This window comes from Peromyscus eremicus, chromosome X (assembly GCF_949786415.1).
Source record: "Peromyscus eremicus chromosome X, PerEre_H2_v1, whole genome shotgun sequence".
Classification (NCBI taxonomy): Eukaryota; Metazoa; Chordata; class Mammalia; order Rodentia; family Cricetidae; genus Peromyscus; species Peromyscus eremicus.
Window position 1 is genome coordinate 15,364,728 of NC_081439.1, and position 72,089 is coordinate 15,436,816.

Sequence of the window (72,089 nt, forward strand, 5' to 3'; positions counted from 1 at the left end):
AGAGTAAAAGCTGAAAGATCAGAGAAGCAAAGGAGTAGCCATAGTCACCTCTTACCTCTCCAACTTCTCAGAACAAAAAGGTCTGAGCTCCTGTCTCTGCCCAGCTTTATCACTTCCTCTCTCCTTCTATCCATATCATTTCCTGTTTCCTGTCTGTACAGACCTCCAGACTATTGGTGGAAGTATTAAGGCAATTCCACATAGTTTACAGGGAGGTTTATTCTGTGGGGTAACTTACAAGTAAAGGGATAGGTTACAGGATCTGGGAAAGGTGTAGCGCAGTCTGGCGGTGTTCTCTGGAGAACTCAGCTTGGTCGAAATCCAGCTTCCAAGATCCAGGAACCAAGAGAGCAGGCACATCTGGATCTCGTGTCTTAAGGGCTCCTCTCTCTGTCCTGCCTCATAGGTGTGACAGTTACCGGAAGCCTCAATGGGAGTAGTACTTCCAGGTCAAAGCTGGAACAGCTACCCACTACACGAGACCTCTATGGTTTACTAGTGGCTAGCTCTGATCTTCAGGCAAGATTTATTTGTCAGAACACAAACAAAATATCACAACATTTATTAGGGTGCACAGTATTTTGGGGGACACAATATATCACCACATCCTCCTTTTTGTCTAAAATAAAAAACTTTAAATAATTATAACTAATATAAGAAAAACTATATACAATAAGTACAATAACTAAATACAATACATACAAGCAATAAGTACATCAACAATGTCTAGTCCATTTGCATTTGACAAATGCAGAGAAAATATTCAATTATCTATCCTATTTTTGTGAATCCAAAGGATTGTATCTAATTTATCTTCTTTCCTAATTTACATAACCAAAACTATCTTTTGATGTCTTTCAAACTTATACACTTCATACCTCTTTAGTGAGTTTCTTTTCTGAATTTCGTAACAATGAAAAGTATAACTACCTAATTTTCAACTTCCTCAGAGACCGAGAAGGAAACTATATTAACTGAGTAAAAGGAAGTGCAAACAAGTGACTTCCAAAAATGTTGTGAAATGACAGAAACATCTGGCTGCTGGACACTCACCTGAGGTTTCTCTGAAACGTTGGGGCATCATCTTCAGCCTACAGGCTTAGCATATCTGACAGACTCATTTGTGAAGCAGGATTTTTCTAAAGAGCCTTCCTACCTTGTCTTGGCAAGGATCAGCAGTACTTTATTTTGTGTCCTACTTGTTCATTTTGGACAGCATACTGTCAGGAGTCGATGCAAGGGCACTTTCTTCCCCAGTGGCTAAATTTGCCACATTGAAAGTAAACTTCATGTGGCGTTTCTTCAATGCCCATCATTTTCTCTGAAGTAGACTGGTGCTGCCAGGAGCAGACATGTCTCATTGTCATAAAAAAGGAAAAAAAATATCTGTTATTAAAACATCTAAGATGCCATATTCTGCAGATCTCTGAAGTGTTTGAAGATGAGCTGCATATCTAAAATATATCTCTGCTTGACCTTGAAAACATACCTAATAATACTACAAGTTTAATTGTAATGATTAACTATCAAGTTATATTACTTATATCCTAAATATTTGGTAATAATAACTTTCAAGAACTAGCAATTTGCATTACATTGTTAAATGAACTGTATAGGTACAATACATTGAACAAGATTAGAAATGTATGTACAATATATATTCTAACAAAATTTGTATCAATATACAAAATTTGTATACAATATACAAAAATCCAATCCACTGTAAAATATTAAAAACTAGTCTAGTAGTTGCCTTTTAAAAGTAGATTCAATAATCTACCTTTTTATCTCATCAAATCTAGATAAACCAATCTCAAATCTATTGCAATATGCATAATTTGTATACAATGTACAAAAATTCAATCCAATGTTAAATACTTAAACTAGTAGTTGCCCTCTGAAAGTAGATTCAATAATCTATCTTTTTATCTTATCATATCCATATCCCTCTTTTTTCTTTTCAGAGTAGATTCAATAATCTACCCTTTATTCTATCATTTCCATATCTTTTTTATTCAGACTAGATTCAATAATCTATCTATTGTTTATCTCCTCTTTTTTTCAAGCAAGAACCCTAAATCTAATCTCCTTTGTTTAGCCTTTTTCCTGACTATCAACAATAACAACTTGTAACCAATCATCCTAAACAATGACAATTATCCAAAATCCATGGAATGACCAAAAACCATCCACCCCACCTCTTGGGAATGTGGGCGTCATGCTCTGAAAATTACTTGTTTGTTGTCCAGTCTCTGCATAATGCAAAAGTGCAGGGCTTATCTCAAGATCAAGTAGTCTGTGAGGCTGGATCATCTCAGCAGGCTATCTCAAAATTGTCCTGAGCATTTTGTAGTCCAAAGACGATCTCTGGGTGATGTTTGTCAGCTTAGTGGTATTATTATTGTCCATGTGGAATTGTTGTTGTGGGACCCCATGATCTTTTTGGAGACATTAAAATTGCCTTAAGGAATGGTCATGATTCCCTACATAAAACTGATGCAGATAGAGACTCAAACAAGAAAACATGTACAGGCAGCTAGATGAATTTTTCTAGAATTTGTTAGTACTCTATATGACCATTAATATCATAACAAAAGTTTTAATTGAATATTGGCTATTGGCTTGGTGTATTTTGCCTTTATTATGTTTAAATATGCCCTTGTATCCCAGATCTCTCCAAGACTTTTTATCATGAAAGTGTGTTGGATTTTGTCAAAGGCTTTTTCAGTGTCGAATGAGATGATCATGTGGGACTTTTTCTTTCAGTTTGTTTATATGGTGGATTATATTGACTTATTTTCGTATGTTGAAACATCCCTGTTTCTATGAGATGAGGAAAGGTTAAAAGGGCTGACAGGAGATACTAGGGGGAACCTGAGTCCTGTTTTTATTTTTGATTTTGTTTGTTATTTCTGGAGATTGAAATCAGGGCCATTGCTTAACAGGTACGATCTCTAAAATTAAAATCGAACTGGAGCCCAACTAGAATATTCACCTCTACTGACTATACTTCATGGTACTAGAAGGTACTTTAAAGCCTACCAAAGGAGAAAGGTAATCATCCACATCACCCAGCTAGCAAAACGGACTTACAACAGCAACCAGTCTGTAAGATATACTGGTGTGATAGTGGCATAAATGTTATGGGAGTGATCAACCAATTTTGATTGATTTAAGACCTACTCCATGAAGTGGAACCCAAACCTGGCACTGTTAAAGAGTCCAGGACTCTGAGACTACTTAGATCATGGGTCTACAGGAAAAGCTACTACTATTGATCTTGTAAAGGACCATAGCTATAGGTATAAATTGACTCTTAATGAGATACTGCTAAACCCATAGATCAGTACCTACTCAACACACATTGGAGATGCTTTTTCTTGCAGCATATGAGAATTAACATGGAGAACCATGAATGGACAATGTGCAGAGAGTGAGAGACTTTGGAGCACTTAGTGCAAAATGTGATGTCTTTATCAAAAGCTTCTTCTCAAGGTTCAGGGATGTATGTAGAAGAGGAGGAGAAAAGATTGTAAGGGCCAGAAGCAGAGGTGACTCAAAGGAAAAAGTGTCTTTTGGAAAAACAGGACACATGTGAATTCACCGAGACTGTGGCAACAGGAACAGGACCTGTACAGGTTCAAGCCAGCCTGGGTCCCAGCACTGAGGAAGGGAAATGGACACAGGGTCTCACCATTAACCATGTAGGTATTTGCAATTGACATCTGCTGGCAAAGGGACAACCAGTTCTCTACAATGGATTGTCACTGGGTATATCAACCACACTCCAGGACAGACCCGGTACTATGGAATAGTTGGACAGGACAAATGGATCTGGGAGGAGTTGGAGTAGTGTAAAAACATGATAAAAATATATTGTAGTGGAGAAATTTTAAATCAGCATAAAGAGGAAAAACAAACAAACAAATCCTAAAACCTACTGCAGCAATATACAATGACAAACAAAACTAAACAAGTCATGTGAAGACAACAAACAAACAAACAGAAGACAGTGAGGTCCTGAGGACTAGAGGGAGCCCACTACTGCCACTTTCTAGACCAGGACACTTTCCAGCTGCATTCTGAGTATTATCCTTACATGCACAGATGAGCTTGGTTTGCAGCAGAGGGAGACTAGTACAGAAATGCAGAACCGGGGAAATTGTTGAGAATGACTGACTGGGGGGGGGCTCATCTCTAATGAATATATCTACAGTACCAGCCCTATACCAAAGGCTTAGGGAATATTTTGAACGATGGGGCAGAAAGATTGTAAGAGCCAGAGGACCAGGATGTCTGAGATGAAAAGGTGTCTTCTATGTCGATGGGGAAACTATGGTCACCTAAACAAGGCCTACACAATGACAGTATCAGTTTGCATACCAATGTGGATGGTGAAAATCTCACCAGGCACTACAACTTAAAGAAAAGAAATCACATGCGTGCCTACGCATGCCAACACATGCATGTGTGTGTACCACAAACAAATACAAAGAGATAGTGCATCAGTCAATAATGTTTCTTTCTTGTTAGGATGCATTTAAAATTGTCTTCCTCTGTGTGATTTTCACTCAGCAGAGACCACTAAAAAGGGAGGTGCAATTTGCAATGGCAGTGTAAGTGTGTGGAACCAGATTAGGGGTGTGCATTACCCCAGTGAAATGTGTGGTGTGTGTGTGTGTGTGTGTGTGTGTGTGTGTGTTTTCTGATGTATTAAATACATATATAACTTCTAATAGTTTTACTTTTGATTGTATATTACTTCATGAAGTTTTAGGATTGTTTTATTTGTTTCTTTGTCTTGATAGAGACTGAATTCACAGTCCTCTGCATGCCAGGTAAACTCTCCAAAATTGATGTATATCTCTAGCTAGAACGTTTTTCTTTCTTTCTTTCTTTTTTTTTTTTTACAATCCTAATCTTCTGACTAAAATTCTAGTATACACCATATACTGTCCTTGTTTATCCTCCAACAGTTCCTGAAGGGAAAGGGGCCAGTGTTTTTAATTGGCCAGTAAACATTTGCATATTGGATATATGTAGCAGGTGTTGTTGTTTCCACATAGAGGCCAGGCCCCCTGAATGTTTTTCTTCCTTGTGTTTCTCTCTCTTTCTTTCTTGTTTCCTTTTTCTGGAGAAGGGTATCACTTTTTAACAGTCCTGGCTGTCCTGGAACTCTCTGTAGACCAGGCTGGCCTCAAACTCAGAGATGTAATGCAATAAATCCACGGGAGTCTGACTAAGAAGTATTAGAGAAATTTTTTAGGGTAAATTGAGGAAATACACTCACAAATAGAGAACAGAGTAGACAGCTGAAGTCATCCTCTGATCTGAATGGGAATGAATCCACCTGGCAGTTTGATCAGACCAGGTAGCAGGCAGCAGGGAGAAGGGGCTCATGACCCTTCTCCCTTTCCTTTTAAAAGGTCACCTACAACAAGAAGCACCACCTCCTTCAGGCCCTATGGGCCAAGGTCATGGGCAGAGTAAATACCATTACAGAGATCCACCTGTCTCTGCCTCCCAAGTGGTGGGGTTAAAGGCATGTGCCACTGCTGCCCAACTCAGGCCTCCTGAGGGTTTTTTTAATTTAATTTAAAAATTTTTATTAAGAAAATTTTTTTATTCATTTTACATACCGAAGATTCCCCCTCTTCCCTCCTCCCACCGTCCCAGCCTCCCCCTCCCAACCCACCCCCCATTTCCTCCTACAAGCAGGCAAGGCCTCCCACTGTGAAGTACATTTAGTAGAGGCAGGCCAAGCCCCTCCCCTGGCCCCAACACTGTGTGGTGTCCTGTGGTGGTATTTTATTGTACTGAAATGTGATTTTAATTGTATGTTAATAAATAAAGTTGCCCAGGGGTCAGAGCTATTAGAGCCATAGCAAGTGCCTTGCGGCAGTGGCGCACGCCTTTAATCTCAATACCATAGAGGACCTGGAGGGCTGTACATGCAGACAGTGACAAGGCAGTCACGTGTTTGGGTTTACAACCAATGAGAAGGCAGAACAGCTAGACTATATAAAGACATACACACAGGAAGTAGGTCCCTCTTTTTGGGGAGCTCTCTTGGCTGAAGAGGATCGCTCAGTCAGGAAGGGTGAGGCTCTTAGCTCTGACCTCTTGGTTTTCTTCTCTGAATCGGCTCTGTGTTTCTTATTTAATAAGATGGTTGGTTACATCTACATTTGGCGCCCAACGTGACAAGAATCCATTAAAAACCACTTAACTTGGCTTGGCAGCAGGTCCGGTTTCCCGCCAGGGTGGCCGGCTCCCTAGCCTGGGCTCAGGTCGGCTTGGCCTCAGGCCGGACTAACCTTGAGCTACTTGCTTAAAGTCGGTGCTACAGACAGCTCAGGCCTGCCCTGTCGAACAGGGCCCCTGCCTGAAAAGCCAATGCACATGGTTGTGAAAGACCCCCAGCCTCCCCGCCTAACATAGCTTAGCTCAGCTGCTTATGAATAAAGCCTGAGAGGTACTGAGGAGTTCAGTTAACGGACATGGGATAAACAGAACATTTGTACTTAGCCACCAGGCCCCAGAGCAAGGAACTAAAAGGTCAGAAAAACACCCTGTACCCTAGACAGAAGCTAGGCGTGGGCGAGCTCGGGGAGAAACCACGAGCTGACCTGGGTTCGAACCTGGCCTCATATGAATCATCCAATCAGAACTGGCCTCATTTGCATCATCCAATCAAGACTCTGTAACCAGGCTTCTTGTTTCTGTACCCGTGCCCGACCCTATAAAAACCCTCTGCTCCAGCCCGTGGGCGCGCCAGTCCCTTGAGCTTCTCGAGAGTCTGTGTCGCCCCGGGTACCCGTGTTCCTGAATAAAGCCTCTTGCTGTTTGCATCTGATTCGTGGTCTCGGTGTCTTCCTTGGAGGCGAGGGTCTCTCCTGAGGGAAGACTGCCTTCGGGGGTCTTTCATTTGGTGCATTGGCCAGGAATTGAGACCCCCTGCCTCAGGACCACCGACCCACTGTCAGGAGGTAAGTTGGCCGGCCACTGTTTGTCTTGTCTCAGTCCGTCTATTTGTTTTCTGTTTTCGTTGGTCGCCCTAAGTCAGGTCTGAGTCGGTGGGGGCTGAAGGAGCTGACGAGCTCGGACTTCGCCCACCGCGACCCTGGAAGACGTTCCACGGGTCACTGAAGTCCCCTCTGGGGCACGGTTTTTCGGGGCCACTCCCGTATCAGAGGGATACGTGGTGCTGGTAGGGGACGGAGATCGAGGTTCCTCCGCTTCCCCGTCTGAATTGCTGGTAGGGGACGGAGATCGAGGTTCCTCCGCTTCCCCGTCTGAATTTCTGGTAGGGGACGGAGATCGAGGTTCCTCTGCTTCCCCGTCTGAATTTCTGCTTTCGGTTTTACGCCGAAGCCGCGCAGCGCAAATTTCTGTCGTCTGTGTTGTCTTTTTGTTTATCGTTACTTGTCTAACACTCCTTTATCTAGAGACCACCATGGGACAGACCGTCACCACCCCATTAAGCCTAACCACGGACCACTGGTCCGATGTTAAGGCCCGAGGAAACAGTGAAGGTGTCATTGTTAAAAAGAAAAAATGGATCACCCTCTGCGAGGCCGAATGGGTCATGATGAATGTTGGCTGGCCGCGAGAGGGATCCTTTAACCTCTCTCTTATTTCACAGGTGGAGGGCAAGGTTTTTGCCCCTAGTCCTAATGGACACCCCGGCCAGGCCCCATACATTGCCATCTGGAGATCTCTGGTCGAAAATCCATTTTCATGGGTCAAGCCTTTCCTTCCACAGCCCCCTCCAGTCTCTGGGCCCTCCGCACCCCTCAACCCGGACTCTTCCCTCTACCCTGTGCTCCCTCACAAGGAGACCCCCAAGCCCCCTGTCCTTCCCCCGGACCCTAACTCCCCTCTCATAGATCTCCTGGTAGAGGAGCCCCCTCCTTATCAGGCTGGACCCACTCGGCGACCCGGCGGAGCGACAGCGGCTCCCGCCGCCGCAGGGATGGCTCCCGCAGCCGCGGTGGAGGCGGCGGCCGCATTAGCGGCCGCCATCCGGCCGTTGGCAGATGCTAAGGTTTCTCCAACCAGCAGGACCTCAGATGAAGACAAGGAAGATGAGGTGTCATCCCCCATTGCCGGCCGCCTCCGCGGCCACCGGGAGGGACCCCCTACTGAGTCCCAAGCTTTCCCACTCAGAGAAGGGCTGAACCAACAACTACAATACTGGCCCTTCTCTGCTTCAGACCTTTATAACTGGAAACAACATAACCCCCCTTTTTCCAGGGACCCCGTTGCTTTAACTAACCTAATTGAATCCATCCTAGTGACTCACAGGCCAACTTGGGACAATTGTCAGCAGCTCCTGCAGACCCTCTTGACAGTGGAGGAAAAGCAGAGAGTTTTCCTGGAGGCCCGGAAACAGGTTCCAGGCGATGACGAGAGGCCCACCCAACTCCCGAACATCATCGATGCGGCTTTTCCCTTGACTCGCCCTAACTGGGATTTCAATACGCCTGAAGGTAGGGAGCATCTACGCCTCTATCGCCAGTTGCTCTTATCGGGTCTCCGAGCGGCCGCTAGAAGGCCTACTAATTTGGCTCAGGTTAGAAATGTAATACAGGGAAAGGAAGAGACACCCGCTGCATTTCTAGAAAGATTGAAGGAAGCTTATAGGATGTATACTCCGTATGATCCGGAAGACCCAGGTCAGGCTCCAGGTATTATCCTATCATTTATCTATCAGTCTAGCTCAGATATCAGAACTAAATTGCAGCGGTTGGAGGGTCTACAGGCGTTAGGGTTGCCAGACCTAGTGAAGGAAGCAGAGAAAGTATTTAATAAGAGAGAAACTCCTGAAGAGCGAGAGGAAAAGAGATGGCAGAAACAAGAGGAAAGGGATAGGAAACAGCATAGAGAGATAAAGAAAGTTTTGGCCGCCGTTGTATCCCAGGGACAGCGGAGAGAGGGAGATAGGCCGGGAGGACGAAGGAGGCCACCCCTAGATAAAGATCAATGTGCTTACTGCAAGGAGAAGGGACACTGGGCCCGGGAATGTCCCAAGAAGCCACAAGGACCCCGCCGGCCCAAGCCCAAGACTGCGGACCTCCTTAGTCTGGAGGACTAGGGGGGTCGAGGCCAGGAGCCCCCCCCCTGAGCCTAGGATAACCCTCAAGATCGGGGGGCAGCCCGTGACCTTCCTGGTTGATACTGGTGCCGAACATTCAGTCCTAACCCATGCCGGAGTGCCCCTTAGCCGGCATTCTGCACTGGTACAAGGGGCAACTGGAAACAGGAGATATTACTGGACTACCGAGAGAAAGGTTCAACTGGCTTCAGGGCAAGTAACCCATTCCTTTCTGCACATACCTGAATGCCCCCATCCGCTGTTAGGACGGGATCTATTAACCAAGCTAAAAGCACAAATCTATTTTGATAAGAGGGACCAAGGGTCACGGGTCCTAGAGGGGGCCCTCTACAAATCCTGGCCCTCAATCTAGAAGAAGAATACCGTTTGTTTGAGTCAGAACCCTCGAAAAAGGCCCCTGAGGAATTACAGAACTGGTTAGAAGAGTTTCCTCAAGCCTGGGCAGAGACGGGGGGTCTGGGGTTGGCACACGATCAGCCACCGCTGATGATCTCATTAAAGGCCTCCGCGACTCCCGTCTCAATTAGACAATACCCAATGTCACGGGAAGCCCATGAGGGAATTAAACCCCATATCCGGAGGCTCCTGGACCAAGGGGTACTAAAGCCCTGTCAGTCCCCATGGAATACCCCTCTCTTACCCGTAAAGAAACCGGGGACAGGGGACTACAGGCCAGTCCAGGATTTGAGAGAGGTCAATAAGCGGGTGGAGGACATACACCCCATGGTGCCCAACCCTTACAACCTCCTGAGTACCCTCCCACCGACGCACGTCTGGTACACGGTATTAGACCTGAAAGATGCCTTCTTCTGCTTGAGACTGCACCCTAAAAGCCAACTACTGTTTGCCTTTGAATGGAGAGACCCAGAACAGGGACTCTCGGGACAGCTGACCTGGACACGGCTCCCTCAAGGCTTCAAAAATAGCCCAACCCTCTTTGATGAGGCCCTGCATGCAGATCTGGCTGGGTTCCGGGTCGAGCATCCAACCCTGACCGTGCTCCAGTACGTAGACGACTTACTCCTGGCCGCCAGGAGTCGGGCCGAGTGCCTAGAGGGCACTCGGGCTTTACTGGCCAGGCTTGGACAGAAGGGCTATAGGGCCTCGGCCAGAAAGGCACAAATTTGCCGAGACAAGGTCACGTACCTGGGCTATACCCTGACTGGGGGACAGAGATGGCTGACGGAGGCCAGGAAAGAGACAATACTCTCTATTCCCCCTCCTCGCAGCCCCCGCCAGGTTCGGGAATTCCTGGGTACAGCTGGATACTGTCGCTTATGGATCCCCGGGTTCGCTGAATTGGCCGCCCCCCTATATCCCCTCACAAAACCAGGGGTAATGTTCCAATGGGGAGAGAAGCAGCAGGAAGCATTCCAACAGATCAAGAAGGCCTTACTTGAGGCCCCGGCTCTGGGTCTGCCAGATCTTACCAAACCCTTTGAACTGTTTGTAGATGAGAACTCGGGCTTTGCTAAAAGGGTGCTGGTGCAAAGACTGGGACCCTGGAGGAGACCTGTGGCATACTTGTCCAAGAAATTGGACCCTGTGGCCATAGGATGGCCTCCCTGCCTCCGCATGGTGGCAGCCATTGCAGTTCTACTCAAGGATGCCGGGAAACTGACCCTGGGTCAGCCCCTGACTGTACTGGCCTCCCATGCCGTGGAGGCCTTGGTCCGACAACCACCAGACAGATGGCTCTCCAACGCCCGAATGACTTACTACCAGGCCTTACTCTTGGACTCAGACCGGGTCACGTTCGGACCCGTTGTCTCCCTTAACCCTGCCACCTTGCTGCCGCTGCCTAGCCCATCCATAGAGCATGATTGCCTCCAGATTTTAGCCGAGGCGCATGGCACTCGCCCCGACCTAACAGATCAGCCGCTCAAGAACCCAGATGTCGTCTGGTACACAGATGGGAGCAGCTACCTGGACGGAGGAGAACGCAGGGCCGGGGCAGCTGTTACCACCGAGTCCGAAGTGGTATGGGCCTCGGCCCTCCCGCCTGGGACTTCGGCTCAGCGGGCGGAACTGATCGCCCTCACCCAGGCCCTTCGGATGGCAGAAGGTAAGAAACTCATCGTGTATACAGATAGCAGATACGCCTTCGCCACTGCACATGTCCATGGTGAAATCTACCGACGGAGGGGCCTGCTCACATCCGCAGGTAAAGAGATCAAGAACAAAAAGGAAATCCTGGACCTCCTGCGGGCCCTGTTTCTCCCGCTCCAGCTCAGCATTGTCCACTGCCCGGGGCACCAAAAAGACAACTCCAAGATAGCCAAGGGGAACCGGCTGGCGGATTTGACTGCCCGGACAGTGGCATCCCAGCCGATAGGGAATAGCCAGTTAATGGCTATACAGGACACTCCAGAGCCTCCTCCACCCGGGAGAGAGCCCATGCCCTACAGCCCCGAAGACCATGAGCTAGCAAAGAAAATGGGGGCGGGCTGGGACCCACAGAGACAAGCCTACCTACTGGGGAACCGGATAGTGATGCCCACCTCTCACACCCACCATATGTTACAATTCCTCCATGCCCTAACTCATCTAAGTGAGACAAAAATAAAGGCCCTGATAGACAGAGAAAACACCGGGACAATTCTGCTAAACCAGAATCGGGTGCTCCGACGGGTGGCCTCTACCTGCCCCGCATGTGCCCAGGTCAATGCAGGTAAAGCACATCTAGCCAAAGGAGCCCGTTTGAGGGGCCACCGTCCCGGTGTGCATTGGGAGATAGACTTTACAGAAGTAAAACCCGGACTCTATGGATACCGGTACCTCCTGGTCTTTGTGGACACCTTTTCAGGATGGATTGAGGCATTTCCAACCAAGAATGAGACGGCTAATATAGTCACAAAGAAACTGTTGGAGGAAATCTTCCCAAGGTATGGGATGCCTCAGATATTGGGGTCAGACAATGGGCCTGCCTTCGTCTCCCAGGTAAGTCAGAAGGTGGCCAAACTGTTGGGGATGGACTGGAGACTCCATTGCGCATACCGCCCCCAGAGTTCAGGACAGGTAGAGTGAGCTAATAGGACAATCAAGGAGACTTTAACCAAATTAACGCTTGCAACTGGCACTAGAGATTGGGTGCTCCTACTCCCCTTGGCTCTTTACCGAGCCCGGAATACTCCTGGGCCGCACGGCCTAACCCCTTTTGAAATTCTATATGGGGCCCCACCTCCAGTCGTGAAATTTCTCCATCCTGATATCTCATCTTTTGCCACCAGCCCCACTCTGGAGGCACATCTACAGGCCCTCCAGCTGGTGCAGAAGGAGATTTGGAAACCCTTGGCTAAAGCCTACCGAGAGCAGCTGGACAAGCCGGTGGTCCCCCACCCTTTCCAGATTGGGGACTCCGTTTGGGTTCGGCGCCACCAGACTACGAATCTAGAGCCACAGTGGAAGGGGCCCTACACTGTCTTGCTGACCACCCCCACTGCACTCAAGGTCGACGGGATTGCTGCATGGATCCACGCCTCTCATGTGAAGGCTGCCGGGGAGAACGACCCAGCAGGATCCAGAGAATCAACATGGACAGTGTACCGCTCACAGAACCCCCTAAAAATAAGGTTGGCCCGCGGCTCCCCCTCCTCCTTCCCCTCCTTTTGAGCTCAGTCTATCCCCAGGGGACTAGGGCGGCAGAGAGCCCGCACCTAGTCAAGAAACTCACTTGGCAGGTCATCTCACAAACTGGGGAGACGGCCTGGCAGACGACCGCCCTCCATACCCCCTTTACATGGTGGCCCCCCCTAACCCCTGATTTCTGTCAGTTGGCATTGAATTCGGGATTTTGGGGAGTTGAGGGCATTAAGCCTGATGCCTTAAACTCCTCCATCCACCCGGGGGGGGTGCATTGGCCGGATCCGGGATGCCGTCACCCTCAAGCAAGATGTATATTCGCCCAGTCGGACTTTTATGTTTGTCCGGGGGATGGGAGGGGTTGGGCCCTCGCAAAGAAATGCGGGGGGGAAGGAGATTTTTTCTGTGCCAAATGGGGCTGCGAGACCACTGGCGCAGCATACTGGAGTCCAAGCTCAAGCTGGGACCTGATCCAGACCAATAGAGGTTTCAGGAAGGTTACAGGCAAATGGCCTTGCTCAGATGGGTCCCCCGAGGTCAGCCGATTCAAGCCCGGGCTTTCACTCCCCCTAAATATAACTTTCACTGGCCCGGGGAAGGCTGATAGAAACTGGCAACGGGGGCACACTTGGGGACTCAGGTTATATGAATACGGGTATGATCGGGGCGTAAGGTTCACTATCAGACTTAAGATTGAGGAGGCCTCCGCCCCCATGGGCCCCAATCAGGTTCTCTCTGACCAGAAGCGCCCTTCCTCACCTATTCCAGCACCCCCGAAGATTACCCCTCGACCCGGTTTGACTACTAGTCCAGGTATAACTCCAGCCACTACCAAGCCACCCCGACCAGGAACCGGAGATCGGCTCTTGGGTCTGCTAGCAGGGGCTTACCAGGCCTTAAACTTAACCTACCCAAATAGAACGCAAGAATGTTGGCTATGTCTGGTTTCCCAACCTCCCTACTACGAGGGGATAGCAACCCAGGGTAATTATATTAACGCCCACAGTCCCCCTCCAAGCCAATGTCTAGGGACAGCCCAACATAAGCTCACAATCTCAGAGGTGTCAGGACGAGGACTATGTCTAGGGAGCATCCCCCGCACCCACCAACACCTGTGTAACCGCATCCTGTCTGTAAGCGATGTCTCTGGTTATGTCACCGGCCCTAATGGTACCTATTGGGCATGTAATACTGGGCTCACCCCCTGCGTTTCAGTCTCGGCCCTCAATGCTACCTCTGATTTTTGTGTGCTCATCGAGTTGTACCCAAGGATAGTTTACCATAACCCAGAGGAGATTTACTCACACTTCGAACTGGGAAGGGACCTCCATCGATATAAAAGAGAACCGGTGTCCCTAACCCTGGCAGTATTACTAGGAGGGCTGACTATGGGAGGGATAGCGGCCGGAGTAGGGACCGGTACCACAGCCCTGCTGGAAACCCAGCAATTTAGGCAGCTCCAAATGGCCATGAATCAAGATTTACAGGCCTTGGAGGAGTCAATAAGTGCTCTAGAAAAATCCTTAACTTCCCTTTCTGAAGTAGTACTACAAAATAGAAGAGGCCTAGACATTCTGTTTTTACAGGAAGGGGGATTATGCGCCGCCCTCAAGGAAGAATGCTGCTTCTATGCCGACCACACTGGGGTGGTACGAGATAGTATGGCGAAATTAAGAAAAAGACTAGAACAGAGACACAAATTCTTTGAAGAGCAACAGGGATGGTTTGAAGGATGGTTCAGAAGGTCCCCCTGGCTCACCACCCTCATTTCCACCCTACTGGGACCCCTTCTGATCCTATTATTCCTCCTGACGTTTGGGCCCTGTATCATAAATAGACTTGTCCAATTTATCAGGGAACGCGTCTCTATTGTTCAGACTTTGGTATTAACCCAGCAATATCAAAGGCTCAACCAGACGGAGCCCGAGTCGCGTCACCTATCTTCCCCATGAATGGAGGATTCCATTCCTGAGATAAGAAAATGGGGGAATGAAAGACCCCCAGCCTCCCCGCCTAACATAGCTTAGCTCAGCTGCTTATGAATAAAGCCTGAGAGGTACTGAGGAGTTCAGTTAACGGACATGGGATAAACAGAACATTTGTACTTAGCCACCAGGCCCCAGAGCAAGGAACTAAAAGGTCAGAAAAACACCCTGTACCCTAGACAGAAGCTAGGCGTGGGCGAGCTCGGGGAGAAACCACGAGCTGACCTGGGTTCGAACCTGGCCTCATATGAATCATCCAATCAGAACTGGCCTCATTTGCATCATCCAATCAAGACTCTGTAACCAGGCTTCTTGTTTCTGTACCCGTGCCCGACCCTATAAAAACCCTCTGCTCCAGCCCGTGGGCGCGCCAGTCCCTTGAGCTTCTCGAGAGTCTGTGTCGCCCCGGGTACCCGTGTTCCTGAATAAAGCCTCTTGCTGTTTGCATCTGATTCGTGGTCTCGGTGTCTTCCTTGGAGGCGAGGGTCTCTCCTGAGGGAAGACTGCCTTCGGGGGTCTTTCAGTTGGAGCTTAAGGTAGCCAGAGCCAAGGCTTGACTAATCTCAAGCGGGAACATGTGGCTGGATTCAAGCTCTTAGGCAGAACTTGTGGCTACGCTTTCTCTCTCTCTCTCTCTCTCTCTCTCTCTCTCTCTCTCTCTCTCTCTCTCTCTCTGGATTCACACCTCGGACACTAGGTGGCTGTTTTGAAATTCCCTCAGATTTTTACTGTTCTACGAGGACTTGGTAAGTCACTTAACATATCAGATATTTTAAAGGAAACTATTTAAAAGAGAAATAAAAAATGGGTTTCCTGTGTACATTGGAAGAAAATTGGACTTTGTTTGCAATTTTAGGCAGTCTGACAATGGAACAGCTATATGAGAAGATTAATGTTGATCAAATTATGCATTTTATTACTATGCTTATCCTCATTTTACTATTTAAAAAGATAGTCAATTTAAGTGCCAGGGTGACAGCTTTAGAAAAACTTGTTAAACCTGTAAAAACTCAGACAGAAGAAACTAACAGTGAAGTTGCTTCAAGATTGGATCATAGGGTTACAGAAAGAAAGCCTGTTTTCACAGTCACCCTTAGTTTGTCCAGTAACCATACAGCAGTTGCCTGATCAAATGACTACACAAAATATTTGGGCTCCAATTGAAATGTGAGATTTATGAAGGTTTAAGGAGGCAATAGTATCTTATGGCATGCATTCCCCATATGTAAAGCAAATGTTAAACTCTTGGTCAACATATAATAGGATTGTACCACAGGACTGGTAGGAGCTGGCACAAGCTGTTCTTGAACCCAGTCAAAGGCTTCAGTGGCTAACTTGGTTCAAGGATGAAGCTAAAAACATAGAAAAACAGTGGAGGGATACAGGAATACAAGTCTGCCAGGATCAGCTTATGGGAGAAGGTCAATATGCTTCAGCACAAACACAATGTTTATATGATGTCCAAACCCTAATTGTATGTCAAACAGCAGCCTTGAATGCATGGGACAGAATTGAGGAACCAGGAAAAAAACTGAGTCATTTACAAAGGTTGTACAAGGCCCAAAAGAATCTTTCACAAATTTTTTACAAAGACTGGTTTCAGCAGTAAAGAGAATGGTCCTGGATTCAGAAGCTAGTAAGATAATAATTGAATCTTTGGCCTTTGAGAATGCAAATTCAGCATGCAAAACAATCATCAGGCCATCAAAGGCAAGATCTGCACCTTTGGAAGATTGGATTAGAGACACGGTTAATGTTGAAGCTCATGAGCATGATGATAGGTGAGTAGGAGAAGCAATTTCAAAAGGTTTGAGGAATGTTAGATGTTTTGGATGTGGAAAACAAGGACATTTGAAAAGGGACTGTAAACAGGTCATTCCTAGAAACAATGTTTCCTCAAGGAACAATGGCAACAGAATGCCCCTTCCTTCTGGAGTATGCAGAAGGTGTGGTAAGGGAAAACACTGGACCAACGAATGTAGATCAACAAGGGACAGACAGGGTAATCCTTTGCCTCAGTCTTTGGGAAACTCCCAGAGGGGCCTCATGCAGGCCCCAATAGCAAATCCAGTTCAAACCTTTCCTGCAGTCGTAGAGGAAACCCTTACTCAGAGCAATTAAATAACCAAATGCCTATTGGAATAAGTCATGCTGGTCAGGATGATGAAACAGAGAGAATAGAAAATTGAGGAGAAAACATAAAGAAAATTTTTTGGCAAACTTCTATTAATGAACAAAGGCCAAAATTATCGATAAAAATAAATGGTGTTTTGTTGTCTGGTCTGGTAGACACAGGTGCGGACATTACCATAATTGCACCAGAATTTTGGCATCCAACTTGGCCTCTTCAGGAGGTAAAGGTTCAACTGTTAGGAATTGGGACATTATCTCAGGTGAAACAGAGTGCAAGATGGCTCGAATGTATAGGAAGAATCCAGAAGGACAGAGAGGAAAATTGAAACCATATGTACCTAACATAGCTATGAACCTGTGGGGTCAAGACTTGTTGCAACAATGGAATACTCAGATTAACATCCCTCCAATCTCAGAAACAAATCATAAATTAGCACATGTTTCTGAGAGAAGTATTAGAAGGCATTATTCTGAGTGGTCACCAGCCATCCATATTATACAAAAACAGGGCACAACAACTGATGGTCTTCCAAAGACACCAACAGCTCTACCTTTAAAATGGTTAACAGACAAGCCTGTATGGGTCCAGCAATGGCCTTTAACAACAGAGAAACTCCAGGCTTTAGAAGAGCTGGTAGAAGAACAGTTAAATGCTCAGCATATTGAGGAATCAACCAGCCCTTGGAATTCTCCTGTATTTGTTATTAAAAAGAAATCTGGTAAATAGAGAATGGTAACAGACCTTAGAGCAATTAACAAAGTAATTCAGCCAGTGGACTGTCTACAATCTGGAATTCCTTTGCCTACTCTGTTACCAAAAGGATGGCCTCTCATAGTTATTGATTTAAAAGACTGTTTCTTTTCAATACCCTTACAAGAAAAAGACAGAGAAAGATTTGCTTTCACAGTGCCTACTTATAATAATTCTCAACCGGTTAAAAGATTTCAATGAGGGTTCTCCGACAGGGAATGTTGAATATCCCAACTCTGTGCCAATATTTTGTACAACAGCCATTGGAATTGATACGTAAAAAATTTGCTAAATCTATAATTTATCATTATAGGGATAATATTTTACTAGCCGACTCAAATGCAGATACTTTAGAAAGAGTGTTTGAAGAAATAAAGAAAATTTTGCCTTGCTGGGGATTACAAATTGCTCCTGAAAAGATACAAAGGGGAGATTCTATTAATTATTTAGGATATAAAATAGAGCTACAAAAAATTAGACCCCAAAAGGTGCAAATTAGGAGAGATAGACTACAGACTCTTAATGATTTTCAAAGATTATTTGGAGATATTTCTCATCTATGAACTATTGTTGGGGTCAAAAATGATGAACTGCATAATTTGTTCAAAACCTTAGAAGGTGACAAGAACTTAAATAGTCCAAGAGACTTATCACCTGAAGCTGAGAAAGAATTGGCTTGGTAGAAAAGAAAGTACATGAAGGGCACGTGGATCATATTGATCCAAAGCTGGATTGCATTTTGGTTATTTTGCCTTCTAGGCATTCTCCTACAGGAATATTAATGCAGAGGGAAGATATTATATTAGAATGGATATTTTTACCAAATAAACCAAATAAAAAATTAAAAACTTATGTGGAAAAAATCTCTGACTTGATTTGGAAAGGAAAATTGAGACTTCGTCAATTAGCAGGAATAGACCCAGCAGAAATTGTTGTACCTTTAACTAAGGAGGACATTGAAAAATTATGGACAGAAAGTGAACCTTGGCAAAGAGCTTGCAGTAATTTTTTGGGAGAAATTAACAGCAAATATCCCAAAAGCGATAGAATTGATCTTATAAGGAGAGCTGATTGGATTTTGCCTCGAATTGTACGGGAAAAACCCATATCTGGAGTTCGTACATTTTATACAGATGCCACCAAACAAGGAAAAGCAGGTTACAAATCAGGAAATTTAAGTAAAGTAGTTCAAAGTCCTTATAATGCAGTTCAAAAATCAGAATTGTATGCTATTCTTTTGTTATTAATGGATTTTTCAGAACCTCTCAACATAGTAACTGACTCTGAAAGAGTAGTATTACACATTGAGACTGCAGAATTTATCCCTGATGCTTCAGAATTAACTTCACTATTTATTCAGTTACAAGATACAATCAGGAAAAGGAGTCATCCTTTATATATAACTCACATTCGATCCCATACTGGTCTGCCAGGCCCTTTAGCACAAGGCAATGATGAGATTGATAAATTATTGATAGGAAATGTGCTGGAGGCCTCAGAATTTCATAAAAAACATCCTGTCAATAGTAAAGGTTTAAAAAAGGATTTTTCCATAACCTGGCAACAAGCCAAAGAAATAGTAAAGAAATGTCCTACTTGTTCCTTCTACAATCAAACACCATTACCACCAGGATGTAACCCAAAGGGTACTCAAAGGAATGAAATCTGGCAGATGGACGTGTTACACTTTGCAGAATTTGGAAAACTGAAATATGTACACCACACTATCGATACTTATTCAGGATTTCAGTGGGCAACTGCTTTGAGTTCTGAAAAAGCTGATTCTGTAATCACTCATTTGCTAGAAGTTATGGCCATCATGGGTATACCTGCACAAATCAAAACTGATAATGCTCCATCATATGTCTCTGTTAAAATGAAACAGTTTTTTGCTTATTACAATATAAAGCATATTACAGGCATACCACATAATCCTACAGGTCAAGCAGTTATAGAAAGATCAAACAGAACTCTAAAAGATATGCTAAATAAACAGAAAGGGGTAACAAAAACCCCCAGGAACAGACTGCGTAATGCTCTATTAACTTTGAATTTTCTTAATGCCAATGAGAAAGGAACAACAGCTGCAGAGAGACATTGGATAATAGAAAAAACTACAGAATTAAATCAGCCTATATACTTTAAGGATGTGCTGACCTCAGAATGAAAACCAGGGTATGTATTACATTGGGGACGTGGTTTTGCTTTTGTTTCTACAGGAGAAGATAAGCTGTGGGTACCATCAAAATTGATAAAGGTTCGATTTGAACAAGAGAAACCTCTTAATTAGAGGAGGTGATAGTTCATCAACCAACATGAATATCCAATTTAAACTAACTTATACCAGTAACACATGTCTTTTCATTTAACCAGATAATAACTTGCAAAAAAGGAACATCCCCAAAATTAGTCTTGGGGAAAGGTGTTTGTTTTTGTCTTTTAGGAGAATGAAGGTTAAGGAATCTGAAGAACACTGGACAAATGAGACAACTGAAGAAATGGGACAAATCATCTATCCCAGGAAACAGAGTGAAACGGCATATGGGTATATATTATCTAAAAAATTTTATGCCTTCCTAAAGGTTTGTTTCTGCTTTTCTCTAAAGATTTAACACTATTGGTCTTCTAATAGTCCCAGTTCAATTAAAATTTAAAGCTGACTTTGGAGTTGGAGAATGGCTCTCTCCTTCTTTAAACTCAAGCATGTTGTTAAAAGGACAATGCAAACTCCCTGTATCATGCCAGAATAAAAGAGCCATCTTCTGCTATGGGACAGGAGAAAAGCCAAATTACTTAAGGGACTGTTCTATTACTAATCTCAACTCTTTGATTCTATTCTGAGTCTTTAAACTTTTCTTAAAGTGTAAATTTTATATCAAAATTTACAAGATTAATATATAGAGATATAGATATATATATACATTTTAAACTTTGTTAAGATATGAATGGTCATATAGAGTACTAACTAATTCTAGAAAAAAGGCTTCAATTAGCTGCATATATATGTCTTTGTGTTTGAGTCTCTTATCAGTTTTCTGCAGGAAATCACGGCCAGGCCTAACATCAACTGAAGTCTCCAGGAAGAAGATGGGGCCCCACAACAACAACAATTCCACGTGGACAATAATAATATTACTAAGCTGACAAACATCATCTACAGATCAGCTTTGAACTACAAGGTGCTCAGAGCAATTTTGAGATGACTAGCTGAGATGATCCAGTCTCAAAGACCACTTGAATAAGGACTTGAGATAAACCCTGAACTTTGGCATTATACACAGACTGGATAATGAAGGATATAGTTACCTTTCCTAGAATTTGACAATTAACCTAAAATTTTTCTTTCAGGATAAAGATAACTTCGCCCATACCCAGCAGGAAGCAATTTTAAGAATACGACGCCCACATTCCCAAAGAGGTGGTGTGGGGCGGGTGGTTATTTGGTCTTTTTTTTTTTTTTTTTTTTTGCATTTGAATTTTTGTTTTTTTTTTTTGTTTTTTAAATTTTTATTTTGCAATACAATTAAGTTCTACATACAGGCACAGATTCCCTTGTTCTCCCCCCTCCCGCCCCCCTCACCTTCCCCCCAGCCCGCCCCCCATTCCAATCTCCTCCAGGGCAAAGCCTTCCCCACAGACTGAGATCAACCTGGTGGACTCAGTCCAGGTAGGTCCAGTCCCCTCCTCCCAGGCCGAGCCAAGCTAGATGTGGAACAAGGATGACTGGACTGCTACTCACATCACCAGGTAGGCTACCTGGAAACCAGGACCCCAAGAAAGACACAGGGATCGCCCAATGACAGAGAAATGGAATGAGATCTACATGAACAGCCTGGACATGAGTTGGGGTAGTGAAGGGCGAGGGTCGAGGGAAAGAGAGCTTGGGTGAGTGGGAGATCCCAGCTGGATCAACAACAGAGAGGGAGAACAAGGAATAGGAGACCATGGTAAATGAAGACCACATGAGAATAGGAAGAAACAAAGTGCTAGAGAGGCCCACAGAAATCCACAAAGATACCCCCACAACAGACTGCTGGCAATGGTCGAGAGACAGTCCGAATCGACCTACTCTGGTGATGGGATGGCCAAACACCCTAATTGTCGTGCTAGAAACCTCATCCCACTACTGAGGGATCTGGATGCAGAGATCCATGACTAGGCCCCAGGTGGATCTCTGGGAGTCCAATTAGCGAGAATGAGGAGGGTTTATATGAGAGAGAATTGTTGAGACCAAGGTCGGATAAAGCACAGAGACAAATAGCCAAACAAATGGAAACACATGAAATATGAACCAATGTCTGAGGGGTCACCAACTGGATCAGGCCCTCTGAGTGGGTGAGACAGTTGATTGGCCTGATCTGTTTGGGAGGCATCCAGGCAGTGGCACTGGGTCCTGTGCTCATTGCATGAGTCGGCTGTTTGAAACCTGGGTTTTTTGGTCTTTTTAATGGGTTTTGGGTCTGGGATAATTTTCATTGTTTAGGGGGGTTGGTTACAAGTTGTTGTCAAGGGTTAGGAAAAAAGGCTAAGCAAAGGAGATTAGATTTAAGGTTCTTGTTTTAAAAAAAGAGAACGAAAGAAAGAAGAAGAAAAAGACAATTGCTAGTTTTAAATACTTTACATTGGATTGGGTTGTTTTATATTGTATACAAATTATATATATGGAAATTGATTTGTTAGAAAATGCTATATGTATATTTCTAATTGTACTTATACCATTCATTTAACAATGCAATTTTCTGATCCTTGAATGTTATTATTACCAACTATTAGGATATAAAGAAATGAAAGTTAATAGTTAGACGTTACAATAGAACTTGTAGTCATATTAGATATGTTTTCAAAATTGAGCAGATATATTTTAGACAGGTCATCTTCAAACCCTTCAGAGATCTACAGAATATGACATTTAAAATGTTTTAATAACTTAGAAAATTTTTCTTTTTTGAGACATGTCGGCTCCTGGCAGTACCAATCTGCTTCAGAGAAAATATGGGCATTGAAGAAACTGCATATGGAGTTAACTTTCATTGTGGCAGAAGTTAGCCACTAGACAACAAAGTATCCTCGAATCAACTGCTGACAAAATGGACAGACAGGACACGAAACAAAGGACTACTGATTCTTGCCAAAACAAGTGTGGTTATGGCTTTATCAAAAGGCATCTTCTGAGGCCAGGACAATATGGCACCATCCCTGACGTGGCCTTTGCAATTCGGAAAAGGTACAGTGCCCTTTTCTTCTAAGGCAGCTGAACAGGCAGTGGGCCAATGGCTTCTGATGTGCAATGGAACAGCAGCTGAAACAGTTATTCTTGAAGAGTAACAAGCTCATGCCTCTCAATAGTAGACTGGCATTTGATAGAGGGATGTGGAGAAGAACGGGATGCTGAGATGAAGCCATATATACACAGCCAAGAAGAATGGACAGTTGAATTAAAAAACCATCAACAATTTCCAGAATTTAAAATCCTGAATCATGACATGACACTAGTGGAATTCAGGTGTTTCTGGTACATGGACTGCTCTCACCCAAAATGAGGTTGAACTGTTGACCTTGTGTACATCCTACTTCACAAATGAGTCTGTCAGATACACTAAGCCTATAGGCTGAAGATGATGCCCCAGCACTGCGGAGAAACCTCAGGTGACTGTCCAGGCAGCTGGCTGTTTCTGTCAACTCACAAATATTTTGGAAGTTGCTTGCAAGTACTTCCTGTTTTTATTTTTGTTAGCTAATATTATTTCCTTCTTGGGTCTCTGAGGGAGTTGAAGATTAGTTAATTATAGTTGAAGGTTAGTTAGTTATAGTTGAAGATTAATTAGGATAGAAAGTGAATTAGATACATTTTGGACTTAACAAAATAGAATAATGAAATTATTATCTCTGAATTTGTCAAATACAAATGGACTAGACATTGTTTAGACATTTATTATTTGTATATATTGTATATAGTTATTGTACTTTTGTATATAGTTTTTCTTTTGTTAGTTATAACCTTTTTCTTTTTTTTCCTTTTTATTAAAATAGAAAAGGGGAAATGTGGTGGAATTTTACTTGTACTGAAATGTGATTTTAATTGTATGTTAATAAATAAAGTTGCCCAGGGGTCAGAGCTATTAGAGCCATAGCAAGTGCGTGGCAGCGGTGGCGCATGCCTTTAATCTCAATACCATAGAGGACCTGGAGGGCTGTACATACAGGCAGTGATGAGGCAGTCACGTGTTTGGGTTTACAACCAATGAGAAGGCAGAACAGCTAGACTATATAAAGACATACACACAGGAAGTAGGTTCCTCTTTTCGGAGAGCTCTCTTGGCTGAAGAGGATCGCTGAATCAGGAAGGGTGAGGCTCTCAGCTCTGAACTCTAGGTTTTCTTCTCTGAATCGGCTCTGTGTTTCTTATTTAATAAGACGGTTGGTTACATCTACAGTGTCCCATCATAGAAGTGGCCCCCTGGGTTATTTTACAAGTGGTTTTGATGGTAGTTTAAATCAAACAAAAGAAAATCTTGCCATGTCACCCAGAGATTGTACTTTTGGGTTTTCGTCCTATTGAAAACTTCTGTACACACACAACTTTTCTTGATCTCTTTTAATTGATTTTAGTTTGAAGTCTATTTTGCTGGATATCAGGATGGCTACACCCGCTTGTTTCTTAAGACCGTTTGATTGGAAAGTCTTTTCCCAGCCTTTTATTTTTAGGTAGTGTCTATCTTTGAATTTGAGATGTGTTTCTTGTATGCAGCAGAAAGATGGGTCCTGCTTTCGTATCCATTCTGTAAGCCTATGTCTTTTTATAGGTGAATTAAGTCCATTGATATTGAGGGATATTAATGTCCAGTGATTGTTCATTCCTGTTATTTGCCTCGTTCCTGATTTTAGTGGAATTGCTTTGAGTTTCTCTCCATTTAATTTGATGTTAGCTGTTGGCTTGCTATAATTTGCCTTTATTATGTTTAGGTATGTTCCCTGTATTCCTGATCGCTCCAAGACCTTTATCATGAAGGGTTGCTGGATTTTGTCAAATGCCTTTTCAGCATCTAGTGAGATGATCATGTGGTTTTTTTGTTTGAGTTTGTTTATATGGTGTATTACATTGACAGACTTTCGTATGTTGAACCATCCTTGCATCCCTGGAATGAATCCTACTTGATCATGGTGGATAATTGTTTTGATGTGTTCTTGGAGTCTGTTTGCCAGTATTTTATTGAGTATTTTTGCATCAATGTTCATGAGGGAGATCGGTCTGTAGTTCTCTTTCTTTGTTGTATCCTTGTTTGGTTTGGGAATCAGGGTAATTGTAGCCTCATAGAAGGAGTTTGGTAATGTTCCTTCTGTTTCTATTGTATGGAACAATTTAGAGAGTATTGGTATTAACTCTTCTTTGAAGATCTGGTAGAATTCTGCACTGAAACCATCTGGTCCTGGGCTTTTTTTGCTTGGGAGACTTTAATGACTGTTTCTATTTCGTTAGGGGTTATTGGGCTATTTAAATAGTTTATCTGGTCTTGATTTAATTTAGGTTTGAGGTACCTATCCAGAAAATTATCCATTTCTTTTAGGTTTTCCAGTTTGGTGGAATAGAGGTTTTTGAAGTATGACCTGATGATTCTCTGGATTTCCTCAATGTCTGTTCTTATGTCCCCCTTTTCATTTCTGATTTTGTTGATTTGGATGCTCTCTCTCTGTCTTTTGGTTAGTTTGGATAAGGGCTTGTCTATCTTGTTGATTTTCTCAAAGAACCAACTCTTTGTTTCATTAATTTTTTGCATTGTTCTCTTTGTTTCTATTTTATTGATTTCAGCTCTCACTTTGATAATTTCCTGGCATCTATTTTTCCTGGGAGACTTTGCTTCTTCCTGTTCTAGAACTTTCAGGTGTGCTGTTAAGTCACTAGTGTGAGATTTCTCCAGCTTATTTATGTGGGCGTTTAGTGCTATGAATTTCCCTCTTAGTACAGCTTTCATAGTGTCCCATAGGTTTGGATATGTGGTGTCTTCATTTTCGTTGATCTCTAGGAAGTCTTTAATTTCTTTCTTTATTTCTTCCTTAACCCATTGGTGATTCAGGTGGGTATTGTTCAGTTTCCATGAGATTGTAGGTTTTCTGTAGTTTTTGTTGTTGTTGAAATCCAACTTTAGACCATGGTGGTCTGATAGAACACAGGAGGTTATTCCAATTGCTTTGTATCTGTTTAGATTTGTTTTGTGACCAAGTATGTGGTCGATTTTAGAGAAGGTTCCATGGGGTGCTGAGAAGAAGGTATATTCTTTTTTTGTTAGGATGGAATGTTCTGTAGATGTCGATTAAGTCCATTTGAGTCATGACATCAGTTAAGTCCTTTATTTCTCTGTTAAGTTTCGATTTGGGAGATCTGTCCAGTGGTGAAAGTGGGGTGTTGAGGTCTCCCACTATTAATGTGTGGGGTTTTATATGTGATTTAAGCCTTAATAATGTTTCTTTTACATATGTGGGTGCCCTTGTGTTTGGGGCATAAATGTTCAGAATTGAGACTTCATCTTGGTGGATCTTTCCTGTGATGAGTATGTAATGCCCTTCTTGATCTCTTTTGATTGATTTTAGTTTGAAGTCTATTTTGCTGGATATCAGGATGGCTACACCTGCTTGTTTCTTAAGACCGTTTGATTGGAAAGTCTTTTCCCAGCCTTTTATTTTTAGGTAGTGTCTATCTTTGAATTTGAGATGTGTTTCTTGTATGCAGCAGAAAGATGGGTCCTGCTTTCGTATCCATTCTGTAAGCCTATGTCTTTTTATAGGTGAATTAAGTCCATTGATATTGAGGGATATTAATGGCCAGTGATTGTTCATTCCTGTTATTTTTTGGTGGTGATGTGTGTGTACTTTTCTTCGTTGGGGTTTACTGCTGTGGCTTTATCTATTGCCTGTGTTTTCAAGGGTATATCTGACTTCCTTAGGTTGGAATTTTCCTTCTAGTGCTTTCTGTAGGGCTGGGTTTGTGGATAAATATTGTTTAAATCTGGCTTTGTCATGGAATGTCTTGTTCACTCCATCTATGATGATTGAAAGTTTTGCTGGGTATATTAGTCTAGGCTGACATCCATGGTCTCTTAGTGTCTGCATTACATCTGTCCAGGTCCTTCTGGCTTTCAAAGTCTCCATTGAGAAATCGGGTGTTATTCTGATACGTTTGCCTTTATATGTCACTTGGCCTTTTTCCTTTGCTGCTCTTAATATTCTTTCTTTATTCTGTACGTTTAATTGTTTAATTATTATGTGGCGAGGGGACTTTTTTGGGGGGTCTAGTCTGTTTGGTGTTCTATAGGCTTCTTGTATCTTCATAGGCATTTCCTTCTTTAAGTTGGGAAAGTTTTCTTCTATGATCTTGTTGAATATATTTTCTGTGCCCTTCAGTTGGTATTCTTCTCCTTCTTCTACCCCTATTATTCGTAGGTTTGGTCTTTTCATGGTGTCCCAAATTTCTTGGACATTTTGGTTCATGACTTCGTTGACTTTAGTGTTTTCTTTGACTGATGAATCTATTTCTTCTATTGTATCTTCAACGCTAGAGATTCTCTCTTCCATCTCTTGCATTCTGTTGATTATACTTGCATCTGAAGTTCCCAATCGTTTTCTCAGATTTTCTATTTCCAGCATTCCCTCTGTTTGTGTCTTCTTCATTTTTTCTATTTCCCTTTTCAGGTCTTGGACTGTTTCCTTCATTTGTTTCATTGATTTTTCTTGATTTTCTTTCAGTATTTTATTGTTCTCTTCCAGGACTTTTTTGATTTCTTCTAATTTGTTTGCCCTTTCCTCTAGTTGTTTACAGCGTTCTTCACATTTTTTTGTCTTTTCCTCTACACGAGCCTCTAGCTTCTTCATGATGACATTCATAAGGCTATTTTCTTCTGCTTCTTCCAATTTCTGATGTTCAGGTCTAGGTGTTGGAAGAGGGCTAGGGCCTGGTGATGGTGTATTGCTATTCATTTTGTTGTATGTGTTTCTGCCTTGACGTCTGCCCATCTCCTTGTGGTTCGTTCTTGGCCTTATCCGCACACTTGGTTCAGACAGAGCTGACAGATTCAGGAAGTCTCTCTCTCTTGTCCAGATGGGAGCTCTCTTGTCCAAATTGGAAGTCCGGGGCAGGATGGGAGCTCTTGTTCAGAAGGGAAGTCCGGGGGAGGATGGGTGCTCTCCTCTCTCTCTCTCTCTTTCTTCCTCGCTCTCTCTCTCTCTCTCTCTCTCTCCTCCAGATGGGAAATCCGGGGCAAGATGGGAGCTGGGGGCCAGCCTCTAAGTCTCAAGAAGAGGCTTGGGGCTCGGGCGGATGGGCGTGGGGTCAGGGCGTGGAGACTGCAGGGTGTGCCAGGGGTCTTGGAGAAGGGGATCCTTCCCAGTGGGGCTAGAAAGGAACTTGCCCAGTGACCAGAACCTGGGGCCAAGTTTGACAGGTCTTCCCGAGTGGCTGGTGCCCAGGTATGGGGTTGGGGGCAAGTTAGGGGACTCACCTGTGCTTCAGAAGGGAAGTCCGGGACAAGATGGGAGCTGGGAGCTGGGGGCCGGCCTCTAAGTCTCAGGAAGAGGCTTGGGGCTCAGGCGGATGGGGGTGGCGGCAGGGCGTGGAGACTACAGGGTCTGCCAGGGGTCTTGGAGAAGGGGATCCTTCCCGGTGGGGCTAGAAGGGAACCTGCCCGGTGACCAGAACCTGGGGCCAAGTTGGGCAGGTCTTCCCCGGGGTGGCTGGTACCCAGGGATGGGGTCGGGGGCAAGCTAGGGCACTCAGCTGTGCTTCAGAAGGGAAGTCCGGGGCAAGATGGGAACTGGGAGCTGGGGGACTGCCTCTAAGTCTCAGGAAGAGGCTTGGGGCTCAGGCAGATGGCGTGGGGGCAGGGCGTGGAGACTGCAGGGTCTGCCAGGGGTCTTAGAGAAGGAGATCCTTCCCGGTGGGGCTAGAAGGGAACCTGCCCGGTGACCAGAACCTGGGGCCAAGTTGGGCAGGTCTTCCCGGGAGTGGCTGGTGCCCAGGGATGGGGTCGGGGGCAAGCTAGGGCACTCACCTGTGCTTCAGAAGGGAAGTCCGGGGCAAGATGGGAGCTGGGGGCCGGCCCGCTGTCAGATGTCAGAAAATGGAAAGATCTCCCATGCTCATGGATAGGCAGAACTAACATAGTAAAAATGGCAATCTTACCAAAAGCAATCTACAGATTCAATGCAATCCCCATCAAAATACCAACACAATTCTTCACAGACCTGGAAAGAATAATACTCAACTTCATATGGAAAAACAAAAAACCCAGGATAGCCAAAAGAATCCTGTACAATAAAAAAAACCTCTGGAGGCATCACGATCCCTGACTTCAAGCTGTACTATAGAGCTACAGTAGTAAAAACAGCTTGGTACTGGCATAAAAACCGACATGTGGACCAATGGAATCGAATTGAAGACCCTGACATTAATCCGCACACCTATGAACAAATAATTTTTGACAAAGAAGCCAAAAGTGCACAATGGAAAAAAGAAAGCATCTTCAACAAATGGTGCTGGCAAAACTGGATATCAACATGTAGAAGGCTGCAAATAGATCCATATCTATCACCGTGTACAAAACTTAAGTCCAAGTGGATCAAGGACCTCAACATAAATCCAGTTACTCTGAACCTGCTAGAAGAGAAAGTAGGAAGTAGTCTTGAACGCATTGGCATAGGAGACCACTTTCTAAATAGAACACCAGTAGCACAGACACTGAGAGAAACAATCAATCAATGGGACCTCTTGAAACTGAGAAGCTTTTGTAGGGCAAAGGATACGGTCAACAAAGCAAAGCGACAGCCTACAGAATGGGAAAAGATATTCACCAATCCCACATCTGACAGAGGCCTGATATCCAGAATATATGAGGAACTCAAGAAATTAGACATCAAAATGCCCAACAGTCCAATTAAGAAATGGGCTATAGAACTAAACAGAGAATTCTCAACAGAGGAAACTCAAATGGCTGAAAGACATTTAAGGAATTGCTCAACATCCCTAATCATCAGGAAAATGCAAATCAAAACAACTCTGAGATACCACCTTACGCCTGTCAGAATGGCTAAGATCAAAAACACTGAAGACACCTTATGCTGGAGAGGATGTGGAGCTAGGGGAACTCTCCTCCACTGCTGGTGGGAATGCAAGCTTGTACAACCACTTTGGAAATCAATATGGCGATTTCTTAGAAAATTGGGAATCCATCTCCCCCAAGATCCAGCTATAGCACTCTTGGGCATATACCCAAGGAATGCTCAACCACACCACAAGAGCACTTGTTCAGCTATGTTCATATCAGCATTGTTTGTAATAGCCAGAACATGGAAACAACCTAGATGCCCTTCAACTGAAGAATGGATAAACAAAATGTGGTACATATACACAATGGAATACTACTCAGCAGAGAAAAACAATGACATCATGAGGTTTGCAGACAAATGGATGGATCTAGAAAAAATCATCCTGAGTGAGGTATCCCAGACTCAGAAAGACAAACATGGTATGTACTCACTCATAACAGGATACTAGATGTGGAACAAGGATGACTGGACTGCTACTCACATCACCAGGGAGGCTACCTGGAAAACAGGACCCCAAGAAAGACACAGAGATCGCCCAATGACAGAGAAATGGAATGAGATCTACATGAACAGCCTGGACATGAGTGGGGGTAGTGAAGGGCGAGGGTCGAGGGAAAGAGAGCTTGGGTGAGTGGGAGATCCCAGCTGGATCAACAACAGAGAGGGAGAACAAGGAATAGGAGACCATGGTAAATGAAGACCACATGAGAATAGGAAGAAACAAAGTGCTAGAGAGGCCCATAGAAATCCACAAAGATACCCCCACAACAGACTGCTGGCAATGGTCGAGAGACAGTCCGAACTGACCTACTCTGGTGATGGGATGGCCAAACACCCTAATTGTCGTGCTAGAAACCTTATCCAACTACTGAGGGATCTGGATGCAGAGATCCATGACTAGGCCCCAGGTGGATCTCTGGGAGTCCAATTAGCGAGAATGAGGAGGATTTATATGAGCGAGAATTGTTGAGACTAAGGTTGGATAAAGCACAGGGACAAATAGCCAAACGAACGGAAACACATGAAATATGAACCAATGTCTGAGGGGTCACCAACTGGATCAGGCCCTCTGAGTGGGTGAGACAGTTGATTAGCCTGATCTGTTTGAGAGGCATCCAGGAAGTGGCACCAGGTCCTGTGCTCATTGCATGAGTCAGCTGTTTGAAACCTGGGGCCTATGCAGGGTCCCTTGGCTCGGCCTGGGAGGAGGGGACTGGACCTACCTGGACTGAGTCCACCAGGTTGATCTCAGTCTGTGGGGAAGGCTTTGCCCTGGAGGAGATTGGAATGGGGGGCGGGCTGGGGGGAAGGTGAGGGGGGCGGGAGGGGGAAGAACAATGGAATTTGTGGCTGATATGTAGAACTGAATTGTATTGCAAAATAAAAATTAAAAAAAAAAGAAAGAAAATTGGTACATACACACAATGGAGTACTACTCAGCAGTAAAAAACAATGACATCATGAAATCTGCAGGCAAATGGATGGAACTAGAAAATATCATCTTGAGTGTGGTAACCCAGACTCAGAAGGACAAACATGGTATGTACTCACTCATAAGTGGATACTAGATGTAAGGCAAAAGATAACCAGACTACAACCCACAGCTTCAGAGAAGCTAGCTAACAAGAAGGACCCTAAGAGGGACACATAGATAGCCCAGCGAAGGAGACATAGATGAGATCTACCTGAGCAAACTGGGAGTGAGGGAGGGTTAATGGAGGGCAAAGAATGGGGGATGAGAACATAAGGAAATGGGATGTTGGAGCTGGAACAGGGAGAGGGTTGCAGAGCAAGGAAGAGATACCATGGTAAATGAAGACATCATGGGAACAGGAAGAAGCAGGGTGCTGGGGAATTTCCCAGGAATCCACAAGGATGACCCCACCTTGTACCCATGGCAATGTATGAGAGGGTACCTGGACTATTCTACTCCAGTGACCAGATTAGTGTATACCCTAATTGTTTCATAGAGCCTTCATCCAGTTACTGATGGAAGCAGATGCAGAGATCCACAGCCCTGCACCAGGCCTAGCTCTGGGAATCCCATCAATGAGAGAGAGGAGGGATTCTGTGAGCAGAGGACCTCAAAATCTTGATGGGAGAACATGCAGAGACTACCAAACACACGAGTAGAAACCCATGAACTGTAAACCTGTAGATGTAACCAACCGTCTTTTTAAATAAGAAACACAGAACCAATGCAAAGAAGAAAGCCAAGAGGTCAGAGCCAAGAGCTAAAACCTTACCCTTCTTCCTGCGGTGGTCCTACCTCTCTGAACCAGAGCTACTTTCTGTGTTAAAGTCTTTATATAGAGTTTCTGTTCTGCCCTCTCATTGGTTGTAAACCCAACCAAATGACCGCCTCGTCACAGCCTGTCTGTACAGGCCTCCAGGTTTTCTAATATTGGTATTGAGATTAAAAGCTGTATATCCAATACTGGCTGTATCCCTGAACACACAAAAACTTACCTAGCTCTGCCTACCAAGTGCTGGGATTACAAGTGTATGCCACCACTGCCCTGCTTTCTGACCCCCAGGCAACTTTATTTATTAACATACAAATAACATTTAAATACAAATATAATATCACCATATAAACCAATAGCTGAGCAGCCCCAATAGGACTAGACTAGGCCCTATGGATATGTGAGACAGTTGTTTAGCTTGAAATGTTTGGGGGGGCCCCGGGCAGGGGGATTGGGATCTGTCCCTGGGGAATGGGCAGGCTTTTTGGAGCCTAGTGCCTAGGGTGTGACACCTTGTGCAGCCTAGGTCAAGGGGGGAGGGGTTTGGACCTGCCTCAGCTGAGTGTATTAGGCTCTGCTGACTTCTCACAAGATACCTTGACTTGGGGGGGTGGGAATGGGGGATGTGTCGGAGGAAAGGCTGAGGGGCAGGAAGAGGGGGGAATCTGTGGTTGGTATGTAAAGTGAGTAGAAATTTCTCAATAATAAAACATAAAGAAATAAATAAGTAAACAAAGAAAGAGAGAGAGAAAGAAGGAAGGAACGAAGGAAGGAAAACAAAGAAACAAAGAAAGAAAAAGAAAGAAAGAAAGAAAGAAAGAAAGAAAGAAAGAAAGAAAGAAAGAAAGAAAGGAAGGAAGGAAAATGTATTATAATGGAGGGTGTTAGATCTCTGTATGATTACACAATGGATGGTTTAAAAATGGAAAAATTAAATGAGGGGATAATTAACTTAGATGGGATGTATGTAATGTCTATTATAAACATTATTGTTTGATTATTCTTGTTTCATCCCTAAAAAAGTTGGTTGATATGAGTGCCAAGAAATGGCCTTAGAAAACCTTACTAAAAGAGATCATGGAGATATTCAGAACAAGAAAAGAGAAATGTAAAGGAGACCCAAACTTAGCATTACATTATAAAAATAGGGAAGAACAGCCCAAGATTTTCAAACAATGAACCTTAATTTAACCAGTCACCTTACAGGAACAACTGGGAAATGACAGATATCCCCAAGGCTGTGTATGAGCTGACTGGATTCCTGTGGAAATGTTAAATTTAAGGAAGCAATAGTCTCATATGTTATGCATTCACCTTTTGTGAAGCAAATGATATATTCATGGTCAACTAGTAACAGAATTGTCCCCCAAAACTGGAGAGACTTGGATACAACAGTATTGGAGGCTGGTCTTCAGTTACAGTAGATGGCCTAGTAGAAAGATGAGGGTAGGGCCATTGAACAATAAAGTAGGGCTGGAAGTATTGAAATATCCTAAGACGAATTTCTTGGAGAGAGTGATTATGGTAACGTACAAAACAGTCTCTGTGAGAGGACCACACTCTGGCTCTCTGCCATGCAGCATATTTGACTGCTTGGGACACAAATGAAAAAGTCAGAAAGAGAACTGAGTCATTTACTAAAGTTATTCAGGGCCCAAAAGAAACCTTCACTGATTTTTTTAAAACATTGACTTCAGCTATAAACAGAATGATACCAAATTCAGAAGCTAGACAAATAATAATTGAATCTTTAGCTTTCGAAAATGCTAATTCCCAATGCAAAAGAGTATTTAGGCATCAAAAGGAAAGATCAGTACACATAGAGTAATGGATCTGAGATACAGTCAATATCAAATCTCATAATCACGATGATGATTATATAGGATAGGTGATTTCCACAGCGTTGAAAAAAATCAAAACATTAGGTGTTTTAATTGTGGCAAATAAGGTTACCTAAAAAGGTACTGGAAACAGGGCATTCCTAGAAAAATAGCATTTCTTTTCTAGGGATAATCCAAAGAGAAGGCCACTCCCTTTTGGAGTATGCAGAAGGTATGGCAAAGGCCGACACTGGATCAATGAATGTAGATCAACAAGGGACAGACTGGGTAATCCTTTGCTGTTGGGAAATGCCTTTGAGAGGCCCCCTTGTCATGCCCTGTAACTGTGGGGGAAACTACTTCCCAGAGCAATTAAAAGACCTAATGCATATTACAAAAGACAAACAAACAAACAAACAAAAACATACTGCTCTGAATGATAGAACAGCTTTAGAAGATAAAACAAAAATTTCAGGAGAAACCAAAAAGCAAATATTTTGGCAGACTTCTATAAATGGTCATAGACCAAAGCTAAAGGTACAAATAAATGACATTGTAGTTGAAGGTCTTGTAGGCTTGAGGCAGATGTGACAATAATTACACCAGAATCTTAGCATCCAAATTGGCCTCTTCAGGAGGTAAACGTTCAACTTCTAGGGATTAGAACTTTATCTGAGGTGAAACAAAGCATGAGATGGGTCAAATGTATAAGGCCAGGAGGACAGAGAGGAAAATTAAAGCCATATGTGGCTAACATAGCAATGAGTTTATGGAGACATGATTTGTTATAGCAATGGAATACCTAGATTAAAGTTCCTCTATTTTCAGAAACAAACTATAAACTAATGTATGTTACTGGGAAAAATATTAAAAGGTATTATAAAGAACAGTCACCAACCACACAGGTTGTACAAAATCAGGGCACAACAGCTGTTGATCTTTCAAAGGTACCAACAGCCCTACCTTTAAAATGGTTGGCTGACAAACCTCTCTGGGTGGAACAATGGCCTTTCACGGCAGAAAATTGCAGGCCCTAGAACAGCTGGTGCAGGAGCAGCTAAACGCTCAACATATTGAGGAATCAACCAGTCCTTGGAATTCTCCTGTATTTGTTGTTACAAATAAATCTGGAAAATGGACAATGGTAAAAGATCTAAGAGCCGTTAATAAAATGATTCAACCAATGAGCTCCTTATAGCCTGGAATTCCCCTGACTTCTCCATTACCTAAAGGATGGTCTATTATAGTTAATGATTTAAAACACTGTTTCTTCACTATACCTTTCCATAAAAGTTTTAAAGTGTCAAAATAAACTTGATGGGTAAGAGATTTGTAACAATAGTTGTCCCTTGATCTTGGTTGTCTTCTGTCCCATGCCAGGTGGCTCTTCTGATATGAAACAGAGACTCTGAATTTTCTTTTAACAACAGGGTTGGGTTTAGAGAAGGAGAGAGACACACTCCAACTTCAAAGCCAGCTTTAATTTTTAATCGAACTGGCATTACAAAAAGACAGTTTATCTGTCTGGGGAGAACAACAGAAACAAACATTTAAGAAGATTTATGAAATTTTATCCTGTTGGAAATGTGATATATCAATAGGCCAGTTTACTCTATTTCTAGGATACTTTCTCTCAATGACTTATCCTTTTTCTACAGGTATCTCATTTGTCCAGTGGTCTTCAGATACTTTATCTGCATGCCTTCATTCTCCTGAAAAGACAAAAACAAAACCCTTCCCCAAACCTAAAACGGGGAGTTTCCCTTTAGACATGTTATATCTGATCAAATGAAAAGCATTTGTTAATTTGTACAAGTTAGTTTAGATTGAATGATCATGCTGGTTGATGAACTACCTCCTCTTCTAAGCAAGAGGTCTGTCTTGTTCAAATCTAATCTTTATCAATTTTGATGGTATCCATAGCTTTTCTTCTCCTGTGAAAACAAAAGCAAAACCTCTTCACCAACATAACACATATCCTGGTTTCCATTCCAAGATCATCTCTGCTGGAGATTTCTTTCTCTATGCTCTGAATATGTGTTGCTCTGATTTGGTTGATAAATAAAACACTGATTGGCCAGTAGCCAATAGTATAGTATAGGTGGGAAAAGCAGAGAGGGGAATCCTGGGAACAGAAATGCTGAGTCAGGAATCACCAGCCAGACACATGAGAAGCAAGATGTGAAGGCAGAACTGAGAACAGGTACCAAGCCACGTGGCTAAACATAAATAAGAATAATAGGTTAAGTGTAAGAGCTAGTCATTAGTTAGCCAGAGCTAATGGCTGAGCAGTTTTAATTAATATAAGCCTCTGTGTGTTTACTTGGGTCCAAGTGTTTGGAGGAATAGTGGGTGAGAGAGATTTATCCTGACCATGGGCCAGGGAAGACACGGGAAAACTTCAGCTACACATCACATCTTATTTTTTTAATTTAATTTCTTTATTGACTCTTTGGGAGTTTCACATCATGCACCCCAAATCTGTTCACCTCCTGGTCCCCCATATCTTCCCATCATTCCTGCCATGCCCCCCTCATATAAAGAAACAAATCAAAGCACACAAGCAAGCAAACAAAAGCAAAGCAAAGCAAAACAAAACAAAACAAAAAACTCCAAAACCAAACCAAACCACAAGAGAAAATGCTCTTTCCTTCTCCTTCTTTCCTGCTTCTCCAACACCTCTTCACACATCCTGGTGGCACTGGAGGATTCAGTGTGCCATACAATAGATCTCTTTGTCCCATCAGTATTCCTGGCAATTGTTTATTCCAGTGAGTCACTGGTGTGGTTCAAGGCTTCTGGGTTCTGGGACACCATCATCACTGGTTCTTCACCAAATCTCCTCTGGGATATCCTGAGGCTTCCATGAGTCTTGGAGATCTTGTGGGTATCATTGCACAGGACTATTCTCTTAACCTGCTCCAGCAGGTCCTAGATGGGGTAGATGTTAGGGTGGGTCAACCAAAGACCCAGCTGTGGGCCTTTAGGGGGTGGTGCAGCTCCCCCACATGCATGTCCTCAGGGTCAGGTCATCTTTGCCTCTGGTGAGTGGTGGGGGCCATCTCTCTGGAGAGCAGGGACCAACTCTCTTGCTATAGTGCCCAGCAAGAGGGAAGGCCAGCTTTGCCAGGGCCAGTAAAGTGTGTGGCCAGTTCAGAAAAGCCCTTTGATTTAATCTCACATGGTTCCTAAGTCCTCCTGAGGTGGCACAGACCACTGACATCCACACAGACCCCTGCTGTAGCTGGACCACTGAACCAGACATGGCCTTTGGATGCAGCTTGGGCCCGTCAACATCCTGGCTCTAGTAGGAGGGCCTGTCCGCACAGGTGGAAATGGTTGCAGCCCTAACCTTGCACCTCTATGGGACCTTTGGTGGCACTGCAAGAGCCTGACTTCTGCACAGACCCCAGCCACAGTAGAACTATGGACCCAAACATGGTCCTTGATACTGGTTGGGTCTGGATGTCACCACTGCCCCAGCAGCAGTATAGCCCTGAGACACCAACATGGCCCTCAATCTCAGGTGTCCACATATCCTCTGATGGCAACAGGTGCATCGGACATCAGCGCAGACCCTGGCTGCAGTATGGCCACAGATCCTGACATGGTCCTGGGTTGCAGCTCTGGTCCTGATGTCACTATGACATTGAGTAGCAGTGTAGGCCTCTCAGATCTATATACATCCTGACCCTCTGACACCAATCTGGACTCAAGTGGCTGATCTGTCCCTGGGCATTCTCATGGCACTCAGTGGCAACAGGAGCCACATATGTCAATTGGGACCCTGGCCGCTATAGGGCCTGGGACCCAGACATGGCCCTTTGTAGCAGCCTGGGTGCAGAGGTTCTCATAGCCCCAGGTTGCAATGCAGTCTACCCATATCTATAAGATCCCTGCTGTGGCACATCCCTCAAACTCCAACCAAGTCACAGGCTCTGGCCCAGATCCCAGGCCTCTGTATTGGCCCAAGTGGCAACCTGGGCCACAGACTTCAACATAGACCCCAGCTGTAGCTGGGCCACTGGCCTAGACATGAGCTTCAGGCAGCAGTTCAGCCTTGTAGACATCCTATCTCCAAGTGGTAACCATGGCAACTCGGAGCAGGCTGTCTCTGGTAACAGTCTAGCCCTGGACACCAACAAGCCACAGGCCACGGCCCAGACCCCAGGCTTCATATTTCCTTTGGTGGCACTATGGGACATTGGCATCAACATAGACTTCGGGTGTGTTAAAACCATGGATCCACACATGGTTCTCGGCACCAGCCTCTGCCTGCATGTCACCATGGTCCCAGGTGGCAGCAAAGGCCACCCCATTGGTACAATGGCAGCCTAGATCATGGACCCAAACACAGACCCAGGAGCCACCCCAGGCCATTGGAATCGGCATAGCATTCGACAGAAACAGGCAGGAGCCATGGGCATCAACACAGACCCTGACTATTGTAGGACCAAGGACCCTGATATTGCCCTTGGCAGCAACCTGCCCAGCCATCCTAGCAACGGGTAACAGGCAGACCAGCCCCTCAGTGTACTCCTCACCACCGTCACCATGGATCCAGGTGGCAAGCAGGCCTCCAACCTCGGCCACTCCTCATCATCTTCATTTCTCACTTTCTGTGTCTTTCCAAGCACTGAACCATTCCATTTTTTATCTCTTCCATTTCTCCAAACATATTTCCTTATATGAAATGTTATAGGAATAAGGCACACATGACTGACACCAAAAGGTACAAGGTAGGCCCATGGCTGTCTTGCCACCAGGCAGGACCTTGGGGTCCTGGGCAGCTAGACTCCATCTGAGCAGTTAAGTATCAAGTGGGGGTGGCTGTCTTCCTGCCAGCCTGAGCCTTGAGGACACTGGTAGCTTTTTCCCAGCAGCCTGGGCCTTGAAAACACTGGGTGGCTGTCATCACACCAGCCTGGGCCTTGGAGGTCTCTACTGGTTGGCACCCATCTGAGAAGTAAACATTAGACTGTGGGTGCCATCTTTCCACTAGCCAGAGCCTTGTAGACCCGGATGGATTCTTCCCACCTGCCGGGGCCTTGGGGGTCACAGCTAGCTAGTACCACTCTGAGCATTTAAGCATCCTGCTGAGGTGGCTGTCTTCCCACAAGACTGGGACTTGGGAATCCCAGCTGGCTGGCTACCCATCTGAACACTTAAGTATCAGACATGGGTGACTTTCTTACCACAATCCAGGAAACTGGGGGGGCCCTGATGGCTACCCCTGGCTGAGCAGTTAAGCATCATACCAGGGTGGCTGCCTGCCAGCCATCTGGAGCCTTGAGGATTCTGGGTGGCTCTAATTCAGCCAGCAAGGGCCCTGAGGACCCCAGGTGGCCCATTTCCTACAACCTGGACCGAGGATGTCTCTGACGGCTTGCCCCTTTGAAGTAGTTAAACATTAGGCAGGGGTGGCTGTCTACCAGGCACCGGAGTCTTGATAACCCAGGGTGTCTCTCTTCCTGCCAGCCAAAGCATAGGTGGGCCGTCAGTTAGCTCCCCTTTGAGCAATCAATCATTAGGCAGTTTTGGCTGTCTTTCTCCAAGCCTGGAGCCTTGAGGACCTCGGGTGGCTGTATACCTGACAGCTGGAACCCTGGGTGTCTCTGCTGCCTGGCCTGTCTTAGAAGTTAAGCCTCCGGCTGAGGTAGGCTGTGTTCCTGCCTCCCTGGACCTTGGGAGTCCCAGCCAGCTAGCATCCATCTGAGCAGTTAAGCATCAGGCAGGGCTGGCTCACTTTCTATCAAGTGGTGCCTTGAGGACCCTGGGTGGCTGTCTACCCATCAGAAGTGTCATAGGAATCCCAGTTGGCTCGTACCTGTCTCAGCATTTAAACATCATGCAGGGCTGTTTAACCACCAGCCAGAGCCCTGAGGAACCTGGGTGACTGTCATCCCATCAGCGTGGGCAGGGGGATGCAGGTCGGCTGGCCTCCATATGAGCATTTAAACATCATGCAGGGCTGCCTGAATTACCACCAGCCAGAGTCTATAGGACCCTGGGTGGCTGTCTTTCTACCAGGCAGGGACCTCCGAATCCAAGACTTCTAGCACACTTCTGAGCTAGTAAGCATTAGATCGGTATGGCTGTCTTCAGGCAAACTGGACCCTTGAGGATACCAGGAGGCTGTCATCACACCAGCCAGGGCCTTGAGGACCCTATGTGGCTCTCATCCCATCAGTGGAGGCCTTGGGGTTCGTAGCCAGCCTGCCCTTGTCTGAGCAGTTAAACATCAGTTGGAGGTGGCTGTCATCATACTGGTCAGGTCTTCGAGGACCCTGGGTGGCTGTCATCTCACCACCTAGGGCCTTAATGACCTGGGGTGGCTCTGTTCCCACCAACCAGGGCATTGGGGTTGGAGAATGTCTAGCACCCATCTGAGCAGTTATGTATCAGGCAGGTTGGCTCTCTTCCAACTAGACAGAGCCTTGAGAACCCCTGTAGGCAGTCTTCCTGCTGATGGGGCAATTGGGGTCCGCTGGCTGGCAGAGTCTGAGAGCTTAAGACTCAGTTGGGGGTGACTGTCTTTCAGCCATCCTGGGCCTTGAACGTTCCGGCCAGCTAGCACCTGTCTGAGCAATTAAGCATCAGGCAGTGGTGACTGTCTTCTCACAAGCCAGGGCCTTGGAGGTCATGGTCAGCTGGCCCATGTCTGAACAATTAACCATCAGGCAGAGGAGGCTGTCTTGTTGCCACCAAGAGCCTTGAGTACCTCGGGTGGCTGTCTTCTCACAAGCCGGGGCCTTGGAGGTCATGGTCAGCTGGCCCATGTCTGAAAAATTAACCATCAGCCAGGGGAGGCTGTATTCTTGCCAACAAGAGCCTTGAGGACCACCGGTGGCCCACTTCCTGCCTGCCAGTGCCTTGGGGGTCCCAAAGGCTAGCCAGGGACTGAGCAGTGAAGCATCATGCATGGATGGCTGAAATTGCACCAGCCAGGTCTTCAGGGTTCCAGCAAGGTAGCCTCTGTCTGAGCACGGCTGTGGTGGAAGAGAGGGGTGTTGCTGTATTCCCCTCACCCAGAGCCTCCAGCAACACGATTGGCTGTCTTCCTGCCTCCCAGAGATATGGGGTTCCACGCAACTGTCTGAACAATATAGCATCAGGCATGATATTTGTCTTCCCGCCAACAGCAGCCTTGATGTCCCTGGGAGACTCTCATCCTACCAGCCAGGGCCTTGAAGACCCCGAGTGGCTGACATCCCGCCAGACAGGGCTTTGAGGACCGGGGGGGGGGACTTTCTTCCCAACAGCTGGAGATATGGGAGTCCTGGCTCATTTGTGCACAGTTAAGCATCAGTTGGGGTAGCTGTCTTCCTGCTAATCAGTCCCTAGTAGAGGGCATCCGGCTAGCTCCCCTTAAGCAATCAAGCATCAGGCAGAGGTAGCTCTTTCCCAAGCCGGGAGCCTTGAGGACCTCGGGTGGCTGTCTTCCTGACAGCTGGAACCCTAGAATCTCGGCTGGCTCGCCTGTCTGAGCAGTTAAGGGTCAGGTGGGGTGGCTGTTTTCCTGCCTGCCTGGGCCTTGGGAGTCCTTGCCGGCTAGCACCCATCTGAGCAGTTAAGCATGAGGCAGAGATGACTCTCTTCCCATCAGGTAGAGCCTTGAGGACCCTGGTTGGGTGTCATCACACCAGCCAGTGCCTTGAGGACCCCAGGTGGCTGTCTTCCTGACAGCAAGATATGGGGGTCCTGTCGACTCTCTGAACAGTGAAGCACCAGGCATGGTAGCTGTCTTCATGCCAGCTGGACCCTTAGGGACCCCGGGTGGATGTCTTACTCCCAAATGTCCCTGCCCCTGTCTGAACAGTGAATCATTAGTCAGGGTAGCTGTCTTCATGCCAGCCGAAGCCTTGGGGACCCTGGGTGGCTCTGTTCCCACCAGCTGGGGCCTTGACTTGCCCTCTTCAGAGTATTTAAGCATCAGGCAGGGGTGGCTTTCGTCCTTCCAGCTGGGGTCTTCAGGGTTCCTGCCTGCATTTCCCGGTGTGAGCAGTTAAGCACTATTCATCAATAGCTGTTTTCTGCCGGTCAGAGCCTTGCAGACCCTGAGGAGCTCTCATCCCACTAAATATGGCCTTGAGGACACAGGGTGGCTCTCTTCCCACCAGTTGGGACTTTGGAGGACCCAGCTGGCTTGTCCCTATCTGAGAAGTTAAGGATCAGGTGGGAGTGGCTATGTCCTGCCAGCAGGAGCCTTGAGGACTCCATGTGACTCTCATGTGACCAGCCAGGACCTTGAGGACCCTGGGTGGTTGTCATGCCGCCAGCAGGGCCATGGGGATCCCAGTAGGCAGGGCCCAGTCTCAGAATTTAAACATCATGCAGGGCTGGCTGTCTTCCAACTGCCAGAGTCTTGAGGAACCTGGGTGGCTGTCTACTGGCCAGGGAGGGACCTGTGGGTCCACAACAGGTACCACCCTTCTGAACAAGTAAGCATTAGGTGGACATGACCGTCTTCAGGCAAACTGGACCCTTGAGGATTCCGGGTGGCTGACATCCCACCAGCCAGGGCCTTGAGGACCCTAAGTGGCTGTCATCCCATCAGCAGGGGCCTTGGTGTTTATAGCCAGCAGGCCCTTGTCTGAGCAGTTAAGCATCAGGTGAAGGTTACTGTCATCCGACCGGCCAGGTCCTTGAGGAACCTGGGTGTCAGTCATATCACTAACCAGTGCCCAGAGACCCTGGTTTCCACCATCCAGGGCCTTGTGGTTCCCGGCTGGCTATCTCCCATCTGAGCAGTTAAGCATCAGGCAGGGCTGGCTGTTTTCCCATCAGGTAGAGCCTTGAGGACCCTGTGTAGCTGACATGCAATAGGCAGAGCCATAGGGATCTTGGTTGGCTGGCCCCCATCTGAGCATTTAAACATCATGCAGGGCTGCCTGTCTTCCCACCAGCCTCAGGATAGAGAACTGGGTGGCTGTCTTCCCGCCAGGTAAGGACCTGTTGGTCCAGGCCAGTTAGCATCATTCTGGAGACATAGGCATCAGGTCGGCATGGCTGTCTTCAGGCATCTGGACCCTCGAGGATCATGAGAGGCTGTCATCCTACAAGGCAGGCCCTCAAGGACCTTAGGTGGCTCTCTTCCCAACAGCAGGGGCCTTGAGGTTCCTGGCCAGCTTGCCTGCATCTGAATAGTTAAGTTTCAGGAAGGGTTGGCTGTCTTCCATCCAGCTGGAGACGTGAGGAACCCTGGTGGCTGTCGTCCTGACAGCTGGAACCCTGGTGGTCTCAGCGGGCTGGCCTGTCTGAGAGGTTAAGTCTCAGGGTGGGGTGGCTGTCTTCCTGCCTTCCTGGGCCTTTGGAGTCTAGGCCGGCTAGCGCCAGTCTCGGAAGTTAAGCATCAGGTAGGGCTGGCTCTCTTCCAGTCTGGTGGAGCCTTGAGGACCCTGGTTGGGCATCATTCCACCAGCCAGGGCCTTCAGGACCCTGGGTGGGTGATATGGGTGACCCGCCCCTGTCTGGACAGTTAAGCATCAGGCATGGTACTTGTCTTCCTGCCAGCAGGAGCCTTGAGGACCCCGGGATTATCTCATCCTACCAGCCAGGGCCTTGAAGACCCCGATTGGCTGACATGCTGCTAGACAGGGCCTTTAGGACCCCGGGTGGCTGTGTTCCAGCCAGATGGGGCCTCGGGGGTCCCAGAGGGTGGCCAAATTTGAGAGTTTAAGTCACAGTTGCTGACGGCTGTCTTCGAGCCAGCCTGCGCTTGGCAAGACGTGGCCCAGTAGCACCCCTCTGAGCAGTTAAGCACCAGGCAGTTGTGGCTGTTTTCTCACAAGCTGGGTCCTTGAGGACCTCGGGTGGCTGTCATCCTGCCAGCCTGGACCTTGGGGGTCGTGGTCAGCTGGCCCCAGTTTGAACAGTTACCTATCCTGCAAGGGAGGCTGTCTTCTTGCCACCAAGGGCCTTGAGAACCACAAGTGGCCTCTTCCTGCCAGTCAGAGCCTTGGGAATCCCAAAGACTAGCCAGTGACTGAGCAGTTAAGCATCATGCATGGATGGCTGGAATTCCACCAGCAGGGGTCCTCAGAGTTCAGGAAAGCTAGCCTCTGTCTGAGGGTGGGGAGGAGGGCTGGTGGCTATCTTCCTGACAGCTGGAACCCTAGGAGTCTAGGGGGGTGGCCTGTCTGAGTAGTTAAGGATCAGGCCGGGGTGGATGTCTTCCTGCCTGCCTGGACTTTGGGAGTCCCTGCAGGCTAGCACCTGTATGATCTGTTAAGCATCAGGCAGGGCTGGTTCTCTTCCCATCAGGTGCAGCCTTGAGGACCCTGGTGGGGCATCATCCCACCAGCCAGGGCCTTGAGGACTCCGAGTGGCTGTCTTCCTGACAGCCGGAGGAATGGGGGTATCAGACCCTGTCTAAACAGTGAAGCATCAGGCAGGGTCGCTGTAGTCCTGCCAGCAGGAGCTTTGGGGACCCCTGGTGACTCTGTTCCCAGTAAGCAGGGCCTTGAGGACCCCGGGTGGCTCTGTTCCCACCAGCTGGGAACTTGGTGGTCCCAGCGGACTATGCCCCCTCCTGAGTAGTTAAGCTTCAGGCAGGGGTGGCTCTCTTCCTTCCAGCTGGGGTCTTCAGGGTTCCTGCCTGCTATCCCCGGTGTGAGCAGCTAAACATCATCCATGGATCGCTGTCTTCCTGCCAGCTGGTGCCTTGTGACAGGGGTGGGAGGGGGGGTTTCTCATCCTAACAGCCAGGGCCTTCAGAAAGCACAGTGGCTCTCTTCCCACCAGTCAGGACCTTGGTGGACCCTGCTGGCTTGTCCCCATCTGAGGAGTTAAGGATCAGGTGGGAGTGGCTATGTCCTCCCAACAGGAGCCTTGAGGACACCAAGTGACTCTCATGTGACCAGCCAGGACCTTGAGGACCCTGGGTAGCTGTCATCTCGCCAGCAGGGCCATGGAGATCCTTGTCGGCTGGCCCCAGTCTGAGCATTTAAACATCATGCAGGGCTGGCTGTCTTCAGACCAGCCAGACCCTTGAGGACCCTGGGTGGCTGTCTTAGCGACAGGTGGGGACCTGTTTGACCAGGCCAGCTAGCACCCTTCTGAGCACAGAGGCATGAGGTGGGCATGGCTGTCTTCAGGCAACTGGACCCTTGAGGATCATAGGAGGCTGTCATCCTACAAGGCAGGGCTTTGAGGACCCTAGGTGGCTCTCTTCCTAACAGCAGGGGCCTTGGGGTTCCTGGCCAGCTTGCCTGCTTCTGAATAGTTAAGATTCTGAAAGGGTTGACTGTCTTCCAGCCAGCTGGAGCCTTGAGGAACCCTGGTGGCTGTCATCCCACACACTGGGTCCTTGAACATCCTGGGTGGGTGCCCCCCCCCCCACCAGCCAGGGCCTTGAAGACCCTAAGTTGCTGTCATCCAGCCAGCAGGGCGATGGGGATCCCAGTCAACTGGCCCCAGTCTGAGCACTGAAACATCATTCAGGGCTGGGTGTCTTCACATCAGCCAGAGCCTTGAGGACCCTGGGTGGCTGTCTTCCCAGCAGGAGGGACCTGTGAGTCCAGGCCGGCTAGCACCTATCTGAGCAGTTAAGCATCAGAGGCAGTGGTGGCTGTCTTCCCACCAGCAAGAGCCTTGAGGTGGGTGTCTGTCATCCCACCAGCAGGGGCATGGGGATGCTGGTCGCCTGGCCTCCATTTGAGCATTTAATCATCATGCAGGGCTGGCTATTTTCCCACCAGCCAAAGCCCTGAAGACCCTGCGTGGTTGTCTGCCCATCAGGAGGGCCATAGGAATCTCGGTCACCTGGCCCCCTTCTCAGCATTTAAACATCATCCACGGTTGCCTGTCTTCCCACCAGTCAGAGTCTTGAGGACCCTGGGTGGCTGTCTTCCTGCCAGGCAGGGAACTGGGAGTCCAGGACTTCTAGCACCCTTCTGAGCAAGTAAATATTAGGTGTGCATGACTGTCTGCAGGTAAGCTGGACCCTTGAGGATACCGGGTGGCTGTCATTCCACCAGCCAGGGCCTTGAGGACCCTAAGTGTCTGTCATTCCATCAGCGAGTGCCTTGGTGTTCCCAGCCAGCTGGCCCTTGTCTGAGCAGTTAAGCATCAGGTGGAGATGACAGTCATCCTACCGGCCAGGTCCGTGAAGACCCGGGGTGGCTGTCATCTCACCACCCAGGGCCTTAATGACCCCAGGTGGCTCACTTCTCACCAGCCAGGGCCTTGAGGTTCCGGAACTGTTAGAAACCCTCTGTGCAATTAAGCATCAGGCAAGGGTGGCTGTCTCAAGGATACCCGGAGCCTTGAGGACCCCGGGTGGCTATCTTCCAGCCTGATGGGCCCTTGAGGGTCCCGGAAGGTGGCCAAGTCTGAGAGGTTAAGCCTCAGGTTGAGGTGGCCGACATTCAGCAAGACTGGGGCTTGGAAGTTCCCGCCGGCTAGCAACTGAGCATTTATTCATCAGACAGGTGTGGCTGTCTTCCCACTAGCAATAGCCATGAGGACCCCGCTTGGCTGTCTCCCTGCCACCCGGAGATATGGGCGTCTGCGACCCTTTCTGAAGAGTTAAGCATAGGGCAGGGTAGCTGTGTTCCCACCAGCCAGAGACTTTAGGGCCCTGGGATACTTTCGTTCCAGCTAGGGACTTGAAGACCCCTCCCAGACATGGCCTTGAGGAACCCGAGTAGGCTGTCTTCCCGACAATGGGAGACATGGGGTTTCTGGCACCTGTCTGAGCAGTTAAGCATCAGGCAGGGTAGCTGTTTTCCTGCCAAGCGGAGCCTTGAGGACCCCTGGATATTCTCATCCTCCAATCAGGGCTTTGAAGACCCCGGATGACTGACATGTTGCCGGACAGTTCCTTGAGGAACCTGGGTGGCTGTCTTCCGGCCACCCAGAGATATGGGGGTTCTGGCACCTGTCTGAGTAGTTAAGCATCAGGCATGGTATTTGTCTTCCCACCAGCAAATGAATCTGGGAGAAGTTGGAGTAGTGTAAAAACATGATAACAATATATTGTAGTGGAGAAATTTTAAATCAGCACAAAGAGGAAAAACAAACAAATGAATCCTAAAACCTACTGCAGCAATATACAATGACAAACAAAACTAAACAAGTCATGAGAAGACAACAAACAAACAAACAGTTAGAAGACAGTGAGGTCCTGAGGACTAGAGGGAGCCCACTACTGCCACTTCCCAGACCAGGACACTTTCCAGCTGCATTCTGAGTATTATCCTTACATGCACAGATGAGCTTGGTTTGCAGCAGAGGGAGACTAGTACAGAAATGCAGAACCGGGGAAATTGTTGAGAATGACTGACTGTGGGGGGCTCATCTCCAACGAATATATCTACAGCACAACCCCTATACCAAAGGCTTAGGGAATATTTTGAAAGATGGGGCAGAAAGATTGTAAGAGCCAGAGGATCAGGACGTCTGAGATGAAAAGGTGTCTTCTATATTGATGGGGAAACTATGGTCACCTAAACAAGGCCTACACAATGACAGTATCAGTTTGCATACCAATGTGGATGGTGAAAATCTCACCAGGCCCTATACCTGAAAAAATCACATGCACACGTACGCATGCCAACACATGCATGTGTGTGTGTACCACAAACAAATGCAAATACAAAGAGATAGTGCATCAGTCAATAATATTCCTCCTTGTTAGGATGCGTTTTAAATTGTCTCCCTCTCTGTGATTTTCACTCAGCAGAGACCACTAAAAGGGGAGATGCAATTTGCAATGGCAGTGTAAGTGTGTGGAACCAGATTAGGGGTGTGCATTACCCCAGTGAAATGTGTGTTTTATAATGTATTAAATACATATATAACTTCTAATAGTTTTACTTTTGATTGTATATTACTTCATGAAGTTTTAGGATTGTTTCATTTGTTTCTTTGTCTTGATAGAGACTGAACTCACAGGCTTCTGCATCCCAGGAAAACTCTCCAAAATTGATGTATATCTCTAGCTAGAACGTTTTTCTTCTTTTGCACTCCTAATCTTCTGACTAAAATTCTAGTACACACCATATACTGTCCTTGTTTATCCTCCAACACTTATTGAAGGGAAAGGGGCCAGTGTTTTCAATTGGCCAGTAAACATTTGCATATTGGATATATGTAGCAGGTGTTGTTGTTTCCATAATCCATATTCTATGTCCCACAGTTAACATAGAGGCCAGGCCCCTGAATGTTTTTCTTCCTTGTGTTTTTCTTTTCTTTCTTTCTCTCTTTTCTTTCTTTCTTTCTTTCTTTCTTTCTTTCTTTCTTTCTTTCTTTCTTTCTTTCTTTCTTTCTTTCTTTCTTTTTCTGGAGAGAGGGTATCTCTTTTTAACAGCCCTGACTGTCTTGGAACTCACTCTATAGACCAGGCTAGCCTGGAACTTGGAGATCTAATGTGATAAATCTATGGGAGTCTGGTTAAGGAGTATTAGGGAAATGTATTAGGGTGAATTGAGGAAATACACTCACAAATAGAGAACAGAGTAGACAGCTGAAGTCATCCTCTGATCTGAACGGGAATGAATCCACCTGGCAGTTTGATCAGACCAGGCAGCAGGCAGCAGGGAGAAGGGGCTCGTGACCCTTCTCCCTTTCCTTTTAAAAGGTCACCTACAACAAGAAGCACCACCTCCTTCAGGCCCTATGGGCCAAGGTAAATACCACTACAGAGTAAATACCACTACAGAGATCCACCTGTCTCTGCCTCCCAAGTGGTGGGGTTAAAGGCATGTGCCACTACTGCCTGACTCAGGCCCCCCGAGGGTTTTTTTAATTTAATTTATTTTTTTTATTAAGAAAAAAATTTTATTCATTTTACATACCAAAGATCCCCCTCTTCCCTCCTCCCACCGTCCCAGCCTCCCCCTCCCAACCCACCCTCCATTCCCTCCTACAAGAAGGCAAGGCCTCCCACTGTGAAGTACATTTAGTAGAGGCAGGCCAAGCCCCTCCCCCGGCCCCAACACTGTGTGGTGTCCCATCATAGAAGTGGCCCCCTGGGTTATTTTACAAGTGGTTTTGATGGTAGTTTAAATCAAACAAAAGAAAATGTTGCCATGTCGCCCAGAGATTGTCCTTTTGGGTCTTTGTCCTATTGAAAACTTCTGTACACACACAACTTTTCATTCCATTGTTTATGGCAGCTTTCTTTGTAGCAGCTAGCCAAAACCTGGAAACCAAAGTGCCCAACAGATGAGTGAAAGAAAGAACTGACAGCACACCCAGACCATGGTATGGCACACAGCAAGGAAAAGGAGTAGCAGGGGAGAGTCCATCTTTGTTTTTTTTTCTTGTTGTTGTTGTTGTTGTTGTTGTTGTTGTGTGGAGCTGGGGATTCAAAGCTAGAGCCCCACACATGCTGGGCAAGCACTTTGCCCAAAGCTACATTCCCAAAGAATTGAGTTTTGATATAAGCAATCAAGCATGTAGAATGAAGGGCATGGTGGTGAGTGGAAAAGGCCAGCCCCAACATTTTTATATTCTTGAAATGATTGTGGAAATAGTGAACAATGCAGTGTCTGTCCCAGTTTAAGCATGCTGCTGCTGGGCGTCATCATAAGAACTAGCATGAGTAAGATATTTCTGAAGGAACAGAGAGGAAAGTGGATTGCAGTGGTAATTGCATGAATTTACACTTATGATGCAGTGACAGAGAGGTCTGCACACCCAGTGTACCAGTGTGAGTGCCCTGCTTTTGATATATTATACTTGTGTAACATATTAGGGGGACTAATTAGATGAAGAATGCTCTATATGTTCTGATTCTTCTCTATATAATGGTTTTGAAACACAAATTTCACGTAAACACACACACACGCACACGCACACGCACACACGCACACACACACACCCCTCCACCACACCTAGTGCTCCTTCTGGGCTCCAGTCAATAAAATGGAATGGAAGCAGATTAGAAAAGAGCAAGCCAGAAACTCTACATCGATGTTCTAACTTTATTGGCAACAAAGTAAAGGAGGAAAAGCCGAGACCGGAGGAGGGGAAATTGGTAGATGGCCCCATGGGAACAACAGCATGGGGAGTACAGAACCATCGCTATCTGGTTGCCCTAGCCAAGGAGCATCTGTTCCCAGAATGCCCCAGAGGGGATGCCAAAACCACTAAGAAAACGACTGTTACATTTCTGGAATAGGTTTGAAACTCGCCATCTGAAGATATTATTGTCACCAGGCTGGACACTTTTACTCCTTCTGACCGTGCTCCCAAAAAGATTTCACCCTAGGGTTTGGTGTTGTTGACATTCATGATCCTGTAGGTTCTGATCTTCTTCACATGAGGATAACAATGCCAGAGTTATTCTGTCCATTCGTGGAGAAGCCTTTGAAACGACTTTTTGCTTTTCTGCTGCCAATGCGTCTTGTTCTTTTCTCTGTTTTGTATTTCTTGCACAAGAGTGGGCTGGGTGGTATCAGGGTTGAGTGACAAGTTACCGAGGTCTAGTATCAGATTTTCACAGGAGGGTGAATGAGAGGCTGCTTCTGTCGTGGTCCCCGTCCCCATGGAGACGCCAGACATGTTCCCCACATCCTTCTGACAGTAGCAGCATTCACATGTGAACATCTCCTGATCTGCATCTCGAGGGGAAGAGGGTCTTCTTTTTCTCTCAGTTTGGTGAGGTAAGAGAAACCTAACACGTTTCTTTTTCTTGATTTCAGCTAGTTTTGTTTTCTTTTGGGGTGATTTTGAACTCTCCCAATGCTGATCTTCTTCCATCCTTTCCAAGAAAGAGAGCACACATTAGAAACACAAAGGGTCTATTGAAAACAGCTCATGCTGTCCACATGCCTGGAGCACCTACCAACATGCGCAGAGACACATCTCAGAAGGAGACCCTGATGGTTTCAGCAAAGGAAATCTTAGCTTCTAACTGGTTTGTGCAGCCGTTTTCCGTCTGTTTTGTTTATGGGTACCCACATATCAACGAGCAAATGGTGAGCTCTTTGCATTTGAAATACTGGTTTTAGCCCGGTTTTCCTTGTACTTGATTATGTGTGCCACAAGGAACCCCAGGACAGAATTCCTTCAAGGGGAGCCCACAGATCACTACTTCTTAGTGTTAAATGCTGGTTTCTTTAGAAGCGATTCTTCACAAATAGCCTCTTCTTAAAGCTCTTACTTAAAGCTCTCCTTAAAGCTCTTACTCCCTCCACATAAATGTGATTTGAGGCAGTCTCCTCTCAGAGGACGTCTTTGAGGTTTGAGGCTCTACAAATACGGTAGCTCCTAACACTGGTACTTAGGCCTTATGAACAGTGATACGGTTGCAGTCTCACTTGCTTGGGCAGGAGAACAGGACCAATCAAAGAGACTTCCCCTAATCCAACTGCAAAGGAGCCTCTGGCCATCAGCCACTGCCACATTAACCAGAGAGGGATAAACGTGCAGCGGGATTCCTGGGCACAGTATGTGCTCTATGTAACCTGCAGCTCAGGCCATACTTGGTTTACTCGCACCCCTTGCTGAGACAAATAGAATACCAGAGAACAGCAAAATGAACCCAAGGAGAAAACCACTGGACACAGATTGAGGTTGGTCTGTGATGGGCCACGTCTTCTTTTAGTAGCACGGGTCAGATCCTGGAGAGCACAGAATGCCATGCTAACAGCAGCAACAAAGGCACAGGCCATCTTTCACGTGCCGGGAGCCTGTCCTTGCACCTAGTAGCTACAATGATTCTTGGGACAGAACCAGGGGCCAGAGGTCAGGTGTGGGGGTGTGAGTGTGGGCAGAGTGGGGTGATTTCAACGGATGCATGCACTATAAGAGTTTAGATAACTGTAATTCCTAGCTATGGCTGCATTTGTGGGGGGAAGGTTTGGGATCCAGGCATGAAAGGGTTGATGCATGGGAGAAAAGCTCACTGTTTTAGCAGAGGAAAATTTGGTTCCTGGCAAGATCTTTACCTCTCTGAACTCATTTGCCTCCCGCATTAAAGGGTATTACAACCTACCACTCCCAGGTATAGTTCCTAAGAGTGATAGCACAGGGGTTATGCACTAAAGGAGTTTATTGGGAATGACAGCAGTTTCCCTTTGAAACCGGGGAAATAACTGGACTAGCATATGAAGATTTGTGGTCAAAGATGCTTATGCTACCTCCCCCGACACACACATATGCATAGAGGGAAAAAAATGAAAGCAAAGGCCACCATGCAGGACTTGGTTGAATGAGTTAGGCAGGCTTTGCACCAGGATATGGAAATCAGTGTGACCATTATGGAGATAGTTATGGGGGTGTCTCAAAACATTTCAAATAGAACTTCCACATAGTCTAGCCATCACGCTCATGGCTATAATGCAAAGGAATCAACAGTGTCTTACGACAGTGATAGCTGAGTATCCATACTACTAACGGAAGCCACATAGTGGATTCAGCCTAAGTGCCACTCAGTGGATGAATTGATACGGGAAATGTGGTACCCATACAAAGGTAGTTTCACTTGGCTGCAAAAAGGATGAAAATATAGTGTCTAAGGGAGGACGATGGATCTTGTGTGAAATAAACCAGATTTGGAAAGACAAATATCACGTTTCCTCTCATGTGAAAGCCATAAAAATCCAAAGTAACCTAAAAGCCAATAAAAAGGCACATAAAATTAAATGAAGGAACACTGGGGCTATAGGAGGGGATTGGGAAAAGGGGAGGAGAAGGGATAACAAGGAGTAGTAACAGGGGTGAAGACAGCCAGATTCTACTACGGCGTATACAGAACTATCCTAACTAAAGCCTCCCTTTGTATGGTTAATATACACGAATATAAACTGAAAAGGACAAAGCCGCTTTGGATGGGTGGCTGGGAACTGTGCCCTCCAAGTGTGCTTTCGAGTTACCAAATGTAGCAAGTGATGTTTGACTCCTGAATAAAACAGATCAGAACAACAAGCTTTATCTCCTTTGACTCCCAGTACCTAGCACATGCTGCTGTGTGAGTCCTTGGGAGACTTTTCCCACACATCCGGTGCCCCCACCCAGTCCAGCAAAGCATTAGGTGTCCACTCACAGGGTGACCAGCTTTTCCAGATTCCACCCCAAGTCTTTCCTTACATCCAACAATATTCACCATCTCCGCTTCTATAGTTAGCTGCCTTCCCACCAAGTCAATGTCTTTCCCTGCCTGGCACAGTGTTTGCGTGCCTTGTCACAGACTCTGAAACTCTCCTGGCTCTCCTGTACTTATTCCTCCTGTTCTTACTATTCGTCCAGACACCTTTACACCCTGATCCCTCCCTGTCTTGATCTATCTGCTCAGGTAGGAAGTTCTCAGTAAGGCTGCGCCTGAACACTTCATTTAAAAGTGCAAGCTGGGCCAGAGCTGGGCGCGGTGGTGCACAACTCTCAGCACTCTGGAGGCAGAGGCAGGTGGAACTCTGAGTTCCAGCCTAGTCTGGTGTACAGAGTGAGATCCAGGACAGTCAGGGCTATGTAGACAACGTACCCTATCTCAAAAACAAAAGAAAGCAAAACCACAGCTACAAAAGTATTTGTCCTGGCATGCTAACCCGAAGGGGGTAATACTCACACACATACCTTGTCTGTAATCAACAGCTCTCAAGTTAGACTTAGGACTCACTCAAAAGAGAGAAATCACGCCAGCTCCCTGAAAGCTAGGCAAGTCTCCACAGCCTGGTGCGGTCATGAATCTTGAAGGAGATTCCACAACTGCCGTTTTACTAAAGCAGCATAACCCCCGACTACATTCTAAGTATTTCCCCTCATACCCACAGACAAGTGTGGTCCTCAACCCTCACTAAGGAAACATCACTTTGTGACAGACAGAGGTCAATACAGAAAACCACAACCAATCAAAATGCAGAGATGTAAAGCCAGGTCCCAACAGATTCATCTACAAACAAAATCCTGCAGCTAAGGCTCAGGGATCATTGTGGAAGAGGGCGCAGAAAGATTGTAAGAGCCAGAGGACCAGGGAGATTGCTGTGAGACTAGGCTTTGCCTCCTGGGAATGTCAGAAGCTACGCACATATAAAACCCCACCGACATGGCCGCATAAACCTGAGCTGAATACAGATGACCCCAAAAGCCATGCTGACGTAGACAGAGTCGGGGTGGGGGCGGCAGGTGGGGATCCTGAAGTCTTAAAGAACTACAGGCAACTATGCTGAGACCAGAGAGTCATGGCCTTCCCAGAGAAGGTCCTCACCAACAGGTTATCTAATACCATATGCTCAGCCTTGAAAATATATACCTAAACGTAACGTATTGCAGACTGAGCAGGCTGTCTTTATGCATTTAGGAATACGCATACATATATGAATACAACAATGATTCAGGAAAAAGAGACAATGAATTTGAAAAAGAACAAAGGAGGTTTTGGAAGGAAACAAGGGGACAGGAAGTGATGCAATTTTAATCTAAAAAAATTCTTTTTAAGTGCATGCCCAACAACCACCACTGGCAACACCCACCCCAACCACCCTCCCATCCCCCATCCCTGCTCTGCTTTCCTAACAGCAAAACTCTGCTTTCTACTGCACTACACAGCATGGCATGTTGATTCAGTAAGTTCAATGTTGATTTCTGTAGACCACAGTACCACATAAACTCCACAAGGGCTGACATTTTCAACGGTGCCCTGGATCATGTCCAGCTCTTAGGTCACTTCCTGCCACATGTCCAGCTCTTGACCCACTTCCTGCCACATAGAAGGCCCTCGGTAAATGTACCTGGAGTAAAAGAAGTACCTGGCATGGAGAAAGCCTCCGTAAATTACAGCCTTTGTTACTATTGCCCTCCCTCCCTGTTGGGTGAAGCTGGAGAGCAAGCAGAGAATCAGGGAAGGAACAGTGCAGTCTGATGAGCCACAGAGGGAGAGCAGGGCTTTAATGGGTCACCACGGGCCACACAGTTTGTGCAGACAAGAGTCCTGGAAGTTATTCTCCATTGAGCAGGCGTCTCTCACTCTAAAGAGAGGTACACCGTAAGTAGTCACCATCCATATCACACTCTTGGAAAGGACTTGGAGAGAAGCCGTGACTAGAAAGCGGGAGCCGAGTTCCCTTGTCTCTTCCCCCAGAGCACCTGGTCAAGTCTCAGGCTCACCTTCTAGGTGCTTGAAATTCCCAGTTGCCCAGTGTTCTGTTATACATACCAGCACCAGAGCCAATACCCCGTGAAACTGCAACTGCGTCTCTCCTGACTACTGAGGAACAATGGAGAGCAATGCCCAAGACTGCTACGTCCAGACACATCCACACTATAATATTATAGTCCCTGCAGATAAAGGAAATGACAGTTTAGCCGGAAACAGAGGCAAGCCCGAGGGAACAGAGCCAGTCACAAGGATGGCACGAGGGAACAGAGTCAGTCACAAGGATGGCATTGACTGGAGCCATGGTTGGAATAGCTCTGGAGCCTGTGAAATTACCATCCCAGGTTTCAGATGGAAACATCGACATTCATGAGGGGAAATGTGTGTATCACAGTGAAGGGTCAGTGGGGGACAGTTAATAGACTTGAATAACTTGAAAAAGAACATCACAAATGGGGCTTAAGAGTAGAATCTGTTCCTGAGTGGGGCGGTGGTGGCACACGCCTTTAATCTCAGCACTCGGGAGGCAGAGGCAGGCGGATCTCTGTGAGTTGAAGGCCAGCCTGGTCTACAGAGCGAGTTCCAGGACAGCCAAGGCTACATAGAGAAACCCTGTCTCAAAAAAACGAAAAGAAAAAAAAGGGAGAGAATTAAACTTTTTCCTTCGTTTGAAAATAGATTGTTTTCTCACAAAATCAATCCTGATTATGGTTTCTTCCCCTCATTCTACTCCTCCCAGTTCCTCCCCACCTCCCTTCTCCTCTACATCCACTCCTTTTCTGTCTCTCATTAGACAAGAACAGGCTGCTAAGAGACAATATGGAAATATAACAAATAAAATACAGCACGGTAAAACAAACACCATCACATCAATGAACAGCGTCGAAAACAGACTTGGAACACTTACCCGTATCCCACAAACGGTGGCTCCGGGGAACTCAGTGTGTTCAGACGCCTGATGTAAAATGAAAACAAGCCGTTCCAACTGAAGGCACAGAAAGAAGATGGAGCCACACCCAAAGTCACTCGCTGGTACCACAAGGCCAGCAGTGGGAGTGTGTGAAGGCATGCAGGGAGGAGAGCTGGGGAAGATATCTGAGATGTAAGCAGGTGGGGACCAACTGGGATCCACCATCACTGTACCACCCACAGATGGTGTCAACAGTACTCTTCCCTTCTTGTTCTCACTGAAGACACAGCCACTGGGCTTTGTGTGCATGCTTTCTAGAGCAGGTGTCTCATTTCCACTGCTGGACTTGAACTGACTACCTAGTGAAGGACTAATGTGAATGATCTTGAGCTCCTGATCCTCCTGCCTCAACCTGCTCAAGCCTGGGATTGCAGGTGTGCACCCCCATGCAGGGCTTTACGCCATGCTTGTGTGCCCCGTGTGAGAGGCAAGCATCCTAACCACAGGGCTACATCTACGGCCCTCCTTGGATATTTTCTAGGGAAATTTGTCTTGTAGAATGAAGTATAAAAAGCATGCACGTCCACTTCAGAAAACTATGGTCCATAAGAGGTTCCGAGAACGCTAGTACCGGAAACATGAGCTTAAAGAAGGACTTGTATTATTTATGAATGGAGGCAGTCATGAAGGCAGACGGTGTGGGAAATGACAGATAGCAAGGGCAATCCCCTCCAATGAATGGCTCTCATAATGCACCTTTGTGGGAGGAATAACACGGATCAGGGTGTGAACTGTTCTGAGCCCTTCCTATGTCTTCCCTTACTCATGGCAATGTGACCCGTGAAAGACTCACAAACGGTCTCTTAATTCTCTCCCGTGTGTTAGTTCTCTGCCTCTGTGATCAAGGAACATGCCCCAGTGACAGAGACAGCGCTGTCTCTGCTTCTGCCTTCATCCTGACAGATTACCTGGCAGAATGGGTTGACAAAGCATTTGAGTTCGCAGATGAAAACGTTGACCTCATGACATGCTGGGTCTTCTGGAATGACTCAGGAGAACTGAGAAGGCTGTCTGGCAGTGGGGAAAACACCAAAGGAAAGAAGAGCCTCAGCCTCAGCTCCCCAAAAGTCTACCCTGGGAGCACTCTGAGCAACCGGAAAAATGGCACAGCCAATGGGACAGGAGGTGGAAAACGCAAATGAAGATGCCCACAGACATATCCCGAGGAATGGGCCTGAAGACCATTGCTTCCTGAGGGCTGCCAGCTCGGGGTTCACATTGTTGTGTCTATGTCCCAGCTAGACCACTTGTGAGCTTGTGTCTGTGTCCCACTCCACCACTTGTGAGCTTGTGTCTGTGTCCCAGCTCCAGCATTTGTGAGCTTGTGTCTGTGTCCCAGCTCCAGCATTTGTAATACATGCTGTGTTGTTTTCTCTCAGCCTTCCAATGTGCTGCTTAACACAGCTCAAGCCCAGAGTGTTAAGTAACTCCCACAAGAGGGGTGTGTGGGGGTGGGTGTGGCATGATGGGAGAGCATCTTAAAACTATGTCTGTTGAAATGCAGAGCCTTTATTTACCCTGGGAGACTGTCAGTAATCACCCTACCCAGAACTGTTCATCTTTTTTCATTCACACTGACAGGCATCTTTGCTCCTTGTCCCACTTTTCTCTTCTACACTCTTCAAGCCTTCTCAGTATCTAATTTAGGAGCCCTCCCACCACATAAGGGATGCTATGTGTGTGACCTTGCCCTACACCTGGCATGGACTGAACCAGAATTCTCTGCTGAGTATCAATACGAGTCCTTTAAAAATCCTGTCCCCATGCAACCATCAACTGGAAACCCAGAGCTCCTGCAAGTCTGTACACAACACCCTATGGTAGGGGTTGATCAAATGCCCAAAGTGGCCATGCACCAGATAATTTTCCCATTTGAGCAGGGCAGCTGCTGGACTTTGTTTAAAATACTGCTCGTCTGGATGCAGAGACACACAGCCAAGCAAGTATACATAGAAGGACCGCAAATTGGAGATCTGCATCAGGTTTCTCCCCTGGGAGCTCAGAAAACTCCCTCAGAAGAGCGAGCGGGGGGGGGGGGGGAGATCTGTGGGAGCCAAGAGTCTGTCAAGGACACTAGGAGAACAAGACCCACAGAATCTACTGAGCATGGCTCTTGGGAGCTCACAGAGACTGAAGAAACATTCACAGAGCCCGCATGGTTCTGTACTAGGTCCTCTACATGAATGTTATGGTTGTGAGCTCGGTGTTCTTATGGAATGCCTAACAGTGTGAGTGGGCATATCTCTGATTCTTTTGCCAGCCCGTGGGACACTTTTCTCCTACTGTTTTTCCTTGTCCAGCCCTGATGAGCGGGTTTGTGCCTAGTCTTATTATAAACTGTTAGGCTGTGTTCTGTTGCTATCTCCAGGAGCCTGCTCTTTTCTGAAGGGAAACAGGAAGAAAGGATCTGGGGGAGAGGGCAGGTGTGGGAGGGTACAGGGAGGAGTGGATGGGAGGGTGACTGCTCTGCTGTGGTCAGGATTTATTCTATGAGAGAAGAGTAAAAAAAGACTAAAGAAAAAACTCTGTGTGTGTGTGTGTGTGTGTGTGTGTGTGTGTGTGTGTGTACTGCTGGCCAACCCTTTGTAACTTTCTTATTTTCCCATCTTATTGTCTTCATCACTAATGACTGGGCAATGAAGCCAAGGAAAGCTGGGAACACCTGATTGTTTGGACATGTCACTCAGGTCACTCAGATTTCTAGTCACATTGCAGTTCCAGTGGTCACCACCATGCAGGAGTCTGGTTATCCACGGTGTGGCACTCACTAGATATTCTGGACAAGCTTGGTTAAACAATAGCCAGTGCAGGAATGCAAACGCTTGCTTCATAAATCCTCTGATAACACCTTAAGCATTCCAGGACAAGGGCTGTCTGATTGCTTACATCCAGGGAAATATGCCTTACCCAACCCAATTGGTTTCCATCAATGCTCTGCCAATCAGCCACCAAAGCTGTGGCTTCAAGGGACTGAAATGTCGTATGCAATCGAATCCAAGCTTCAGAAGGCCATGCAGTGTTGGCCATATGCCCTGCCTTGGGGGTTAACAGACCCCAAGCCAGATGTCCCTAGTGCTGCTCTCGGTACAGGAGGTCCTGAAGGAGCTGCCGGGTCCAGGCTCACTTCAGTTGCTGTGGGAGTTTAGTACTTCGACACGTGGGTAACCAGACCCCTGTACCCTTGCTGCCCAGCAGCTGACACAGTCAGGTGCTGCTGGAGAGGCTGCCCCAGTGCCCTCTGTGCTCTCATTCAGCCTCCTCCAGCAGCCCACTCCCAAGACAAAGCTCTCTCTCTCTCTCTCTCTCTCTCTCTCTCTCTCTCTCTCTCTCTCTCTCTCTCTCTCTCTCTCTCTGTCTGTCTAGGTCCGGTCACCTGTTGCTTCCAAGGTCCAACAGAAGCACGAAAGAGGTGCTGGCACAACTTCCGGGAGGGTCATGAGGGCATTCCCTTCTCCTGACTGTGCACACAAGCTCTTGAGTCATTTACCTCAACGCTACTGTAGTGACCCTCGTTAGCATTCAATAATCACTTAGTACTACGACACAGAAGACTTCATATCATCCAAAACTCAAGATACGGGATACATCATATTTTAATTAGCCCTATCATCAGACATCTAAGACATTTCCAACCCTGACTGTTACAGAGTCCTCAACAAACATCATTTTATACACACCTTCCTCTACATCCTAAGTGGTTTCTTTGGTATATAATTGTGGCAGACCTGTTCATCTTCAATGGGCATGTATTGTTTTTTGTTGTTGTTGTTGTTGTTTACATTTATTTTATTTTATTTTATTTTTTGAGAGAGAGTCACACTATGTAACTGTGGCTGGCCTGAAACTCACTCTATAGAGCACACCACCCAAGAACTGGCACAGAAGTGCCTGCTTCTGTATCCTGATACTTGGGATGGGCAATCATACCCTGTCAATTCTGGAAAAAAATTGGGGGGTGGGGTTGTTGTAAGCCATGTGGCCCAAAGCCTGAAAATGGAGTCTCTTCTGTCAGTCATTCAAGTCTAATTGGCTCGCGATGGACATACAACCTGTGGAGGTCCAGTTTCTCCAACCAGAAAGGGACCAAAAATATTCTGAAGAGGATTTTAGATCATTAGATCATAGCCATGACCCTAGGAACAGGATACAACCCCTTACTTGAGAAGCCCATTGTGGCTGATAAACAAAGATCATATATATGTGCCCAGTCTGGTGGAAACACCGAATCTCACCTCACCTGATCGTAGCAGATCACCTTTCTCTGTCTCTGGACGGAGTCCACGCTGCCTGGATGTCAAACTCTGCTTCAGTTCTTCCTGCTGCTGGGTGTTGTACAATGGAGAGTCGTTCTAGGGGATACAGAGAGCTGAACTCCCAGAGCTGAAGGCCTACCAGACAGTGCAGAGAAGCTGGGCCCTCCTTGCCAAGGTCTCTTGGGAACTGGAGCCTGGCTGTGTCCAGAGCCTCTCTGGGGAAACAGGATTCTTTCTCAGGAAGATTGGCTCTTTCTCTGAAGGGAGAGGGTAAGCTGGGGAAAGGAGACAGGACTAGGTCGAATTGGTGATCAGCTTCTTACCTTTAGGAGCCGGCTAGATTTCTTTTTCCTTTTCATGTGAAATCAAGTTCCACTCCCTGATTGAGGGCCCCGAGACCATCAGCCCCCACACCACTCCCAGCCCCAGTGGACAGTGTGGCAGCCCTGGAGGAGAGACCTGCCAGAGGCTCTGCGGCCTTGCTGGGACTCATTGTGACCAAAGAAGAGTTTTCAAGGTGCTGAGATTGACCTAACAGTGGAGCGAGGGAAAACTGGTCCTAACACTGTCCTCAGGGTGGTGGTGTAGGGGGAAGTGTCCATGGTTAGGCCTGCCCATTGAAAAGGAGGGAGAACCACTGTGTGACAGGCTGGGATTGCCTTTCCGTTAGAGTCCAAGGAAAGGAGTAATTCAACGCGAACACTTATGTGTTCGTTGAAATGAGTTGAAATTGGATATTTATCAGGGTTTGGAGGTCAGGGTGTCATGTAGCTGAGTCTGGCCTCAAATTCCTTTTCTAACCAGGATGATCTTGAGTTTCTGATCCTCCAGCCTACACATCCCAAATGCCAGGATTGGAGGCCTGTGCCACCACACCCATTTTATGTGAGGCTTGGGATCAAACCAAAGGCTTCCTGCAACATAGGCATCTCTGTCAAATGAAATGCAGCCCCAGCCCCATAAAGGGTTTATAAGAACAGAAATAACGGGTTTCTTCACAGCAGTGGACACATGGACACTATTGTACCCAGCCTATACTCACCTGCTCCACAGTCCTTACTGGTCCCCTCTGCCCTTCTGCTTAGCCCCTTCCTCGACAAAACAGCATCTCTGTAGAGTCAATCATCATCTACAAAGGCAACATTATCGTTCACTAAGTGATGGCGGCAGCGTCATGGTGTTACCATCACCTTTTTGTTCCCATCCCTCTCGTTGAGTCTGTGAAATGGAGGAGACACAGAGGGCTTTGACATGCTGTACCCAGTGAAGGATTTAACAGGTCCTGGAACCCCCATGCAAACCTAGGCATGTTGGTCTTAACTGCTGTGCTGTGTCGCCATCTACTGATGACTGCCAGCTCCACAGCTGCACCTCCGTCTTGGAGATGGTCCTCAGTTTCTAGTGTCCTCCCAGTCCACTCTTACCTGATAGTCCCAGGGATCCTGGACACTCTGTGCACCGACTTGAACTCACCATCGCCAAACACTTGTGAACCTCTGTCTCCTCTAGTCTCGGTAATCTTTGAAAGCCTCCACCATCTACCGGACTGGCCCACTGCCTCACAGTCCTCCACTGCTCCCACTGTCCCTAAGACATCCAGACTGTCTAGACGACCTGCCAATTCCTCTTTCACCCACTCATCGTCCTCTTCCCCTGCTTCACTCATAGCCATGCAGGGAGTGACGCAGCGACACAAAGAGGGTGCCTGCTATACAGAGACCTCTTCTCAGGTGGCCATGTCATTGTTACTAGGACACAGTGTGTAAGCATGTGTGGTGCCTGTGCAGGTGGGAATGGCTATATATTTGTGTGTGTGTGTGTGTGTGTGTGTGTGTGTGTGTGTGTGTGTATGTGTGTGTGTGTGTGTGTATGTATGAATGCATTCTCCAAGAGCCTGGCAGATGCATGTGCACAGTAGTCTGGAATCCCCAGACTGCAGCAGTGTGTGGGAGGTTGAATAAGCTTTATCGCAGTTGGAAATCAGGTGCTGAGAAGCAGCAGCATTACGTGCAGACAGGAAAACCAAATCTAATTTTGCACCTTACACAAAGGTGGTCAAGACTGGGTGAAGGACAAAGGGGAAGAAGGATGTGAAATCTTTATGGAGCACACTGCTGGGGAGGCTCTGCCTTCCTGACCACTGGACTTAAGATAGGACTCTGTCTCAGTGTCAGGAGAGCCTGCTGGTTTCTGGGAATGCATCCATTGCTCGCAGTGTGAAACGTGCAGTGAAGAATCAGCTCCACATCAGCCACATCACGCTTTCCACTTCTCATTGCTCTTCATGAACACGGTGGCAAGGGAATGGGTGAAGAGGGAAGAACAGCACCACCAGATGTGATTTAAATGACCAGAGAAAAACTCTGTGCACGGACACCACATCATCATCGGCCATCATGGTTTGAATCGGCCCCCAGTCCAGATGGGATCTTCAGGCAAATGGAGCTGCACATCTGAGAATTCTCATTCTGCTGGAGTGGCTGGGTGCCTGTTCGACATGCGTTTCTAGGAAGGAGAGAACCATCTGCTGACAGCTTCTGGAGTGCCATTCAGAGACATGAGGAGGCCTCAGCCATTACACCGGTATCCTCTGAATGTACCACCCACTCATGACAGCGAAAATCTCATTTCCAATGATGGACATGCAAAGACTTCTGTGGCAGCTTCACTCACAGTCTGTCATTTTAAACCACTTAGCACACGACGCCTAAAAGTGGGGAGGTAGAGAGAATCAAAAGTAGGGACTGGTACAGATGCTGTACTTACAGTGATGCCCTTTTCCCTGGTCACAGGTAATCCAGAACTCTGTGCCTGTGCCAGCATCCTTCTCCTCCTCGGAGGCCACTGTCTGTCCCAGGGCCTGCGGGTATAACAGGCCCTGAGAAGCCGCTTTGGATTCTGAAGTCAAGAAAGAAAGCATCAGATCCTCACTTGGGCCCACAAGGTAACTAATGACAATGAAGGACGACAGTCTGGCATCCCTTTCCTGTTGGTCTCCTTTCCTTTGTCAGACCCCTGCCTCACCCTGCATACCTACGACAGTCACTCAACGACTGTCTGTCTAAAAGAGCCATTTGTACCTAACCCTGTCCTCACTCCCATCCAGACTGAAGGCCCAAGTGGAGTCGTCGTCCTGAACCTGTAGTCGCCCTGGATTCTAGGAAGAGCAGAGCTCCACAGCAGAGGGACCATTACACTCCCTCGAGACCAGTTATCCATGATGGCAAGGCTACACATCCTGCAGGAGCCAGATCCACGTCCTGGAGGGGTGGCTGTATAACGATTTCTGCAGGTAGTCGTACATAACTGGACCTGGGCAAGACAAGCTCAGCTTGATCTTTTCTCTGGATGTCTTAGTTATTAACATTCCTTGACTGTTTTCCCAAGTTCTTCCTCACTTAAAGCTAAAAGCATATGTCGGGATCAGCAGAATGACCTTGTGGTCACCAATCCTGTTTATCTACCCCTGTGCCCATCTCAGGCTGGATCACCTCTCATCTCTTAAGTGGTCCTGGGCTGGGGAGCTTAGCCTAGAATTTTGAATTAGCTGAGGCAGGAGGGATTTCTCTGAGCTCTGATTACAGCAGGGATGTTTGTATCTCCATGCCTCCCATCACAGAGAGAGGGTAAGGAGGGAAATTAGGTCTCAGGGTCTCAATGAGTCCTGACAGGTGGATCACCACATATAGGAAGCACAGACAAATACCAAAATTGTTCTCTCAAACTCTACATTATTAGACACCATCCGCCCCCGCCCCAACCCAAAGCTCTCTGGACTAGGAAGGCTGGAAGAATGTTTCAAGTGCTTGGAAGAATGTTGTTTTCCAGGCAGGCAAGAGGACATTTCCATTCCTTTTGACTCAAAAACTGTGGCATAGGAGAAAACCAGCGAGGCTGCCCGCAGGCCTTCTCCTCTCTCTGTTCCCCCAGATTCAACCTCCCAGTCTGGTCCCTGGTGCTGCAACAGGACACCAGCTGGAGCCTCCCCCTCTTCCCCTAGAACTCCTATGGATCCCACAGACCATCCCTGCCTAGTCTCCCTCCCCCCACACATGGCTGTATCCAGGCTCCCAACCCAGCAGGCAACCTCTGCTAAACCCTGGGCCATGGCTGTCAGAAAACAAGGTAGCAGGAAAGCTGCCTGCAGATTTCTCCTCTCTCTATGTTCATCCAGATGCAATCCCCAGTCTCTTCCCCAGCTCTGCAGCAGAGCACCCATGACTGCCTTCCCTGCCCCCTGCCTCCATCTACTGGCTTTCCCACAGAGCTTCCCCTTCCAACATCACCCCCCACACTTGTTGCTTTGGTCCAGAAACCAAACTCCAGCAGGCACCCCTGCTAACCCAAGGGCAACTCCTTCCAAGCCAACAAGTAGGCTGAAGGCAGACCCACACCTCTCCTACTGCTCCTGAGATAAATCCCCCAGTCTCACTCCACCACTCTGTAGCACAAAACCTGCTGTGGTCTCCCTTTCCTCTCTGACCCATCCCCAACAGATCATAAGGACCTTCTCCTCCAACCTTCCTTCCCTCAACTCATCCAGTATCCCAGCCTCCAACACCAGCAGGCATTCCCTGTAAACACACCAATTGAGCAGGCCAGGAAAACAGGCAACACATAGCCATAACACACTCTGAAAATCAGAGAGGAAACAGACTCCAAGGAACAAAACATCCACCCAATGAAGACAACACCAGATATCAGCATCTGGAATTGCAAACTTCCCAAATGCAGATGCCTACATGCCAGTGTATAAACACAACCAATAGCACCCAGACAACATGTCACCAATAGAGCCCTGCTGTTCTTCCATACAGGTCCTGAATATTCCAACACAGCTGAAGCACAAGAAAAAGACCTTAAAACAGCCTGTATGAAGATGACCGAGGCCCTTAAAGAGGAAATAGAGAAATCCCTTAAAGAAATCCAGGAAAACACAAATACTGGAAGGAAATGAATAAAACTGTGCAAGACCTGAAACTGGAAAAAGAATCAGGAAAGAAAACCCAAACCGAGGTAATTATGGAAATGAAACGTTCAGGAAATCCTATAGGAACTACAGGACAAACAAACTTCACCATCAGAAGACAAGAGATGGAAGACTGAATTTCAGGCATTTAAGATAGTATAGAAGAAATGGATACATTGGTCAAAGAAAACGTTGTCTGTAAACAAACTCCTGACACGAGACATGCAGAAAATCTGGTACAATATGCAAAGACATATTGTAAACCTAAGAATAATTGGTTCTCAAACTTCCTAATACTGTGGCACTTTTATACAGGCTCTCATGATGTGGTGAACTCCAACCATGAAATTATTTCATTGCTACTTCATTAGTGTAATTTGGCTACTATTAGGTATCATAGTGTAAATATCTGATGTGCAGCATATCTGCTATGTGACCCCTGTGAAAAAATCTTTTGACACCCCCCCCCAAAGGTGTCACAACTCACAGGTTGAGAATTCATGGTAGAGAGGAAGGAGAAGAAACCCACCTCAAAGGCCCAGAAATTTGTTTTTCAAAAAGTCATAGAAAAAAATTTCCTAACGTGAAATGGGAGATGCCTATTATGGTACCAGAAGCACACAAAATACCAAATAGGTTGTAGTGAGTAAGAAAGTGAACCCACCACATAATAATCAATACAATAATTGTACAGAACAAAGGAAGAAATATAAAAGCCTCAAGGGAAAATGACCAAGTAACATACAAAGGCAGACTTGTTAGAATTACACCTGACTTCTCAATAGAGACTCTAAAAGACAGAAGGGCCTAGGCAGATGTGCTACAGACTCTTAAGAGACCACAGATACCAGGTCAGACTACTATACCCAGCAAAACTTTCAATCACCATACATAAAGACAGGAAGATATTCCATGATAAAGATAAATTTAAACAACATCTACCTACAAATATAACACTACAGAAGGTGCTAGAAGAAAATCTCCCACACGCAAGGAGGCTAACCACATCCAGGAAAGTACAGGAAATAAAGAATCTCATGCCAGCTAAACAGAAGCAAAGAGAACAATACAAAGAATCAATGAAACAAAGAGTTGGTTCTTTGAAAAATCAACAAGATAGACAAACCCCTATCCAAATTATGCAAAAGGCAGAGAGAGAATATCCCAATTAACAAAATCAGAAATGAAAAGGGAGACATAATAACAGGAAATCCAGAGACACACCAGGTCATACTTCAAAAGCCTATACTCCATAAAATTAGAAAATCTAAAAGAAATGGACAATTATCTTGATAGGTACCACATACCAAAATTAAATCAAAATCAGATAAACAATTTAAACAGACTTATAATCCCCTAACGAAATAGAAGCAGCAAAAAACAAGCCCAGGACCAGATGGTTTCAGCACAGAATTCTACCAGAATTTCAAAGAAGAGCTAATTCCAAAACTCTTCAAATTGTTCCACACAATAGAAACAAAAGGAACATTAACAAACTCTTTTTATGAGGCTAACTCTAATTCCCAAACCACACATAGATGCAACAACAAAAAAAAAAGAATTATAAACCAATCTCCCTCATGATCATTGATGCAACAATACTCAATAAAATACTGGAAAACCAAATCCAAGAACACATAAAAAAATCCACTGTGATCAAGTAGGCTTCATCCCAAAGATGTAGGAATGGTTCAACTTATGAAAATCTTTCAATGTAATCTACCATATAAATAAATAGAAAGAACAAAAATCACATGGTCATCACATTAGACGCTGAAAAAAGCCTTTGACAAAATCCAAAACCCTTTGGTGATAAAGGTCTTGGAGAGATCAGGGATTTGAGGAACATACCTAAACATAATAAAAACAATATACGGCAAGCAGACAGCCAACATAAACTAAATGGAGAGAAACTCAAAGCGATTCCACTAAAATCAGGAACAAGACAAGGCTGTCCACTCTCTTCTACTCTATTCAATACAGTAATCAAAGTGCTAGCTAGAGCAATAAGACAACAAAAGGAGATCAAGGGGATACAAATTGGTTAGGAAGAAGTCAAACTTTTGCTGTTTGCAGATGATATGATAGTATACATAAGTGACCCCAAAAGTTCTACCAGGGAACTCCTACAGCTGATAAGCAGCATCAGTATCATTACTGGGTACAAGATTAACTAAAAAAAAAATCAGTAGTCATCCTATATATAAATGATAAACTGGCCAAGAAAGAAATTAGAGAAACATCACACTTTACAATAGCCACAAATATTAAACATCTTAGGGAAACTCTAACCAAACATGTGACAAACCTGTATTACAAGAACTTAAGTCTTTGAAGAAAGATATTGGAGAAGATAGAAGAAAATGGTAAGATCTCCCATGCTCATAGATAGGTAGGATTAACATAGTAAAAATGGCAACCTTACCAAAAGCAATCTACAGAGTCAATGCCATTCCCATCAAAATTCCAAAACAATTCTTCACAGGTCTCAAAAGAACAATGCTCAACTTCCGATAGAAAAACAAATAACCCAGGATCGTCAAACCAATCTTGAATAATAAAGGAAATTCTGGAGGTATCACAGTCCCTGAATTCAAGCTCTGCTATACAGTTATAGTAATAAAAACAGCATGGTATTGGCAAACACACACACACACACACACACACACACACACACACACACACACACACACCAGCAGGTGGATCAATGGAATCAAATCAAAGACACTGACCTAACTCCACACACCTATGAACACCTAATTTTTGACAAAGAAGCCAAAATTATGCAATGGAAAAAAGAAAGCATCTCCAATAAATGGTGATGGCATAACTGGATGTCAGCATGTAGAAGAATGCAAAAAGATCCATATCTATCGCCAAGGGCAAAACTCAAGTCCCAGGGGATCAAAGACCTCAACATAAATCCAGTTACACTGAACCTGATAGAAGAGAAAGTGGAAAGTAGTCTTGAACACATTGGCATACGAGACTACTTCCTGAATATAACACCATACACTGAGAACAACAATTAATAAATGGGGCAAAAGACATGGTAAATAAGACAAAAGGACAGCCTACAGAATGGGAAAAGATATGCACCAACCCCACAACTGACAGAGTGCTGATCTCCAAAATATATAAAGAACTCAATGAACTAGTCACCAAAACCACCAAACAATCCAATTAAGAAATGGGGTACAAATCTCAACAGAGAATTCTCAACAGAAGAATCTCAAATGGCTGAGTTACACTTAAAGAATTGTTCAACATCATAGCCATCAGGGAAATACAAATCAAAACAACTCTGAGATACCATCTTACACCTGTCAGAATGGTTAAGATCAAAAACACTGAAGACAGACTATGTTGGTGAGGATGTGGAGCAAGGGGAACACTCCTTCACTGTTGGTGGAAGTGCAAACTTTATATAGTCACTATAAAAATCAGTATGGCTGTTTCTCAGAAAATTGGGAATCATCTACCTCAGGACTCAGCAATACCACTCTTGGACATATACCCAAGAAATGCTCAATCCTACCAGAAGGACACATGCTCAACTATGTTCACAGCATTATTATTTGTAATAGCCAGAACCTGGAAACAACCTAGATGCCCTTCAACTGAAGAATGGATTAAGAAAATGTGGTACATTTACACAATGGAGTAATACTCAGAAGAGAAAAACAGTGACATCATGAAATTTGCAGGCAAATGGATGGAATTAGAAAATATCATCCTGAGTGAGGTAACCCAGACTCAGAAGGACAAACATGCTATGTACTCACTCATCAGTGGATATTAGCTGTAAAGTAAAGGGTAACCAGGCTACAGTCCATAGCTCCAGAGAAGCTAGGTAATAAGGAAGGACCTAAGAGGGATGCATGAATTTCCCTGGGAATCAGAAATAGAAGAGATCTTCTGGGTAAATTGGGGGCAGGGGCTGGGGATGGGAGGATGGGAATAGGAGAGAAACAGATAATTTGATAGGGGAGATTTTTGGAGTTAGGGAGAAACCTGGTACCAGGGAAACTCCCAGTACTCCACAAGGATGACCCAGCTAAGACTCATAGCAATGGTGGAAAGGGTGCCTGAACTGGCCTTCTAGTTGAATCTGATTGTTATCATAGAGCGTTCATCCAGTAACTGATGGAGGTTGATGCAGAGATCCACAGCCAAGCACTCTGTTGAAGTAAGGGAGGAGAGGTTGTAAAAACCAGGGGGATCAAGTTCATGAAGGATGGTGGGAACCCACAGAGACAGCTCACCTGAGCTCCTGGGAGCTCACAGACTCTGGATCAACAGCTAGGGAGCCTGCCGGGGACCAGCCTAAGCCCTTTTCATGTGGTTGACTGTTGTGTAGCTTGGTCTGTTTGTGGGGATCCTAACAGTGGGATCAGGACTTATAACCACTATGGGAATCAGTATGTCAGTTCCTCAAATCATTAAGAATCAATCAACCTCAAGTTCCAGCTATAACACCCTTGGGCATATGTGCAAAAGATTCTTCATCCTACTTCAGGGACACTTGTTCAACCATGTTCATTGCTGCTCTATTCATAATAGCCAGAAACTGGAAAGAACCTAGAAGTCTATCAAAAGGAGAATAGATAATGAAAATATGGTATAATTACACATTGGAACAGAACACAACTTTTAGAAATGACATGAAATTTGCTGGCAGTGGATGGAACTAGAAAAAAAATCTTGAGTAAGGTAACACAGACACGGAAAGATAAATACGTATGCACTCACTTATAAGTGTGAATTAGCCTTTAAGTAAATGATAGCCACTGGGAAGTGGTGGTACAAGCCTTTAATCCCTGCACGTGGGAGGCAGAGGCAGGTGGATCTCTATGCATTCCAGGCCAGCCTGGTCAACAGAGTGAGTTCTAGGACAGTCAGAGCTACACAGTAAGATCCTGTCTTGAAAAAAAAAAAAAACAAAAGAAACAAAAGTAAATGATAACCAAGCATCAATCCTTAGACCCAGAGAGGTTAGGTAGAGAGGAGAGGTCTAGGTGGAGATGCACGGATCTCCTGGAAGGGGGAAATATAGATTTTACGATAGGACTGGGGCCAGGTGGGGACAGTAAGGAGGTTAGGAATTAGGTGGGGATGTGCTGGAGGGAGAGTGTGGGAGGGAAGGCTGGATTTGGGGGACACTTGGGGAGTGGTATAGAAACCTAGTGCGTTGAAAACTTCCTAAAATTTATGGAGAGGATCCTCATGAGGACTCCTAATAATGGGGGATGGACACTGAGTCGCAACTGACCATCTCTTGAAGCCAGCCAAGACTTTCACTGGAGGGACTGGGTTGCATTCAATTGAGTTCTGGGCCAAGGGGATCCCATGGAAATCCTCAACCCAGGCTGTATTTAAGACAAAGGATTGCACTCTGAAAACTGACAATTGGATCCCATTGCTGAGGACACACAACTCATTGAATATGGAGAAGTTGAACTGCTGCCTACAAGGAATTTTCACCCCCACGTTCTGGTCTCTTTGGTGTGGATGCTAACAGAGCCACAAAACTACTGACCTAGAGTCTGTCCTTCTTGCAAAGTGTGCTGGGGCAGTGCTGGTACAAAAAATGTCAGAGTGGCCAAACAATGTCTGATTTGACTTAAGGTTCACTACTCAAGAAGGAATTCTTACATGACATTATTTGGATAACCAAGATAGAGAGCCCACAGACCTAGGGTAAAACCAAACACTACTGGTCTAAAAAAATCAAAAAATTGTTTTCTAATGATGATCTGCTACACTCATAGATTAGTGCCTTACTCAGTCATCATCAGAGAGGCTTCTTCCAGCAGCAGATGAGAATAGATGCAGACATCCACAGCAAGCTGTTATGAGGAGAGAGAGTCTACATTGGAGGTCTCTATCAAATCTCTACCAACAGAGCTCAGGAAATCCCAGGAGGCTAAAGATTGTAAGATCCAGAGGAGCTGGAGGACACCAGCAGAACAAGGCCCTTTGAATCAACTAGACAAGGCACATAGGAGCTCACAGAGACTGAAACAGCAAGCACAGGGCCTACCTCCATCTGCACCAGGTCCTCTGCATAGGTATTACACCTACTGGCTTAGTATTGATATGGGACTCCTGACTGGGAGGACATGGAAGGGGTGTCTCTGACTCTTGTGCCTGCTCTTGGGACTCTTTCCCTTCTGTAGGAACAGCATGTGCAATTTGATATGATAGTTTTGGCTTCATCTTGTTGTATTTATTTTGTTGTTTGGTTTTATCTCATAGAAGCCTGTTTTTTTTCTAATGAGGTGTAGAAAGAGAGTGGATCCAGAGGAGAGGGAAGGTCAGGAGGAATTGGGAGGAGTAGAGGAAGAGGAAACCATCATCAAGATATATTATATGAGAAACAAATTTATTTTCCGTAAAAGAAAAAAACTGTGAATAAAGATATTGATGTTTGGAGTATATTGGACACTAACTGAATCAAGAGAATACCAGTTTTTCAAAACCTCTTATTTCAATTTGTGTGTGTAGGTGTGTGTGTGTGTGTGTGTGTGTGTGTATGTGTGTGTGTGTGTGTGTAAGGGACTGGATCTGCAAGTAAATATAGTGCCCGTGGAGGCCATAATAGGGCATGGGATTCCCTGGAGGGCTAGGCTTCTTTGTATTTGTGGGGTGCCCCACAATATTTTCTGGAACCAATTCCCAGTCCAATGCAAGAACAGTACATGCTACTGTTAACTGCCAGACCCCTTGCATTTTATTATGTTCACAGAACTTCTTTGGCATCCATTTGATTTCTTTACCATTACTCCAGGCACACTGCACTCTCTCAGGATCGGCCTGACAGAAAGTGGGACAAGCTTTGTTAATGGAACACAAGGAAGATCCGAAGAAATCCTGACTGGGAAATGAGGCTCAATTGAGTTTGAAGGGCTTTGGACTACAAATGTGCAAGATGGAATCCATCTGATGGATACATAGTCAGATACTGCCAGGGAGTCCTCAATCCACTCTGTCCCCCTCAGTGGCCAGATATCACGATGGGACTTTCTATCAAGCACAGCACTGGAGTCTGCCCAGTTGTAGTGTGACTCACACCAGCCCAGGTACATTCTGAAGGCAAGGCAAGGGATCCTTCATCGTGTGTGCAGCA

General features: G+C 46.1%; 1 long non-coding RNA gene across 2 annotated transcripts; it reads right to left on the reverse strand.

Moving 5' to 3' along the window:
* Nucleotides 1-49,673: 49,673 nt before the first annotated feature.
* On the reverse strand, nt 49,674-60,419 carry LOC131899605 (uncharacterized). Of its 2 annotated transcripts, none has more exons than XR_009376106.1 (3): nt 60,315-60,419; nt 56,647-56,749; nt 49,674-50,436 (listed from the first exon to the last, which is right to left on the reverse strand). It is a non-coding gene; the product is annotated as an uncharacterized LOC131899605 (long non-coding RNA). The 2 variants fall into 2 exon arrangements; XR_009376105.1 differs by lacking the exon at nt 60,315-60,419 and adding an exon at nt 59,976-60,100.
* Nucleotides 60,420-72,089: the final 11,670 nt, after the last annotated feature.